The sequence below is a fragment of the Mauremys mutica genome, chromosome 2, assembly GCF_020497125.1.
Source record: "Mauremys mutica isolate MM-2020 ecotype Southern chromosome 2, ASM2049712v1, whole genome shotgun sequence".
Lineage (NCBI taxonomy): Eukaryota > Metazoa > Chordata > Testudines > Geoemydidae > Mauremys > Mauremys mutica.
This window is the reverse complement of record NC_059073.1, coordinates 91997224-92060570: the sequence shown is the minus strand read 5'-3', so window position 1 is coordinate 92060570 and position 63347 is coordinate 91997224. Positions and strand designations below refer to the sequence as shown.

Sequence of the window (63347 nt, the reverse complement as noted above, 5' to 3'; positions counted from 1 at the left end):
GTGCTAAGTATATAATACTGTATCTTTTAGCAGTGTTCAACCCAGAGTCATGGAAGGTTAGACTATCTTTACAGCTTTGCTCTACAGTCAAAGAACTTGCCCCATGCAAGCAGCTGAATGCATTTAGCAGGGTCAATGCTACACAGTGAAAAATTAAAGAAAACATGAGGTATGAAATTATGTGAGTCATACACAGCAAGTGCCCTTTGCTCCAATTCCTACAGTAACATACCAGACATTTGACCTCAACTTCGCCATATTATGAGCAAAGCAACTACTGTGAATAGAATCCTTTTTAGCTATCTGTGCAGCTCTCATTGGGGCACAGTGTAGGCTCCCTGGCACTCACACAAAATACCCTTTATTACTATGCTAACAGAAGATTTATATGACTCCAGGGAAGAATGTGCTGATCTCACGCATTTCAAAGAGTAGGAAGGCATAGTCTTGATGGAGAAGTCAAGTCTATAATTTAGTATACTTTTAAGAGAGGGGAGGGCCCTCTTCTTTCTAGCACATTTAGACAATGAGACAAAGGGAAGGAAAGAAAGTGATCAGTTAAGGAAAAAAGAAAGATGCTTGCTCACAGCAGTAGCAAGTGTGTTGGCTTATACATATAAAATCCTTATTCAATAAAAAGACTAGCAGCGAGGTTGCTGGAGTTGTTTTTGTTGTTGTTGGGTTTTTTGTTTGTTTAATTGGAGGCTGGAGATTACGTAAATATCATCCAGCTGAGCTAGAATCCACTACTGGGATTTCTAGGAGACTAGCAGAAACAGTGCTATTCAGAGACAAAGAGAGACCAAAGCTCTTTTTTGCCAAGAGTTTTTCCATGGATTTGAAAGAGAGACACCCCCACTTCTGGCGCAGTAAGCTGCATATGGAAATTCATATTCCCAGTGCTGATATTGTGTTCCTGTGACCCAGTTGCTTTGTATTCATCATTGGCATATACTTAATTTATTTACAGACGGCATACTCAGAGCAAGTAAAATAAACCAGATCAGTGAGCAGCTGATGTGAACACAGACTGTTAGCACTAGCTAGAGCCAAACCCAATGCTCTAAATCACCCACATGGACCTCATGACGTTGGCTGGCAGCATTCTGTAATGAAAAATGGGCAGGGGCGATTATTGTTCATTCAAATGCACACACCAGCCAGCCGTCTCTCTCTTAGGTCATGCAGGTAAAGATGCACACAGGACAAGGAGTGGGGAGGAAAGAGAAGGTCTGGGCACATTGAGAAGGATCAGACCTTTTAGCAAGTATTAAAATGACATCACAAGTCAGAAGTAAGGGCGAGAGAACCATGAATGGATTCCAGAGCCTAGCTAGAGGAGGAGGAGAAGAAAGCGTTGCTGCAGTTGCCACCACACAACCTAAGGTGAGGGCCATGGCTACCAGGTCCCAGCCAGGAGCATAAAACATACATACACCCCTGGTAGCCACATATTGCAACTTCTCAGCCCCCTTCTCTATCTAGTTAGTGTCTTCTAACATGCCCGTCATTACAGTATCTGAGCATACATATCCATGGTGGAGGGTTTCAGGAAGTCTGATGCATGACGAAGAGGAATGGGGAACCTCCAACTTACTGTGTGCAATTGGGTAGTGGAGCCCCTAGGACAGGGCAACATAAGACAGGATAGACATTTTACATGGTTAAGGGGAAAGGGATTGAGGGATAGTAACCAGTATGCAGGGTTTCAGAAAAAGATGAACTCTTCCAAAATGCCTCTGACCAGTCACACCCCCTATATGTTAGGGGTGAGAGGTGGGATTTCCTTCTGGCCGTTGTAAGTGGGTAAGTGAAGTTTCACTTCTCTTTCAAAAATGTTTTTTAATTAAGATAATGACCATCTTCCTCTCCCTGCACATACTAAGGATTGGCAATTGCTCCCACCTCCGACAAGAGATCTTTGGGCTGTTTCTGCTCTGTGCTACACATGAGGGAGCTGCTTCCAGCCTCCCAATTCTGAGGGCTAGCCCTCGCCCCCATGCAAGGAAGAGCTCCACCAGACTGGTGTAAGTTATGCCACAGGCTAGATTCTATGTCAATGGTGGACCGGTGTTGTGGGCAGAGCTGCACCACACCCACTCTCCACCCTAGAAGCAGTGGGTGGGAGCAGAGGCACAGGGTCCAGCAGCACCACACTCTCCTTATGGTGACATGTAGAGTACATACACAGCATCCCCCCACAGCCCCAGCAAGGGTATAAATAGCAGTGTAGGCCAGTAAAGATGTTTTGGCCAGTAAAGATACAGCTGACTCCTTACAGTACGTAGCCTACACAGCTCTCTACATGCCCAAGCAGTGCCTCCCCTGTCTATTTTCAGCAGTGTAGTGTCCTGTGGTCTCCCCACTGCCAGAGCCTTTTACCACAACGTATACCCTACATGTGGCCATCAGTGGTGTGGAGACTCAACAATAGTTCCTCTGTGCCAGGGGAATTTGTGGCTGGATTACAACTCCTTTGTGTTACCTAAGTGGCACGACAGGGTTGTAACATCTTAAAAATTTGCTCCATATGTCCTTGATTATTTCTGTGTACAAACAAACAAACCAAAAAAACCCTTCCTTAAGATGCATAGAGTACTTAACACGATTAACTATTACCTGAGCAAGAATTAACATCATGTTAGAAATAGAGAGCGCGCACTCGAGTTGAAGCTTAGCTTTGAAATTCCTGGCTTTCAAGTTAAAAGTTAACTGCAACACCTTATTGAACCCCTTGTCCTCTTCTGAATGGGGGAAAAAAACGTTTTGCCATGTTCAATTTCTTCCCTTTCTCTCTGCTCTGGACTGTTCTAACCTCTTCAAAAAGAAAAAACCCAAATCAACCCCAACAAGATCTGACAAGACATTCTTCTACCTTTTCCCCTGGTGCTTCTCCACCCCTTCACTGAATCAGAGATCTCATATCTTCTCTTTCTTCCTGTAACCCCTCCACCTGCCATTGCAATCTCATCCCATCCCATCCCCTCCCCCCTTCTCACTCTCCTAACTTCTCCCTCTCCTCTGTTTCATTCTCTTTGCAATACAAGCATGCTTTAGGCTTTGGCTACACTTACACTTCAAAGCGCTAAGTGTAGTCAAAGCGCCAGCGCTGGGAGAAAGCTCTCCCAGCGCTGTCCGTACTCCACCTCCCTGTGGGGAATAACGTACAGCGCTGGGAGCCGCGCTCCCAGCGCTGGGGCTTTGACCACACTGGCGCTTTGCAGCGCCGCAATTTGCAGCGCTGGAGAGGGTGTGTTTTCACACCCTGCTGCAGCGCTGCAAATTTGTAAATGTAGCCAAGCCCTTAGACTCTCCCATCTAAGACAATGCACCATTGATCCTATTTAACTTTCCTATCACAACCCTGCCCCCCTTCACCTCTAAGCTCACTGAACATTCCTATCCGCAAACACAGTCTGGCGTTCCTTTCCTCCAATTACATCCTAGACCAGAGGTTGGCAACTCTGGCACGCAGCTCGTGGGGGTAAGGCCCCTGATGGGCCAGGCCACTTTATTTACCTGCCGCGTCCACACATTCGGCCGATCACGGCTCCCACTGGCCGCAGTTCGCCGCTCCAAGACAATGGGGGTAGTGGGAAGCGGCGCGGGCCGAGGGACGTACTGGCTGCAGCTTCCCGCCACCCTCATTAGCCTGGAGCGGCAAACCGTGGCCAGTGGGAGCCGTGATGGGCCGAACCTGTGGACGCGGCAGGTAAACAAACCAGCCCAGCCCACCAGGGTGCTTACCCCGGTGAGCTGCGTGCCAGAGGTTGCCGACTTGTCCTAGACCGTTGCTGATCTGGCTGCCACCTACTTTATTCTACTGCAGCAGTTCTCAGGGGTCCCAACCCCATCGGACTTGCTGGGACCTGTGGCTGAAGCTGAAACCTGAGACCTCCCTCCTGGGCCTCTGGCCCTCTCCTGGGGTCATGTAGTAACTTGGGGTGATAGTGCAATGAAGTTTGAAAACCCTGCTCTACTGAAATGGCTCAAAAAGTCTCTTCCTGGATAAATCTCAGAACCATCCTCCTCCACCTCAACCTGCTGGTTGACTGTTTCAAAGCCAGCCAGGCCCTACTTGAAATCTTGTTCTCCATTGCCTTTTGTGACTGTCTTCTGCTGGGTCTTCTCCTACCTCTCCAATTGCTCCTTCAGAGGATTCTGTTCATCCCCACCCTAGCTTTCTATGGAGATTGTGCATCATCCCTGGCCCTCTCTTCTACATTGTATCTGTGTTTGACTGAGATCATACAGAGTTTGAGCCAACATTTTCACACTGACGACTCATAAATCTTTTCTCCACTCTGGGTCTGCCTCTTTCTATCCAAATTAGAATCTCAGCTTCTCTTTCTGACACGTCTTTGTGGATGCTCAGATGTCAATTCAATCCAAGCTCAGCCTGGCCAAGACTGAGCTCTTGATTTCTCCCATCTCTCAGTCACTGTAGACATCACTGTCACTCAGGCCCATAACCAGAGCATCATCTTAGACTCAGCCCTCTCCCTATGCCCACACATCCAGGCTCTATTTAAATCGTACCACTTCTTCCTATACCAGATCTGGCCTTTCCTCCATCCACACATCTAAAACTCATTCAAGTCCTCATTCTCTTGCATCTCAACTACCGAGTCTTGTCCTCCTTTCTAATTCTGTTAAAAAAGCTATTGCAAAAATCATTTGCCGGGCTTGTTGTTTCCAACATGTCACCCCACTTCTTTGTACCCAGCCACAGGATCATGATTTTCCATAATGCCAAACACAAAACCCCTTGTTTTTACTTTTAAGCTGCAAAGGGCCTTAGCCTTGTCTTACTTACCTTTTAGATGGTACCGAGCCATTGACCCCCACCCTCCGTTCCAGCAACGAGGCCAGCCTTCATTGGTCAAAATGTTCCGAACACATCTTAGCACTTTCTCCCCACCCCCATGCATGGATGTAGCTCCCCATAAAAATCTGCATTTTCCTCCTTCAGATATCACCTTAAAATCCATCTCTGATGTGATGTCTTGAAGAAAAAAAAATCTCTGAGAAGGACCAGGTAATTAGTGTTCTGCGACCACAGTTTATTACACTTAAAATCATCTCATTATTTTATGATTCGGGGAGGGATGCCCTGAGGGGGATGGGAGTTTGGGGGGTGGGACAGGGAGGGATGCAGTGAGGGGGACAGAAGTGAAGACTTATTCCCAGCATTCGGAGATGGGGACACATACCTTGAACTCCTGGGTGCTGGCAATGGGGCGACAGACCGTGGTTCACTGCAGGGCATGCACCGCAGCTCGAGCCCAGCCACAGGAGAAAAGGGCTGCAGCGGCGGGAGAGGCGTGCGCCATGAGCCCTCAACAGCCGCCTGCTAGGCATGCTACTTCATCCCCTGCCCTTCCCCAGCCAACGGGAGCTGTGCCTGCAGGCTGGGCAGCACACGGACTTTCCTGGCTGCCGCCCCTAAGCCTAGGAGCTGGACCTGCCAGTTGCTTCCCAGGAGCTGCGCAGCAAAGAGGCTAGCAGGGAGCCTGCCAGGCCCGCTGCGCAGCACCACCAACTGGATAGTCAATGGTCTGGCCAGCCATGTATTCTGATAAAAAAACAGACACCTGGGGTACGTCTACACTACGGGATTATTCCGAATTTACATAAACCGGTTTAGTAAAACAGATTGTATAAAATCGAGTGTGCGCGGCCACACTAAGCACATTAATTCGGTGGTGTGCATCCGCGGTCCGAGGCTAGCGTCGATTTCTGGAGCGTTGCACTGTGGGTAGCTATTCTGCAGCTATCCCATAGTTCCCGCAGTCTCCCCCGCCCCTTGGAATTCTGGGTTGAGATCCCAGTGCCTGATAGGGCAAAAATCATTGTCGCGGGTGGTTCTGGGTAAATGTCGTCAATCATTCTTTCCTCCGGGAAAGCAATGGCAGACAATCATTTGGCGCCCTTTTTCCCTGGATTGCCCTGGCAGACACCATAGCATAGCAAGCATGGAGCCTGTTTTGCCTCTTGTCACTGTCACCGTATGTGTACTAGATGCCGCTGTCAGAGGCGATTCAGCAGCGCTACACAGCAGCATTCATTTGCTTTTGCATGATAGCAGAGATAGTTATCAGCCATTCTATACCATCTACATACCCTTGTAAATTGGCTATGAGGTGACAGTTACCAGTCCTTTTGTGCTGTACCCTCTGCTGCTGTCATAGGTGCCCCTGGCTAAGATCAGCCGGGGGCACAAAAGACAAGCAGAGATGGTTACCAGTCATATTGCACCATCTGCTGCTATCATGGGTACCCCTGGCTGAGATCGGCTGGGGGCGTAAAAGACAAAAATGGGAATGACTCCCCGAGTCAATCCCTCCTTTATGGTATCTAAAAATAGAATCAGTCCTGCCTAGAATATGGGGCAAGTGTACTAGAGAACAAGTGTATCAGAGAACCAGAGAGCACAGCCGCTCTGTGTCAGATCCCGCAGAAATGATGAGCTGCATGCCATTCACAGGGGGTGCCCCTGCAACAACCCCACCTGTTGATTCCCTCCTCCCCCAGCCTTCCTGGGCTACCATTGCAGTGTCCCCCATTTGTGTGACGAAGTAATAAAGAATGCAGGAATAAGAAACAGTGACTTGTTAGTGAGATAATGAGGGGAAGGCAGCCTCCAGCTGCTATGCTAGTCCAGACAGGACATTAAGCAGTGTGGGGGAGAGGAGCCCAGCATCCTGCTGCTATGATAGTCCAGGCAGAACAGAATCTTTTCTTTACACATGAAGGGCGGGGGCTGATGGAGCTCAGCCCCCTATTGCTACGATGAAGATGGTTACCAGCCGTTCTGTACCATCTACTGGGAATGACCAGGAGTTTTTTACCCCGGCACCCCTGGCTGACCTCACCTGAGGCCAGCCAGGAGCACTCACAGGCTGATGATGAGGACGGATACCAGTCATATTGCACCATCTGCCACCAGTGAGGGGGAAAGAGGATACTGCTGTTGAGTACCGCAGCATCGCGTCTACCAGCAGCATTCAGTAGACACAGGGTGACATTTAAAAGAGTCAAGAGAGGATTTTTTTCCCTTTTACTTCTGGGGGTGAGGGGGGTGGTAAATTGACAAGCTATGCCCTGAACCACCGCGGACACTTTGGCTTTCCGTTACGCTTGTCACGCAGCAGTGAGCTGAGTCCCTGCTATGGCGTCTGTCTGGAGATTTTTTAAAAATGCTTTGGAATTTCGTCTTCTGTAATGGAGCTTTGAACAGATTTGCCTGCCCATACAGCGATCACATCCGTACGGTCCATGCTGGAGCTCTTTTTGGATTTTGATTTCGGACTGCATTGCCACCCGTGCTGATCGGAGCTCCATGCTGGGCAAACAGGAAATATTCAAAAGTTCGCGGGGCTTTTCCTGTCTACCTGGCCACTGCATCTGAGTTCAGATTGCTGTCCAGAGCTGTCACAGTGGTGCACTGTGGGATACCACCCGGAGGCCAATACCGTCGATTTAGGGCCACACTAACCCTAATCCAATATGGTAATGCTGATTTTAGCGCTACTCCTCTCGTTGGGGAGGAGTACAGAAACTGGTTTAAAGAGCCCTTTATATCGATATAAAGGGCCTCTTAGTGTGGCCAGGTGTGGCATTGAATCGGTTTAATGCTCCTAAAACCGGTTTAAACGCGTAGTGTAGACCAGGCCCTGGTCACCCTAGTTGTATCCACCTGTGGCCTCTTGTCTTTTACCTAAATCATAAGCTCTTATGGGTTAAGACCATCACTCTGCTATATGTTTGTACAGTGCCTGGCACAATGGGGCTGGGTCCTCTAGGCACTGCTGCAACGCAGACGGCAACCACCACTACCGTCTATTTGGTGTGTTGCAATAGGTGATTTAGTTCAGCTGCCTGGTTCATAGTTCAGTGGTGGATTTGAATGTTGTTTCTGGGATGTATGGGGAGGAAAAGAGATAAGATGTTGGTGCCTTACGCTGCCAAGAGGTGAACGGTTAAAGTTGAAGAGGATTTGTATTTGAATCAGTGAACTGTATATGACTTGTAAGCAATTTGTATATCTACCTTTCCAATCTGAGGAGTGAGGTTGTGTGGTCCATATCAGATATGTGGAAAAGGTACCATGGGGTAGTGGTTGGATGCAAATGTGTATTTGGTGGGGAAGTCGAGAGTATAGCGATCAGGGGCTAGAATTAAGGGTGTTTATGGATTTCCTGAACTTCCAATTTTTTGTTTTTAAACTTTAGCTTTAAACTTTGAATTCTAAATACTGGGTTGATATTGTCTCTGACCTTGGTTGTGCTGCTGTGTGTGATTTGGTGTGTGTTGCTGCCACAACTGAGTATGGAATTGTCCAGAGTTCAACCCTCTTAGTCAGTTCTCTTCTTCAGCATTAAGGTTGAGTCAGGCTCTCAGCAGGGGATTTGAACTCGTCTTATTGAGTAATAATGTTTGACTTATTGTTACGTCAGTACAAAAACCTATGGTTCCTCAGAGCTACCCTTGTGGATAAAAGGCTAATTGTAATGTCTTGGAAAAAAACTAACTCTTCCTGATATAAATCACTGGAGTAGTAATTTATTGGAAACTGCTAAATATGAACAAGTCACGTATATGGGACTAAACAAACTAATATTTTATGAAGAGATTTTGCTGCCATTTAGTGAACGATACACAAGGTCATCCAGGGAAGCCACAATGCATAGCTTGGGGATTAGTATTCTCAGTTTTATTGAGATACTTTTAACACCGATTTGTAAGAGGTCTCTTATAATTAAGGCACTTATTGGTTTTCCTTATCAAGATAGAGTCTCAACTGCATATTTCTGTAGTGGCTAGTTGTCTCTGGGTCAGTCTTTCTGGTTTCTCATCTTAAACCACGCTTAGATTTTTTTTCTAAAAGATACTGTCTAAGAATTATTTTAGGGAAGTTCAATGGCCTGTGTTATACAGGAGGTCAGGCTAGATGAATGGTCCCTTCTAGCCTTGGACTCTGTGAATCTCCTTTCTGTCTTTAGCTCTGGTCCTGCAAAGAAATTTATGTGGACAGATTCTTGAACTCAAACAAAGTCTCACAGAGGTCACAGACTTGGCTGGCCCCCACAACTCCCCAATTGGTTCTCAAAGAAAATCCACGTGTCAGACTTCCCACAACATCTCCACCTTACACACACAAAAAACAAACATACAAGCCCAGTTCCCTGATGATTGGAGGAAAGAAGAAGAGATCCTTAGACCTTTGGATGCATTAGTCATGACTTTTCTGTATGATGGTACTACCCAAAGGCCCCCAGTGAGGATTAGAAATCCATTGCACTAGGCCCTGTACAGACGCAGGAAGATACTGTCCCTTTGCCAGAGAGACCTCCTTGCTAGTTTTAGGTTGGTGGGGGGCAAGAAGGGGAAACTATTTTGATTTGGACTTAGATTGGGCTGTAGAATTGTTGTACTAATAATATGCTTGATTACTTTCATTATTTCTGTGTGCTGGCAGTGTTTTGTTTTGTTTTTTAAGTTTCTGCTCCTCATTTAAAAAAAACCCAACAACTCAGGATGTGCCACCCTTTGCCAATATTATTACCTGCTGAGTGCTTAGGAATTTTACAGATGTGTGTTTGGGAGAGACTCCAGAGGTGACTCAAGAGCTCATCTTGCCCTTTTCTACCTGATATGTCCCTTCTTCTTGGATTAGGGGTTGTGAGAATGGTTTGTAGCTTGCTGCTGCTGATCCACGTGCCTTTTCCCTCTTTACCAAACCATTTGAGCTGGTTTGTGTGTGTTCTTCTAGTAATTCAGAACAGCTGTCCATAAAGTTGGGGGGGAGGGATAGCTCAGTGGGGTTTGAGCATTGGTCTGCTAAACCCAGGGTTGAGAGTTCAATCCTTGAGGGGGCCACTTAAGGATCTGGGGCAAAAATTGGTCCTATTAGTGAAGGCAGGGGGCTGGACTTGATGACCTTTCAAGGTCCGTTCTAGGAGATTAGTATATCTCCAATTATTACCTAAGTTAGGCCTTCAGAAAATAGCCATTACATAGCACTAGCATCAGTGACTTGTGATGCTAGAGGAAGTTCAAGCACTGCTTATGGGAATCAGTAAGCAGTCAAGGCAGCATCCAAGGTCAGCTCTAGCACATTGCTGGTGGTGACTGGGAGCTGGTACGGTCAGGCATTTGCTGCTTTTTCCAAAAGCAGCAGAATCTCCACCACCGCATCTGATTATGGGTCAAATCCTCCATTCGTCTCTGTGCACATGCAAGGTCCAAAGTACAGTGTAAGGAGCAGGAACTCTGCATTTAGAAGGCTGGAAAGTAGAGAGCCCATGCAAGAGACCTGTTTAGCCAAACTTTGCTGAGGCTCTCTAAGCAAAAATGCGGGGAAGTTCTGGATGTAGCAGGAGATGGTGGGGATGCAGTACAAAATTACCCCAGGAACTAGGAAGCTGCAAACACCAAGCCTCCTCAGTCAGTGCCATATTCTATTCCTCATCCTTGGAGGCACTTCCCTGCATTTCAGCCATACCTGTTCTACCTTTTATTGGGGAGGTACAAAGCACAGTGGGGAAATCTTAGAGTCTGAATGTGATAGGGTGACAGGACAGCCAGCATTTCAGGATCTGGTAAATATGCAGCCCTGCAGCTGCAAGGAAGAATTCATTTTAAAAAAAATAAGAAATTCTGCTATTTATCTTAAAAATAATATTGCGAGGGCTGAGTAGGTCTACAAAGCCAACCTTTGCAATGTCTAGAATTGGAAGAATTGTTGAACTTGTAACCCAAAGAAAAATATAAAGTTGTCTTTCTGAGCTATGCTGAATGAATGCAGTTCATTAAATTCTGACCTGACAACTGCGTATGATAAAACACAGAAAGACCAGTTAATTTCAGGTCTCACTAGAAATTCACTGCACATCAGCAGATCACTGCTGCAGGACATCACTGAAAAATGCTGCTCTAGAGGCTTTCACTTTTAATTCCAACTACTATCAATATTTCTTCTCTTGTAGTTGAAACTCAGTTTTATTACTTTAATACAGAACTGGAAATTCATCCTGATGGAGCATAATGCAGTACAAGGTGGTTCTTTACCTTCCAGGTTAAAATTGCTATTGAAATATAGGAGTTTGTCATACAAGGCTAGGTCATACAGGAGCATCAGCTTGAATGAATGCTAGCTTCCATTCTGTTTAGTGCAATAGGTGTTTTTCATGAGTAACTACCAAAGTTCTTATGTTGACCTTATGCAGAAGATAAAAACCATTTTAAATGCGAGGTTGCAGTGATGGAAACCAACTGGAGAACAAAAAGTTTGCCAACCATGTTCTATAGGTAGTAGGGAAGCTTTATATATGATATAATGAATTGGTTAGCATGTGCGTACAACTACTCTCCGAGGGCCATAAGTAGAACTGTGCCGTCATGAGTCATAGGCCCTATAGCAATAGTTAATGGGGATTCTCCCTTCTCTTTAAAGGCAGGAGTGCGTGCAGTGTGAGTAGGATCCAAGTCTCTCTCACTTTAGAATTTATTAAAGGATGCTTACAGATTCTGTTGCCAAAAAGAGAGACTGGCAAGGGATAGCAGCTAGGGTGTTAAAATATCTACCATTTACAATAAATGCCTATATTATACTGACATTAAGTCATGTTCACTAAATTAATACAGTTCAAACACTTAACATGGGTTTTGGGGGCTGACACCTGATTCCTATAAAATCTCAGCTTAGTTTAAAAGGGACACCCTCAGCTTACAAGCAGCAGTTCTGTCTTACGAGTATCCTGATAGTACTAAATAGGAGAGAAGCCTGCAGAAAAAACACTCTCTCTATTTTTCCAGTTTGTTTACTTTATACATTTGACAGCACTTTGTGTAGAGGCAGTTACACAATTCTCCTGTGTAGTCCTAGTCCCTAAACCTGCAAAACACTTAAGCAAATACTTAACTCTATGCAATGGGAGTAATGTTTCACATGCAGGTCAATTTTGAATGTTTGAAAGGAATTATTTAAAAACCAAACCAACCTCATCTCAGGACATACTACTTAACGGGTGAGAACTCTAGTTGTCAGGATCCGTTTCACATACCGAGAGAGGTTAGGGTGAGAGGGAAGAAGTTGGCTACTAACTTTTTTCAAAGCTATTGAATATAAAAACAGACAAGCAAAAAACAAATGGACTAGGACTTTTTGCTATGACAACAGGCTGTTCCAAGAGGTGACCATATGTGTATTATAAGAAACCTCAGCGCAATTCACCGGGGTGGGGGTGGCGTGCCAATCGCTGTGAGGGCAGCAGTCAGGCAGGCTTCAGTGGTATGCCTGCAGAGGGTCTGCCAGTCCCGCGGCTTTGGTGGCAGGTACGCTGAAGGCATGATACTGGCAGATCACCCGCAGAAATGCCGCTGTTTCCGCCTGACTGCCGTGCTTGGGGTGGCAAAAAAACAAAGCCAACCCTGGTTCCAAGGAAACCAAGCCACTGAGATTAAAGATTTCATGAACATTGATGCCCTATGGAACAGCCATCCATCCTGTGGCAGAGATCAGATGCAGAATATGCAGGAAATACAAATCCCCATAGAACATATGGTGCAGACAGAAACACAAATGCAACATTAACTACTACAAACATGCCAGCCAGGCAGAGTAGATATACAAGGTGCACAGCAATTACCAAAACACATTTATTCCAAATGCAGTGAAGTGGAATGAAGCTGGGCTGGCTCAGGGTAGAGGGGAGACCTGCTGTGCTCCCCAGGAGTGCCAGCAGCAAGGGACTATAGAACAGAAGAAGGTCTATGTGGTCCTGCTCCCCGCTTTTAAAGCTGCAGTACTGAACTATACCGAATTACAAAGGATTCATCCTGGGCCTGCTGAAATCAATGGCCCTTTTGCTTTTGGCCTCAACAAGATCAGGCCCCAAATTTTTCAACTTATCCAGTTCAGTGCTGGACTTCAATAAATGCACAGGGAATGTACAAGTTCAGTAAGGACCTACTGAATATTTTAAAACTCTGTATTTTAACACCTCAGACAGTTCTGAGGTTAACATCTTTCTAGACTATGATGCCACTTAACCTCTCAATAGCCCCCAATCCACTCATTTGGACAGATGGCTAAATCGCATTTGGAGTCGCTAGACCAAGCTACGACACTGAGATAGGACATTCCAAAAAGGAACTTTAAAAAGGACTTCTCAAAGAGAGAAAAGACAGGCATTTTTCAAATTCCTATGTCCAGATCCCTTTGTCAGAGTGACTGCAACATCACAGTTACAAAAAGAGTTCCTCTCCAGCAGGAAAGATTTCAGGCAGAAATTAAAGAAAGAGGCAGTGAATTGGGTTACATAAAGAGAAAATGAGTTACAATTAGACAGTCAAGCCTACAGCAGTGGATAATACTTAGTACCTATAGAGGAAAATTCTTTTTGACTGTACTAAGAGCAGAGCTGGGTCTTTAAATACGGAGTCATGACTGCAACTCCAGAGCAAGTGTTAGTGTTAAATATTAGGAGCTTGACTGGGACTGGATTACATTTCCACATGCACAATTCCTTCCTGGGCTCCCCAAACCTTCAGTCTAGGCGAACAGAGGAAGACAGACTCCTGAGTGCCTGCTGGAGCAGGTGAGCTGGGACTGGTCAGAGCCGAGACTTGACTACCCAACATACCCATGACACAGAGACATGGCAGGAGGGGAGGGTCATAATTTGCTGTTGGTACATCCCAGCAAGAAGTTAGTTACTTCCCTCTCAGGGCAGGGACAAGTAGGGTAGGAGCTGTGAACCAGAGGGACGCCTCTGCGCCACTTGTTCATCATGGAGATATCGAAGGTCACAGTCCAGCCCTAGGTGAACGGGGCCTACAGAGAGCAGAGATGTTTTTAAAACGCTTAGCCAAGCTTATTACCTGTGGCCATATCTGTTATCCAGCCAGTGAAGCAATGTTAACAGTAATATCTGCTCTGAGAGCAAAGCGGCCATACATAGCCCAATCTGCCAAAATCAGATGAACCTGAGCATCTGCGTTTGCAATCCCCACTATCCCATAAAAGACAATGGTCAGACAGAAAACATGTGTTTCATATTTGTGAATCTCAGTGAATTATAGTAAGGGAACAGAATTGGAGCAACTGCTGCCTCTAGGCTGTTAAACATTAGTAAATTAATCAATTACTATCACATGCGAGACTTCTTCAGTTATGTCCATAGTTTCTCATAGCACTGAAATGGATTGCAGGCTCTTGTATCTCCTTGGAGGGCGAAGGCAACATTAAGTGTGTATAGGACCATGAGGCAATGAGATTAAGGGACCTCCAAATGTCAGATCATTCAAAGTATGAGGAGAAATCACAGCATCATTAGAGTCCCCTAAGCTATATCTCCATTAGTCTTTCTGCTAATTTGGTACAGTAGACCCTGCATTACTCACATAAGGAATCTCAGCCTGGGCAGATAGCCTGACCGACTTCAGAGGGACTCCTCGCATGTAAGGATTCCTCATGTGAATAATAGGTTTGATGCGAAAGACACACAAGTTTGATAATGTTTCGCACAAGGGCCTGTGGCCTATAGAGCCTAGTGGTTCCTGGATACGTTAGACAAACATTAAAAATGCATATGTTTAAAAAAAAAATTTTTCCCAGCTCTACCATCTGGCTTGAGCAGTTGGCTGCTCTTTTCCTTTGTCTGGATGCAAAGAGAAGCTACTCCAAAGGAAAGTCTGCTTTGCAACTAAGAGTTTAAGTAATTGCTAGCAAGTATTTTATCTTTATTTTTCTTGTAACCACTGACTTCTATGCCTCATTACTTGTACCCACTTTAAAAAAATCTCCCTTTGTAGTTAATAAACTTGTTTTACTGTTTAATCCAATCCAGTGGGTCTAAACTGAAGTCTCTGGACAATTATTTAAGGGGATAAACCAGAATGCTATTGCCTTAAAGGAATACTAGAGTTAATATGGTGTACTCTCCAGGAGTACATACATTTCTGTGGAAAAATCTGGGACTGGAGGTGTGTCTAAATTAACTGTTACCACACAAGAAAGAAATCTTGGAGTCATTGTGGGTAGTTCTCTGAAAACATCTGCTCAGTGTGCAGCAGCAGTCAAAAAAGGTAACAGATTGTAAGAAACCATTAGGAATGGGATAGATCAGGGATCGGCAACCTTTGGCATGCGGCTCGCCAGGGTAAGCACTCTGGCGGGCTGGGCCAGTTTACCTGCCACATCCGCAGGTTTCGCCGATCGCAGCTTTCACTGGCTGCAGTTCGCCACTCCAGGACAATGCAGGTGGCAGGAAGCAGCAGCCAGCACATCCCTCGGCCTGCGCCGCTTCCCGCAGCCCCCATTGGCCTGGAGTGGCAAATTATGATTAAGGGCATGGAACAGCTTCCATAGGAGGAAAGATTAAAGAGACTGGGACTGTTCAGCTTGGAAAAGAGATGACTAAGGAGAGATATGATAGAGGTCTATAAAACTATGAACTGCGTAGAGAAAGCATATAAGAAAGTGTTATTTACCCCTTTACATAAACATAAGAACCAGGGGTTACCCAATGAAATTAATCTCCTTCCTCGTCCGAGGCTTAAAAGCCACACAAATCGGGCACTTATCTGTCCTGTGCGAGCGACTCTCCGAGGCAGCGGAGGCAGGAGTCGTGCGGGTCACTCACTGGCATCGGCCGCTGGCAAGCCACGCAGGGCTCGAATCCCGGTGCTCCGGGCATAAGCCCGCACCGGGGCGGAAGAAGAGGGCTAACCCCTCTAATTCCCTAACTATTACACTATACAACTAACTAAACGACTATAACAAGAAACTTTAACAAAATACTAACAACTATATACACTAAACTATGGAGAAACGCTAGGGCTGTGGAGGTAAGGGAGCACTCCACTGTTCCTACTAGCCGTCACGGGCGGAAAGAAGGACCTGAGGAGCGGACGGGCCGGCTGGGGTATATATCAGCCGCCATGGCGGCGCCACTCCAGGGGGCGCCAGCCGGCCCGCCGGAGTTGCTAGGGTAAAAATGTTCCGAAGAACCGTGCACGCGCGGCGCGCACACCTACAATGGAATGCATAGGAGCAATCACTCGAAGAAGAACAAAAGAAATACTTCTTTACAGAATGAACATTCTACCTGTGGAACTCATTGCCAGGGGATGTTGTGAAGGCCAAAACTGGAAGTTCAAAAAAAAAAATTAGATAAGTTCATGGAGGATAGGTTCATCATTGGCTATTAACCTAGGTGGTCAGGATGCAACCCCATACTCTGGGGCTGAGCCTCTGACTGCCAGATGCTGTGACCAGATGACACAGGATGGAACACTTTGATGATTGCTCTGTTCATTCCTTTTGAGGCATCGGGCATTGGCCACTATCAGAGAACAGGATGCTGGGCTAGATGGACCACTGAAAAGATATTACTGGGTTCCTTTTCACTGCCTGGGGGACATGAAGGGGAGGGGAAAGGTGAGAGGGTAAAGCAGACTGTGAAGGTGAAAAGATAGATATAATGTAGAAGACCGCTAGAAAGACAGGGAAAGAAATCAAGAGATCAAAAATGACCCTTCAAAAGATATACAACTCTTATCCAAACTGCAATAGAACCCAAGTCCAGGAGATATACAAGGGGATAGCCTCATCACTCACTCCCACTCCCACTCCACCTCCTCCACCACACACACCCCAAATATCCATTTGGCCTATAACTGGATTCCCTTTAACTTATGTGGGGGAAAAAAATCATACAATATCAATGAAGGGTCTGGTTTCTGCACCATTCACAAAAAAGGGAAGGGGGGGTTAGAGAAAATTAATGTCTAAACTTAACAACAAGTATACGGTGGATATATGAGAAAGTTGTTTAAATAATCTTATTCTAACCTAACTGGATTATTTGCAGAACAGTTGTGCCTAAATGTTACCCCCAGAGCCTCGCCCATGCTGGATTATAGTGTGAATGTCATTGCCCAATAGTATCAGCAGCAATGTAAAACCAACACAACATTTATTTTAACTCCTTTAACAAAACTAAAAACTAAAAAGGAGAGACCCTGAACTAATAATATTTAAAAAACAAGTGAGTCTCAGTCATTTGGTGAAGCATAACCAGCGATAATTATTCTTGAATAGGATTTTAGGGGGAGATCAGATTTCTTTACAGTTGAGGAATTGAACAGAGTCCTTCATTACATTGTTTAATGATGATCTCAGGTTAAATCTGGTATCTCTTGTCAGTGTACTGTACATTTAGAGCAAATGAGTTGACTGTTTCCAGGAATACTGTTATCCCCACCTAATTTCCTAGAATTTGGGTTGAAACAAAGTAAAGTCATTGAGGGTGAGTAGGGAGGAGGAAGAGAGGAGTTGGAAAAGATCCCTGGAGGGAGAGTGCCTCAGATAAAAAGGCCTTGCCGATCCACAGGTGTAACGAGTCCCCAGGTCTAGCTAAGCGATTTGCTTGGAGTCAGGATCTCAAAGGAGGATGTGCTCCTGGCGCACTGGAATCACAAGGGAATAGGGTAGATGCTTCCTGTGCACTGGAATCATGGGGAGGCTAGGTAAGGTAGATGCAAGCAAAGTAGCTGTGTCAATACTGTAACACTCCAACCTGCTAACACCAGGAGGAGCTCATAACTATTTCCTGCATCCAGATGGAGGGCCAGACCTCAAATCGAAGAGGAGATCCTCTTCCCCACCCCTTTGCTCCTCAGCTGGCTCCCTCTGTTGGGGAAGCTGGGGAAGTTCAAAGAAAGGAAACAAGCAGAAGGGTGGAGACAAAATATTGTGTTGGCTCTGTACCATTGTTGCTAAATGGAGAGCTGAATTCCAGCCCTGATCTGGTAAAGTTGTTTTAATACATCCCATCTGCATATTCTGCAGGGGTCTTTTGACGTAGTGGGATCAGATACCTTTCAGCTTCCTCTGCTGTCATAAAACTAAACATCTTGGCATCCTTTTTAACTTTGAAAGGAGCGGGGAAGGAAATAAAGTAGTCCAAACCTTTTGGCTAGGGCTCTTGAGCTATTGAATTTAGTCCTCTTTTCCATCACATCCTAGCTGTAATCCAGGAAAATCGTCAGCCTGTGTCCCTATCATGCTAGACGTTTAAGTTCACAGGCTTTTTAAAGAATGAGTTCCTGAATACTGTATTTTAAAAATCTTACAATTATGGGCTGGGGCTTTGCAATCAGGTGTGGTTGGCTCTCTCAATATCGAAGTTCTCATCAGGGAAGAGAGACAAAAGCACAGGCAATATCGTGGCTAAAAATTTCACAGGCCTCTCCTTTTTTCCAATTCGGAACGTCTGGAAAACTCTCAGATTGTTTATCCTTGATCTTCCTTTGATATCATTAACCTTCTCCTACAGTGTTTCAATAGCACTTGTCCGTTGCTCTGAGGTGTTCATTGTGACTTCTAGTAAGAAGATTCTATTCTCAGCTTCTTCTAGTCTTGATGCCAAGCCTTGCAAATTAGCTTGATGCGTGCTAGTAATTTGTTGGCTCTTCAGATATTTTTCCTCAAAATAGTTTGCTCTCGAGTTTTTTTTAAGCCATAGTTTCACTCTAGCCTCAGAGGGGCAAGTTCTCCCTGATCAGCCATCTTGGCTGCAGGAGGGCTGTCTGACAGCATCTCTTTTTTAGGATTTTGTGGGAAGTCTGGTGATGAAGAAACATCCATAATGGCATCAAATTAGGAGAAAAGAATAGTAGAATAAAGTCAGAGCATTAAATTAAATAAAAAAGCGATTCAATTGCTGATGCTTGTAGATTTAAGAGCTAGGGAAGGTAGCTTGTAAAGCTAGGCAGCCACCATCCCCATAGTGGGTCCTGGAAGTCAAACATTAATATAAACAAAACATACCAGACACATGGACCACATCCAAGTTCCCCAAGATGTCATTCCAAGTATTTCCTACTCACGGTCTTCTGAAATGTCCACATTCAAGAATCTGTCAAAAATCATGACATCTTTTAAGAACAACCGAGAAGTCTAGATGGTTTAGATTAGTTACATGTAAATCCAAACAGATTGTGGCTTGGTTTTTGGGTTCAAGCTTCACAGGACTTTGTAGCCAAAGTAACTGTGTGAACATCTAGTCTCCATGGAACAAAATCCCATTGTACATGGTTGATTTCAACAGCCTTTCATGAGCCTGAGCTCTGAGATGAATGAGGTTCTATGTAGCTGCACTCAGCCATGTGCAACAAGCTTTCCACTTCAGCTCACTCTCTAGGAACATGGGTGAAATCCTTAGCCCTACCTTTTACACTGGGTAAGAGTGGCGTACAGGGGCCCTGAAAGCCGCAGCTCTAGTTAAGGGAGATTTAAGCCAACACAGATACTGCAAGTGACTGCTAGAAGGCTACCCTCTGAAGACCACGGTCTCAAGCCCTGGAGTAAGAGGCATGCCAGGGTAGGGCTGAGGATGAATACGATGTTGACGCTGCAGTACAGCAGAGAGATTCTGGCCACTACTTTATCCCAAAAGGCAAGCCAGGTTTTGGAGGAAGCAAACATGGCTTTAAGCCACCATAGTCCTGGCCCCTGCCATCTCTTGTAGCACAGAACTCTCAGCCACACCTCTTGGAGGCACTGCACAGAATCTCACCAACAGGCTCTTAACTGGTGATGATGAAACACATAAGAACCAATTTGGATAAATCATAATTCCCACTACTAAAGGATCTAAGCATGTAAACCATTAATAAATTTGTCCTCAAACCCATCTGTGAGCAGCAAAGTATTATCTCCATTGTATAGATGGGGAGCAAAGAGAGGCACAGATTAAGTGACTTACCCAAAGTCATACTGTTACCTGAGGTTCTTTTAACCCAAAGCTCTTGATAATGTTTACTCTGCACGAGATGGTGTCAGGAAATAAATCAAGGGAGACACGGCTGTCCAACCGATAGATGGCTGGCACAAACAGGACAACACCAGCGTGCTTTCACTTAAAACTAAATTTTACTTAGTCTCAAGCACTTACACACAAATCCACAACAGGTTAGTAAAACACCCCCAACCCTCGATAATTACCGAAGCTGAGCGTGGCTTTTGAGTGGCACCGTGACGGGCTTCAGCTGGCCAGGCTTCCGTCTGCCACTGGGGACCTGAAGATGCATCCAGAGGCAGCATTCCTGAAGAGCCCCTCCTGAGAAGTCCAATTACCTTAAGGGGGAAATGTTTATTTATACATTGTATTACTAATGACATATCCCTTAAAGAAACCTTGCTAAGCAAGCAGTTTTTAAAGATCAAGCAAGAGATCTTATTGTCATCAATTTACCAGATATGGGTTTTTCCCCCCAGAATGTCCATGCCTTAGGTCCCTGACAAACATTCCCGGGGGCACATATAAACAGACTTCCTGTTTTACTAAAATACATAGATAAGTAATTTTAAAATTCTCCCAGCAGGAAGGACGCAGGATCAAGCTGCCCTGTCTATGGCACCCAACTCTCACCCCCCCACACACACCAATCTTGGTCATGCAGCGGCCTCAATGTAACCAATTTACGACCTGCTGACTTGGCTACTTTTAGCAATAAGCAAGAATGGCTCAATACGGCCTGCTAATTTGACTACTGTTAGCAACAAGCGATAGTGGTTTAGGCACTTTACTGGTTTGCCAGAATCTCCCCGAACAATACTACAAAGACTGTAATAGAGTCAGGAATTGATCCAGAGTCTTTGGAGTCCCAGTCTAGTTCAGCAGTGCAGCCTGGAAGCCCAGACCCCAACCACACAGGCCCTGCGGCCTTTAGCACACAGCTGGGCTGCAGCTGTGTATTAATTGGGTCGCATGTGGGCCACACATTGAGAACCGCTGGTCTAGATAATACTTAGTCTTTTCCTGAGTGCAGGGGACTGGACTAGATGTCCTCTCGAGGTCCCTTCGTTCCTATGATTCTATCTATGTTGGGTGAAAGTCACCTTAGAGTGGGTTACTATCGCTACTCTCCAAATGGAACAGGAAATATTTTAAACTGGAGAGTAATGAATAACACTTCTAATCTGAATTTTCAGATGTAGAACAGTCTGTCTGAAGACTCACAAAACGTTCAAAATTCATTAATTTTTTCATTAATACCCAGAAGTTGTTTAAATATTCACAAATAATAAACATGATGCAACAAGTCATAGTGACAAAATCTGACCCTTTCTTTTTGCAAAGATATTCACAGATCAGATTCTTGGATTTTTTAAACTGTTGAACTAGCTCTGATAAACACATGGTGAGAAAATGTTCTTATGTCAATCTGCCAAAACTTGAACCCAGGATGTTCAAAAGTTATATGAGTCTGAATGCTTCACATAGGTTTGCTCAGCCCTAGTTAAGGTAGGTTCAAAAGACAAATCCTATTTACTTGGTGTTCTCTACTTGCAAACACTGTATAACTCCAGCAATACTGCCATCTAGTGGATTTATTCCTGTCTGCCTATGTTGCACATATGAGCCCTTCCTGGATATGTGCAGGAGAAAATACTGGACGGGATCAATGCTATTAAATCAAAAAAATTCAGTGAACATACATTAACACCCCAAAAAGAATTACCCAAATTTGTAAAGCCACCATCCCACCCAGCAATCTTTGCAAACCACTGACACATGGACCCATACATCTATGGTCTAACAAGCATATCACAGGAGAGCTGAAAGAAAGCCATCTCTTGCTGAGTGGAGTCAGATTAGTCCAGCAATTAATCTCATTTCTCCCTCAAATCCCCTTCTGTAGTGTCACTTGTATAAATATTTTTCACATGATTTCCTGAACTACTTTCTAGTGTTTCTGGGCACAGTTAAAACCACCAATGCTTTTTGTACTGGAAGTAGCTGTATTTCCATGAGAGTGGAGTGAGCCCTAAATTTCTTAAGCTATATATGCAAAGTACTTTGAGTTCCTTGGATGACAGGGTCTACATAAAATGCTAGAAGGTAAAAATAATGACTAATGTAGTCTTGGAAGATGGTCCAGCCAGCGCACATAGTCTGCTCACCTGCTTTTTAATCTGTGCAGGTGGTAGAGTCCCACAGCCCACCAGGGATATCAGTTGGCGGATCCTTAATAGAGCTGTGAGCATGGGCATGTAACTGGCACGGTTCACTATCGTCCCTCACACCTGTCCCTTCTGCAGCATCCGAAGTGCGCCAGCTTGCAGCCCCTTTTCTGGATCCTCCAGAACCACCTTCTCAGGTTCTGGCGGTACTTTTTCCCGCACCTCCTAATTTATGCACACCCTGTCCATGGCCCCAAGAAGTTGTAAGACCTCATCAACCTCCCCCTGGTGCTGGCCACGGTGGCCATCCATCAAACCAGAGGGAGGATACTGGACGGGGAGATGCTTCGTGACTGTGGGGGCCTATTTTCATTCCATCCAGGCAGAGTTCCTCTGGACCACATCCTCTGGCTCCCTGGACACATTCGAGGAGCAGTGGACCCTGTCTGGGGTCTCTGCTCAGTATCCCCTTCTGGATTCCTGATTTTGACCCTGTGACCCTCCTGCCCATCCTTGGTTCTCTCATTAGTTGTCCCGCAGAATTGCTCAGTATCTGGGTCCAGTAGCTCCTCCCCTTAGGCTGGATTCCCAATAGGTGCTCTGTAACCTAACAACATATATAAACGGGCAGGGGAGAGAGGATGAACAACCACCTCAGTTCTTAGGTCCATTAGGGCAACTTTGCATTGATCTCCAACCATAAAACTGGCTTAAGTCTGACAGATCTGAACAGTGAAGGATTCTGCTTGCACATGGGGATCTTCAGTGATAGAGACACCATAATGGCTCCAAAGCCACCAGTTCTGCCTGTCATGGGGACATGTGTGGGAGAAAGGGACCATATCCAACACCCCAGGCATCCGTGGCTCCTAAAATAGTGGCAGGTGGGGGGAAATGGCAGCTCTGAGATCTTGCACACACCTGAGAATCTGGCGTGGAATATTTCACTTTTCCTGAATGTGACAGAATATACCCTAGTATTCACACCCTATACACCAGTAGATTAATCTTTGTACAAATTATGCCTTGTAAGGTATCATCTGAAAACTCAATTTGTGATCAGTATTCTCCTGGTAAAATGTGTGTGGCCACATTGTATGTGAAGTTAAGACTCCCCTGTATGACAATATTAAACACATGTTCCAAACCCCACAGCCCTGTCTAAACAGAAGTTGGCAAACAGGTCTGTCTAAAACAAAGGAACATATGCATGCCTTAATTTGCATGTAAGCAGTAAACAGTCATCAAGCAGGGAGGGAAAACAAAATAAGTTCAAACATGTGAAAAAAAAAATCAGCAAGGAATATCATCCCGCATAGTCTGTATCCTGGATCTCAGAAGAAAATATTTTTCCAAGAGAGGGACTAAAACCAAGAAAAGGAGGGACTGACACCCTAAGGCACCCCCCCCCTCGGGTCACTTCATTCTCTTTGCCGCAGAAGACAAAAGGAAAAAGCTGTTGGACTCTGGGGGAAGGGTCCTGACCTGAGAATCAGATCAGTAATCTGCTGGAGCATGTGGTGAGAAAGTTTACTTTGTAACTAAGAAGGTTTCATAAGTAAATGTTAGTAAGTGTTTTATCTTTATTTTTCTTGTAACCACTTCTTACTTTTATGCCTCATTACTTGTAATCACTTAAAATCTCTCTTCATAGCTAATAAACTTGTTTTATTGTCTTGTCTAAACCAATGTGTTTATGTTGAAGTGTCTGGGTAACTATTGAAGGTAATAAACTGGCATTATAATGGATTTAATATATTTGTATTGTTCAGAAGAGGGTTGGGCAGTACAGGACATACATTTCTGGGGGAAGATCTGGAACTGGGGTTGTATCAGGGGCACCCTGCAGTATAACCAAGGCTGGTAAGAACTGTTACTAGGATGTAAGTGGCAGGCTCCAGTTACACACATACTTAGGGTGTGGCTTGGATGCTGGAAAGCTGTGAATGACCCAGGTGGGAGCTACAACCACAAGGCATTGTAAAGGACCCAAGTTTGTAAGGCAGGCATGACAAAGCCTCCCACTAATCTGAATTGTACCCCAGTATATCAAACTGAGCAAATACAGTTTGTTAAGATTGTTTTACCTTGACATGTGCATGCACCAGAACACTGGATTCCAGCTTATCTCCCACCTTGAATGTTGGGGAAGTTGAATTTCTGATTGAGTTATGGAACTACTTGTTTCCATAGTTGAAATACAATTAGTTAAAGATGGGGATGGAAACATCCACAATTACAAGCAACACTGTGGCTAGAATTCTGCACCTTTGGAAGAACAGACAAATTGTAATTAACTAACTGAATTTTAAAATCAAGATTGGATGTTTTCTGAAGATGTGTGCTAGGAATTATTTCAGGGAATTTCTATGGGCGGTGCTATACTGGAGGTCAGTTTAGATGATCACAATGGCCTCTTTTGGCCTTGAAATCTACACATCTATGTCTAACAGTTGATGTTTTCCTCCCTTCTCCACAGTGAATGCACAGGTTTGAAAAACTGCCAGATATAGGCACTGGCTTACCAACGGGTCTGCATGCTGGCTGTTATGTTGCTATAACCTTTCCTGCCAAACTGCAGAGGTTGTCCAGTCTCTCGATCCTTTGGTTCAAGTGTGATTCTGGTGTGCACCTCCCATGCTTGTCTTCTTTTCCCAGTGGTGTTTCTAATCAGTGGTAACTCTGCAGTGGCAGATGGTTTCCAATTCCCTGATCAGACGTCTCTATTTAAATCCCAGAGGTATCTCCTGTTACAAGATTATTAGCATTTTTAAAGAGGTATTGTCATTTGTTTTGAGCCACAGTTTCTCTCGGTGTACTGTGATCTAGTTCAAATGCTATGACTCTAAATAACAGAAGAATTCTAAAAAGGGAATCCATTCTCATCTGCATTGTAGCAGAGGCTGGAGATTACTGTTTGCTAAATGGAGAGCAATGTCCATAGGAATTCTTTTTAAAGCTTCCAGGAAGGTTATACTATAAGTAGCAGCTATTAATATGCAGATGCCATTGTTATGTAAAGGGCAAAATTTGAGCCCAATGCCCAGTCAGGGGCATAGAGGAACCAAGGACTAGGTTATCCTCTACAGGCCCTTAATGTTGCCCCTTTTTCTAACACACAGATGCATTGGAGGATTCATGTAGCAACAGATCCACCAGCCCTTGCCCTATCCATCCCCTAAAAAGCCTATGCTTCACTGCCTCCTGCCTTTTCACCAGGGGTGAAAGTAACTTACAGGACTTACTGGTACTGCCAGAGTCCTGAGGGGGCGTGGCCTCATCCAGAAGAGGCGGGGCCTCTCAAGATTTAAAGGCCCTGGGGCGCCAGCTGTGGCTGGGAGCCCCAGGGCCTTTAAATCAACCAGGGGGTCCCAGCTGAAGAGGTGGCTGGGAGCCCCCCTGGGGCTCAGGGGCAAATTAAAGGGACCAGGGCTCTGGCCGCCAGGGGGAACCCCGAGCTTTGAGGGGCTGGGGCAGGGATTTAAAGGGCCCAGAGCTCCTGCCGCTGAGGGGAGCCCAGAGCCCTTTAAATCCTGGCCCCAGCCCGGCCGCCAGAGCCATGGCCGGGATTCAAAGGGCTCTGGGCTGCCCGCAGCCATGGGGAGCTCTGAGCCCTTTCAATCCCCACCGTGGAAGCTGGTGTGGTCCAGCACGGCGTACTGGCTCTTGCCGGTACGCCGTACCGGACCAGCCTGGCTTACTTTCACCTTTGCTTTTCACCCTGCCATGCAAGGAACTCCTATCGGGCTGGCCTCCGTGCCATACAGGGTGAACCCAATTACATACAGATGCTATGTTGCCAGTGAAATGTAGCTGTTCCCTATAACTGCCTGGGGGCAGTGCCCTGAAGCGGGGGCAGGTGGAACCTGTGTTCTCCACACTCCTCCCCATCCAGCAGAGTTCAGCAGCAGCCCCAGATCGACTGGAGATTGGTTCCAACCTCCCCTTTCAGGCACTAGGGCTGAGAGAGCCTTGAAGGGCTGGGCCCTAATGTGCTTAACACTTTCTCACCCTTTAACAGCTGTTAACACCCCTGCTGACAGCCCAGGGCACTATCCCTTCTATTTTTACCTCCACATTGTATCTAACCAGCCCTGAGCCCAAACCTACCACAAAGGGCAACTTATTTCCTCTCTGCTCCTCTACAGGGTTAGTATGTTACTAAATTGCTTGCAGAGGACTAAGATGGTCTGTTCTAGAACAAGACTAGCTCAGCTCTACCCCTTGCTCACAATATACCCTCAACACAGTCCCTTGGAGAGCCGAGCAAGCATAGCATGTGCTGGGAACCCAGTGCATCACAGACTTGCTGCCTCAGACAGCCTCCATCCTACACTCATGTAATGCAGGTCGTGATAGGAAGAAAATGAGACAATAGCCAGCTCCCGCAAAGAAAGGAGAGGCCATAAAGCAAGGAATGGAATGCAAAAAGCCACCAAGCAGCCCAGGGCCAGCTCTGGCTTCTTTGCCGCCCCAAGCAAATAAATAAATGTGGGGCAACCAGAGCAGCGAACGGGGGAGGGGTGGGGAGAGAACAAACCTGCGGGCCGGCCGGAGTGGCAAAAGGGGAGGGGAAAAAACAAACAAACAAAACCCTGCAGGGCTTGCTATAGACCTGGCACCGCTCTCAGCAGGGCGCTCCTTCTTCCGTGCTGCCGCCCCCTATAGGGTAGCCGGAGAGGCAAAGGGGGGGAAAAAAAAAAGCCTGCGGGAATGCCGCCCCTTGCAATCTGCCGCCCCAAGCACAAGCTTGCTCGGCTGGTGCCTGGAGCCAGCCCTGAAGCAGCCAAAATAGACCAGTCTGAGGACATCAGCTTCATGCTGTTCAATGCATGATAACAGTCAACAAACTGCACATGGAAGCAATACAGGAGACAAACTCATTTGCTTTTCCTTTGCAGGTCACCACTACCAGGTGCCTGCTATCAGACCCAGAAAGTCTTTACAGAAGACACCCAGAGTGATTAAGTGACCTGTGTAGGTGGGTACAGGAAGCAGGATCACTATTAGAATGACTCCTAGACTTCTGCTCTAACAACTAGACCACAGTCGGTTATTGATATTTTGCCAGAGAGCTGGCTGCTCTTGAAAACATTTTTGAATGGATGATCATTTAGAGGTTTGCTTTATTGTTTTAGCTCACAGTTGATACCCAGTGTGGCAGCTTTCATACCCAGTGAAGTATAGGAGAGGATAAAGATTAAAGGAACTGAGAGAAAGTGCTACAGTTGTCTAGCAATAAGTTCAATGCTGGCTTGGAGAGAGAATCCCTGCTGGAGATATTAGCTAGGTTAGTTGGATACCAGAGAATAGTTGTATCCTCTTCCAGTACCGCTCAGAGAGAGGATGATTATGTATAGTTGAAAGAAATCCAAAATGTGTTTTATATTAGAGCATAAAACACAAAATGACTATATTAAAATAAAATTAAGGGACTGATGAAAACCATAGAATTCATACGTAAAGCAATTAGTTCTCCTTTAACCCAGCCTCACCAAACCTAGCCATTGCATGGGTCTCAAACAGTGCATTGTACAACATGTGCTATGTTAGCTAAACATGTCATAGTAAATAATGATTTACATGAACATCTCACTCAGTAAAGTCAGAATTTACTTGTGTTTATTTATCCTTAAGACACATTTCAGATGCAATTCTTACAGAACAATGCCAATTTTACCACTACCTGACACCCATCCTTTCCCTTTCTCATTGTATTTGATGTCCTTTAACAGAAACTAAATCAGTAAGAGAAAAGTTCTTCTACTGACATCATACCAGAGCTGCCACTTATTGGGACCAACTAGACTTAAAACAAACACACACACGCAAGTCACCACAAGTGTCAGTAACTCTTGAAGCTTTCTATCTGACAAGGATAACACCTGATGTGATCAGAGATTAAAATGCATCATAATGTGTGTGTCTGAAACCATACTATGCCCCATTTCATATCTCTTACCTTTCCTCTGTCAAATTGCATCCATCCTTCAATTTTTTTTGTGGTAGATCAGTTACCCCTTCAACCAAACTATAAAGCCCTCCCCTTCCAGGGCAAACAAAACTAGCCCAAAGGATACACAACATAAACCGTTCCAGTACCCTTTCTCAGGGATAAACAGTCCCCTCCCCTGTTAATGCAGAAGGAGAAAGGAAGGATTCCCTCACTGCAATCCCAAGACTGAAGTCTGTAAACAAAACACACAGGTGCCAACTCTGCCTCATTCCACACCACTACTGTATCAACCCAGCCCTTTTCTGTCCCCTAATTAACCCCTCCCAAGCACAAGTTCCTGTCTCTTCATTAATGAGCCTTTCCCACAGCCCCACCTGTTTGAAGTTTGCCCAGTTCCCTTTAATGAGACCCCACAACAGTTCTGAGCTCTCCCAGCCCTTCCTGTTCCCTATAAGCTTATCCTTTATAAGGCTGCTCTTTGTATAGTCCTGCCACTCCAGTTATATGGCAGTCTTGATCATATGCACCTATTTGCCAGGCTATAGAGGGTTGAACCCCAGTAACAGGCAGGCAGGCAAGCAGCATTTGCTCTTAAAGGGGTCAGTACTCTCAGTTACAACTATACAAGACAATTTTGACAAACTGTTCGGCTACATACAATTGTCAGTAGAACTATTCACAGTGGAAACCTTGCCGGACAAGATCCTGCTGAAGTCAATGGGATTTTGTGGACTCTGAATGCTACACCTAATAAGAAAAGGCTAAATTCTGCCCCTGATGAGCATCCACAGTTCTACTGAAAAATATTACAAGAAGCTGTTTGTGACAGTCTCTTTTCAAAAATCAAATTCTTCTGAAAAAAAACAAAAAGCTTCTTGACAATCTACATATTACATTCAAATGGTCCTGAAAGATCCTGAAAAACTGAATTCATCATGGAAATACTGGCAGCTATTTTATTAGAGCAGCACTACCAAATTCTCCTACTGAACATAAACTGTCAGTGCATTCACATGATTAACTGAGTGATTAATAAAGATTTGAGTTGAAGAAATTCTATGTTATCCCTTCCCTCCCAAAAAATCCTAAAGAAAAGAATGGTAGGTAGGCTATTTCCCCCCGGTTAAGGTTACACAGTTAAGGACTCAAGAGTCAGGAAACTTGAAAGTTAAAGATAGTTACGATTGTCCTTTCTGTGTCTCTGCTACGTATACATTTCAACACAATCTTGACTGAAGTGCTCATACAGCTTCTGAAGTAATGCAGTATAATTTGCCTTCTATTTGATATATCTAGGGTTATCTAAAGGTGTGATAACTTACAGTTCTGACTTATGATAGTCTAAATTATTAGAATACAACTATGGAGCATTAACATTGTGTTTTGGGTCTCTACAGTATTTAACAATAACCCAGTTGCAATACATTCTCAATAAGCATAATCGCACATGCTTGAGCAAGTCTGGGATGATTTAGTTGGGAATTGGTCCTGCTTTGAGCAGGGGGTTGGACTAGATGACCTCCTGAGGTCCCTTCCAACCCTGATATTCTAAGTCTGATAGTCCATCCATTGTGAAAAGAAAAAGCGTAGTATATTATGCACATTATTATAATGCCCCCAAACTGGCAGGCGGTCACAGCTGAGAATACCAGATTCAGGACAAACTGCTGAGAAATAGGGAAGACTCACCCCAAACTGGTGGTTAGTCTATCAGAAGATATACCAAACCAGTAACCAAAATAAACTTGTCTCACTATACTGGTTAACAAGAAGTCAAAAATGCAGTCTCCTTATGCATTCCAGCACTTATTTTACCACCTAGACTCTAAGCTTTATGATGAGTGGTTATTGAAAACCAGTTTCATCAAACAAAGGGTTCTTTTGATCCCAAGAGATTAGCTTCATAGCCAGGTCAATATATAACTCAGATCTTACCCAATAATCATGCTGTTTGTTTACAAGAGAAAAACATTTGAAATGGTTAAGGAAATCATATACATACAAACAACTGAAAAAGTTCTTATATCAGGTTTGAAGCAGCGATAGAATAAACTGCTAGTTTGTAAGTCTCTCTGGAAATTACCAAATAGCCTGGGGGTCATCAGTCCTTGTTTAGAGCTTCCTTGTTAGAAATCCAGTCCAAAGAAATGAAGACAAAGTGGAGATGTTTCCAGTGTCTTTTATACCCTCTGCCATGTGGATGGAATTTTACTATCCCAAACAAAGACCACAGCACAGTTTGTAGAAAAGTACAGGCACAAGACAGAGTCCAAGATCACTCACCCTTACGGGGCTTGCTGACTCACAGGGGCAAGCCACTAGCTACTTGGAGGCTAATGCATTTGCAGGAAGAGCCATCTGGGTGGAATGAGTTTCTTCTGTGGCCCATTATGAGAATTAATTGCCTCTGATGGGCCATCAAAACAAAACTGTCTGGCTTCAGTGTAGATGTTACCTGGTGTTACCCCAGGAACAGACACATTTGAAATACTGGTACATGGTCAATATTCATAACTTTAGATATAAAAATGATACATGCATTTAAACAGGATAATCATATTTGATGTATTTAATGGAAAAGTTACAATCTATGACATACTTTGTATAAAATTTGTTGCAGTTGTGTAACAGCGGTAGCAACAATGATATACCTGTTCATATTTCAATCATACAGCATCACAGCCCCTCTAATTTTTCTGTCTTACTTAGACCTGAAGGTGAAGTCTTTCTTACAAAAATATATGGCTACTGAATGGCAGATACAGAAAAAAAGAGAGTGGGAGAATTAAATTATTACTTGTAAAAAAATTTCTCTTCTTCAAAAGAATAGGTCCACAGATCCTCAGTATGGAGCTGTACCTGTAGACGGCAGAATCAAAGCTGATTGAATGGCTGATTAAGAACTAGCCCCCGCCTTCTGAGACCCCCACCTTAGTATTGAGATACTTCTAAATCTAGCCCCCTGCCCCCTCTGGAATCTGGATCGTGAAACAATAACCAAATCTCTTGTCTTGCATCAGCATCTTGCAAAAAAATACTCAGCAACAAACAAACCACAAGAAATTTTAACTACTGCAAAGCACTTTAACCATGAGTTAAACACAGCTCCCTTAATGGATTGTCAGAGAGGGCCAGATCTTTTACCTTTCCCGTCTAAAGAGGGACATTTTTCAGGTAAACAGCCACAAATTCTGCCATTCTTTCTCAGGGCGAGGTCCACAGATTCTCAGTGTATTTTCTCAGTACTGGCCCACCTGCAGTACAAGCAGTGTTCTGTTAATCTGGCAGTGGTGGCATGGCTGATCACAGTGTAAGTGGGGTCTGAGTTAGCCCAGACATTTTTGTACCATTTTCTGTCAGCTTCTTCATTCCTCTGATTTTTCTGAGATGTTCTGCCAGAGAGGCCTGCCCAGACATGTCACACTGGAAGCCACTGCAGTCAATAACCTAGGATCAGAGGTTTTTAGTAATCTTGCTGAAGAACTCCCATCCCACCCCCAGCAAATAATAGCTCAGTAAGGCATAGAATCCTAAAAGGTTGTTTGGCTGGTTCTCTCATTGCCCTGACTGTTACAGCTGTTGCAGTTAAGGGCGGAGGGGCAGGAATTGGGAACCAAAATCAGATGGGGAATCCTGAACTTCTGCTAACAGACACATTTTTGACCTTGCCCTTTTGAGAGTGGATAGAAGGGCTGTAAGTAAGGTGGTCAGCCACATGTTCCCAAAATACCTGACATCTAGTACTTCTAAGATTAAGCACCAGCTTTCTCAGTTTCAGGCGAGGGGAGGGAAGGTGCTCCACCGCAGGCCCCGGCCCCACCCCCACCTCTTCCCAACCTATTCTGCCCCCTCCCTGGAGCGTGCCCCGCCCTCATGCTGCTCCCTTCTCCCCAGCGCCTCCTGCATACCATGGAACTGCTACTTGTGGCCAGTGGGAGGCACTAGGAGCATAGGTGGCAGGTTTGTAGAAATTTTGGTGGTGTCCAGAACCCGCCCCCCACCTGCCTAAGGCTCTGGGAGGGAGTTTGGGGGGAGGGAGGAGTTTGGGTGCAGGCTCTGGGAGGGAGTTTGGAGGCAGGAGGATGTGTGTGAAGGGGGAGGGGTTGCACGCTCTGGGAGGGAGTTTGAGGATAGGAGAGGGTGCAGGGGTGAGGGGTTTGGGATGTGGGAGGGGGTGGAGGACTAGGACAGAGGGTTGGGGTATGGGGTGAGGGGCTGAGGATGAGGGGTTCATGATGCAGGAGGGGGCTCAGGGCTGGGGCAGAGGATTAGGGTGAAGGGGGATGAGGGCTCTGGCTGGGTTTGAGAGGTTTGGGGCATTGGAGAGGCTCAGGGCTAGGGCGGAAGGGCAGGGTAAGGGAAGCCTGCCCTGCCATTAGTTGATGGGGGGCACTAGGTCCCTGCGGCAATAGTTGATGCCAGGAGCCAGCAGAGCAGAGTCAGTGTGAGTTGCAGGCTCCAGGGGACGTGAGTGGGGATGGCAAGTAGGGGCCGGTGGACACTCAGGGGAGGTGCGTGGTGGCAGCATGTGGGGCCAGGGGTCCAGGCACCATGAGTGTATATAACTTGCCGCCCCTGGCTGGGAGGCAGAAGAACAAATCGGTGGGGCTACCGGCGCTGCTGGGGGGAGGCGGAGGACTGATCCTCAGGGCCACTACTTTTTTTTTTTCCCCATGGGTGTTCCAGCCCCAGAGCACCCATGGAGTTGGTGCCTATGCTTCCAGGAGTGATGTTGGCCCACCTTTGCTGACATGATGGTGCATGTGACATCACGCAATAAAGATGGCACACACACCCCATAAGAGCATGCCATGTTGTCCCTCCTGCATGATCTCATACGTGCAATGCGTACAAGGTCACACCGCACGGAGGGCATCATTTTTAAGAGAGAGAAGGGGCAGAGCAGCATTTCACATCTGATACTGGACAAAACCACATCCAGTTGAGTACTAGAAGTGTATGGGGGACCAACCTTTCAGAAAGGGGACCATCCAGTTTAATACTGGATGAGTGGCCTCCCTGATGAGGGCTTGGCTACACTTGCAGCTGTAGAGCACTTTAAGTTAAACCAGCCTTCGGAGAGCGCACTAGGGAAAGCGCTCCAGTCTGTCCACACTGAGAGCTGAAAGCGCACTGGCGTGGCCACATTTGCAGCACTTAGAGCTGCATTGGGAGCAGTGCATTATGGGCAGCTATCCCAGCATTCAAGTGGCTGCAACATGCTTTTCAAATGGGGGGTGGGGTGGAGTGTGACAGGGACTGTGGGGGGGAGAGTGGGTTTTTGGGGTGCTGACAGTGTGTCAGCACGCTGTCTTGTAAGTTCAGACCCCACCCTTCCACGCCAGCCTCTCTCTCACTCACAGCAAACATTAGCTGTTTGTTTTTTCCTCAGACCAGATAAGCAGCTGGCACTCTGAAGCGGAGCTTTGAAAGGGCACTTCCACATCCTGAGTTCACAAAGACAAGAGGGGCCACTTCAGTTAAGGGGATTATGGGACGTTTCTGGAGGTCAATTAGAGCATTGCAACTTACACTGGCACTGAAGCATCTCACCCAATACGCAACAGCTGTTAATCCTCTCGGAGGTGGAGTACCAGGAGCGCTCTGGCCAGGGAGTCAGAGCACTCTACGTATCTTGCCAGTATGGACGGGGAGTAAGGTAGAGCACTCTGAGAGGCTTTATTGTGGTATAACATGCAAGTGTAGCCAAGGCTGCCTGTGCCTCACAAGATGTCACCCTCTGAGGAAAAAGCATTTTTGGCACCAAACTCAGGAGCGCCCTAGCCTGGAGGGAATATTTTCCTTAGTGGGAGATTCTCTTCTTCTCCCCTCCCTGCACAATCCCCAACTTCCCCTGGGTCTAGGGGCTTGAGGCCAAACTGCCCAACTAGGAAAGGGGGGTTGGATGATGAGACCTACGATGCAGGAGGTGCATACCCAAAATGGTCTGAGCTGCTGCTCCTTGCTCCATCTGTGGGGAACTCCTGGGGAAGGGAGGAGGAGCAAATCCTTTCCAGTGCCTAAGGATGAAAGGAAACCATTCCTTTTGTACCCTCTGGTAGGGGATACAGAGCAGGAGCAGCACAGCCTTAGACTCCTCTTATTTGGGACCTTCTCTGCCATCCTCCTAGCAGCTGGGTTGGGGGGCTGATGTTCTGGCAACTCCAGGCAGAAAACAAACTGCCTGTTCAAGCTTTTTCTTTCTTTCTCTTTCTTGCAGTAGGTCCTAGGTGCCACTGCCCTGCCAGTACCTAGTGGAGGCAAGACAAAACTGAGGAGGTCTTCACAAGGTGGGGACTAGCCGCTCATCAGCCATCCAATCGGCTTTGAATTTGGTTCTGCCCACTACAGCTACAGACAGGTGATGACCCTCAATGAAGTTCTTTGGACCTAACCCAGAAAGAGAATTATAAATTTAAGACCAGTCTGGACAGAGAAATACTAAGATTACCAGAGTATAAGCAGAGTACCCCACTCTATACTCCGAGGTTTTAGATACCAAATATCTCCATTATCAAGGCCTTAAAATATTCTGCACTGCCTTAGTAGTCCTGCACATCTGCCTTAAGAATGCACCTTCAAAGCCCACACAGGCTAACTACTGTATCCTTACATGCCAAAATGTGTGCTCTGGGCTCCAGTAGCATGAGAGAACCATAATTCATTCTTTCTAGCTGTTCAACTTGGAAACTCATTTACTGTCAGAAGACTGGTGCCAGAGAAATACTTGACAGTTTTTGTCAGTAAAATAAGACACGTGGCATGTACAAGACATATGGAGCACTGTCCACCTTTACACTTTATGTTTGTAATAGCCTAGCAAAGAACTCTTAATTACTCTGGGACAGTTGTTGAGAAATGCAGCAAAGAATCCCTGGTTAGAAAGTTGTCAGTTGTACAAAAAAATCCCTGAATCCTGCTGTAGGGTTTTCATCTTTAATTCCTGAATTGTGGTGTGTTGGCAACAGAGGAGTGACACAATTCTTGAGATGCCACAGCCTGGGATTTCTTGTTTGTGGAGTTGTGTGCATGTATCATGCATGTAATAGCGGCATACCTCTCTCTGTTGTGTAGACATGGCAGCTGCCTCAGTTTTCCACCACTAGTATAGCCTTCCTGGGATGGAAGAGGAGAGATCCGAGTGTAGATTCTGGTCACCATTGTCCCAGAAAGCTGTCATAGGCTGGGCCTTTTCTCTTGTGATCAGATTCACAATAATAGAGAGAGTTTAAAAAGGAAGATTAGCAGACAACTCTCCCTTGCCTACAAACCTCATCTCCTGCTTGGTACTGCTCCAGTGATGCAGTAGAAATGGAGAACTACCCTAAGCAATCAGTCTGGGACTCCCCTGCCAGTAGGAGAAGAATCGCCAGTGGCGTAAAGCTGGAGTAGCCAAACTCCCAATACCTGCTTAGGCATAGGGGTCATGTTAAGGCAGGGGTCGGCAAACTCTGGCACACGGCTCGCCAGGGTAAGCACCCTGGCGGGCCGGGCAAGTTTGTTTACCTACTGCATCTGCAGGTTTGGCTGATTGCAGCTCCCACTGGCTGCAGTTCGCCGCTCCAGGCCAATGGGGGCGGCGGGAAGCGGTGCGGGCTGAGGAATGTTCTGGCCTTGCTTCCCGCCACCCCCATTGACCTAGAGTGGTGAACCGCAGCCAGCGGGAGCCGCAATCGGCCAAAGCCGCAGATGCAGCAGGTAAACAAACTGGCCTGGCCCGCCAGGGTGCTTACCCTGGTGAGCCACGTGCCAGAGGCTGCCGACCCTTGTGTTAAGGCATAGCGGGAGTGCAGTGAACTCTGGAAATCACCAGTGGACAGAGTGATCACTATAGAAACATTTTAGATACTGTAATTTGGAGTAGCCCTTTGGCCATTCTAAATTGCACTGGGGGTCATTTCAGCCAATAGCTAAGTTTAGGATTAGGCAAAAAGAAAAGACAGCCACTATCTCCTCCCTCCACTCCTGGGTCCTCTGCCAAAGCACAGCACAACTGTGACTAATGATCTGGCCCTTTATCTGTGTTAAGTCTCATACATACAACATACAAAATTAGATATTTTTAGAGTATAAAATTCAAGTCATAATGGTAGAGAATTCCTAAATCTCAATGGGAATATTATCTGTAGTAACATTAAGATCTAGCCACAGTGACTATTGTATATTATTGTATAGTTAACAATGAAATATCTTGATTCAGTTGTGTAGTAATCAAATTGATATAACACACACATAAAACGACTTGAAGATAGGAAGCTGGGACGCAGTTTAGAGGATAAGACACACAGGGGAAATCTCTCTTACTATGCCATCCACAGAACAACAAGAAAATGTAGAGAACCATTGATCAGTCCAAGCATGCAGCACTTGATTTGTGAGATGTTCACAACAGGTCCCCCATGCATATCTTTTTTTGCCAAATTAATACTCCACCATAGGAAATTAAAAAGTGAGCTATCCTAGCTGGAAAGCAATGGTCCCTTTCAATACTTACACACTTCACTATATAAAGTTGACACAGATTCCAAACTCTGCAACACCATCTAGTGATCATAAAATAGTAGTGCTTTAGTGAAAATTACAATGCTTAGGATTGATTAGTTCAACATGTGCAATTAAAACGATAAAAGTGAAGTGCAAGCAAAACAATTTTAAAATACTCATTAAATTCACATACAGTAAGCGATGGCTTTCGAGCCACACAGAGCTCTTCCTCAGGTCTGGGAAAGGCACTAAGTGTCACAGCTAAATGCAAGGTCGAACAGATAGTTTAGCATAAAAGTAGTTAGCACATATTCTAAGGGACCATTCAAGGCGAAGTGGCCCTTTAACAGTAGTCATAGGAAAAAAAGGATAAATTCATAAAATTGCTATGTTTCAAAGTGGTAGCCGTGTTAGTCTGTATTAGCAAAAAGAATGAGTACTTGTGGCACCTTAGAGACTAACAAATTTATTTGGGCATAAGCTTTCATGGGCTAAAACCCACTTCATCGGATAAAATTTTTTTGATAAAGTTGCTAGACACTAAAAATCACAATCTCAATAACCACAAGGGTATTAATGGGCCATTTCATCTTGAATAGTCCCTTAGAATAGGTACAGAGCCGGCCCCAGCTTTTTTGCCACTCCAAGCAGCGAAAATAAATAAATAAGCAAGCCAGTTGAGCTCCCGCCAAAGAAGAAGAGACTGAGTGAAGGACCTGCCGCTGAAGTGCCGCCGAAGACCCGGAGCTGCCGCCCCAATACCAGATGGAGTGCCGCCCCTTTCTGTTGGCTGCCCCAGGCATCTGCTTCCTTCGTTGGTGCCTGGAGCCAGCCCTGAATATGTACTAACTATTTTTATGCTAAACTATCTGTTCAACTTTGTATTTAGTTGTGATACACGGCAAGAGCTCTATGAAAAGAACAAGGAGTACTTGTGGCACCGTAGAGACTAACAAATTTATTTGGGCATAAGCTTTTCTCTCTCACCAACAGAAGTTTGCCCAGTAAAAGATATCACCTCACCCACATTGTCTCCTTAGATTCTTGACATTCAGGCTCACTAGTCAGAGGGTATCCTAATAACCAACCAAATGCATTAGCTGATACCAAGGCAGAGCAGTAGGCAACAGCAAGGATGGGAGATAAGTGTTAAAAAAGAGGGAAGAGAGGAGGTGAAGAAGGTTTAGCTTCCCCAGACACATGGATGCTTGTCTTCTGTAGGACAGCACATGCTCCAGCTAAACTGAAGATACTGCAATTCAAGGCAACCAAAGCACTGGGGACAAAACAAGGTTTCAGAAGATGCTTCATTTGCAATAATTGCTATACATGTTATTTTTTCCTCAAACACGTTAATCAGTTGTAAACAGTCTAAAAGGTATCGTGTAATAGTTGAGAGAAAGTGAGAACTCTTTGGTTTATCCAGTCTTATTATAGTATTGGCTTGCCCTCAGATCAGGAGTGCACAAGTAACACTAAATCTCTGAAGTGGGGGTTGGAATTTAAACCAAGCTGATAGATTCAGCCACACCATCCTGGTAACACAGATAGCAGGAAATCTAAAGCAGCTTTTGAAAATCTGTAACAAGTAGATATTAGACTACAGAAGAGAGAAAGGGAAATTCCTCCTTGAGATGACCCCACACTGGGAACTCATTCGTGATGTCCTGATAGCAGTGGGAGGCAGGCCTCAGAATGAATTATAGTACACTTTAATGTGCAGAAAATTAGAAACCCATTTGTCACTAGACATACAGGTTAGCTAATGATATTTTGGCAGTGAATTTAAAACCAAATCTCTTTTAAAAATTATGTTTAAAGGGGATGGATTGCTATAACAAAGTAAACTAAGACTATACAAAATTCACATGGAGTATGTTTATTTTTATATTAATTTTACCCCAGAGGAAAAGAAGTAGAGCTTCACATTTTTTTGGCAATCACTTGAAATAACTAAAATAGGCTCCAGGTTACTCCTGTTTCTGATTTATTACAGTTAATTTTATAACCTGACAAGAGGATAAGCAATAGCTTACATATTGCCACCACAGGATTGCATACTTTAATATTAAAGTGTTATCAGCATAAAATATGGACTTGTATTCTTATTGACCTATTCTTAATCCAGACATGAGACTGTTCTGACATAGCATTGTTCAGGATTGCAGGAGAGACATCAAATAACCAAGAAAACAGGGGTCCACCTAGCAACTCAACCTAACTCAGAATGAGGAAATAAGTTCATTAGTTATGAGAGGCTTTTGCATCTGAACAAAGCAATTTACGAAGCTAGGACCAACTTAATCTAACCTAAGAAGCCAAAACCAGATTTATTTAGGGTCCAGAAAAGCCAACCTTTTTCATCATGGGAAAAGCAATAGCCAACAGATCCCTGAAACCCCACCCCTCACCCCATGTGTCTACAAACTAATGCAGATTATGTGATTTTGAACAAAGCCAATCTGGTTCAGATATATAAACAGAGGGCAAAAACAGTTTCTAATCATCAAACCAAAATCTTAGCCAAAGTTTTACTATCCCAGTTTGCTACAGATGTAAGTCTATAATTTCCCTATCCACCTGCAGGGTTGTTTTTTTTTAAATCAACTGAAATTCAGGCCATGTGTAAAGTAGATTGGTGTGGATATTAGATCCAGCTTCTTTACGTGTAAAGCAAGTCATTGTCATTCTGAAAATTATGCCTCACATTTTTTAGTTTAATAGTTCTCATCTATGTAGCTGGGAATAAGAATTCCCTCTCCTGCAGGAATTACTGGACTTCATTATTTAGGAGGCCCAACTAGATAATCATAATTTATCCCCTTCTGGCCTTAAAGTCAAGTTCTTCTGGACAACTGCTAACATTTTTTACTATGTTTTTCTGTACTTTTCCAATATCCTTGCTCATGACCTGACCCCCAGGACACCAAAAAAGTCATTCGTTATTACAGTATAAACCTCTAATATTTTTAAAAAAGCTTTGCTTTTACTCTGTGCTAGTGCTTGTTCACAGCACCAGATGGATGATTAACTTTGTGCTACATAGAACGTTGAGCCTCGAACGTTCTTCAATCTTTTGTGTGTCAGCAAGGTTAGTTTTTTAAACCATCACAAAGCTCAGTTTTCTATAAGGTCATGGTGAAGTTTTCCAGCAGTTACAATATGCACCTTAGAGGCTTTTAAGATCTGAAATGTGCAATGAAAAGATCTTTGTTCACATTCTATATTAAAGAAAGCTCAGGAGGAAAATTCCCCCATAAATTCTCATGGCAATGTTACAGTTCAGGTAGAAACACCCTCCTCTTCAGTAGTCATGTAGGGCAGGTACCAATGCTTCACACTGAGTAATTAACAGGGCAGCTGGGTGCAGTTGCCATCCTTTTATCACAAGCAGTTAATTTGACAGAAGACAAGCATTATTTGTGGAAATTGGAAATGTTCAACCCAGACAGACCCTGACTATAGAGGTCTCATAGGATAGCTGTTGTGCTGGTGGCTTTATACCCCTCAACCTGTGGTATAAAGTCATCATAATTGGATGTTACCTCGTGTTATTACAACTAAGGGAAATTTGACCTTAAGCATTAGACAGCATATTCCAACAGAGAAATGGTTTTTATACACGAACACCACTGCAAAGTATGGCCTTTGCACAAAGCCATGCAAAAGTGTCAGAGTATATGGAGTACTCATTCATATTTTGCTGAAATAGTCACTGCACTGACAATGCAAGTAAGATTTTAATTTAAATAATGTATTGGCAAATTATTAGAGATAGGGATACCTCTTGGTCATTAAGTAATTAAGTCTGCATTAGAGTGTGTGTGTGTGTGTGTGTGTGTGTGTGTGTGTGTGTGTGGGGCTGGGGGGAGAGACGCATTGCTACCTTGTCCATATCCACATACGGAATTTCAATTATTTGTGAACAAATGGAAAAATACAAAATGTACAGACTGACCCATGTCTTTTCCAGAGACAATTGTAAAGTGCCATAATTAACCCCCACCACGGTTGCTTAGCCTCCTGATACTGAATTCAAAGTGCCCTTGAAGACTTTGAAAGGCACCTTTGCTTCTGTTGTCAAGTACACTGGGCAGGAAATGTTTTTGTAGCCGACTCTAGTTAAAATTTGCCATGTATTTTTCTTATTTATCTCATTCTTAATCAGACGGTAGAATCCATATAGTTAAGAGATCATGCAATACAAATAAAGTCAGAAACAAAATCAACTGACATGATTAATATATAATCTTTTTATCTGAAAATTAAAGAAGTAAAACAGGAATTTTATGCATTTCAGGAGGATGAAAATCAGCACCATTTGCTAGCAGGAAAAAGGTTAAGAGCGAAATGCTGAATCTTCTAAAAAGGTGAAACTCGCATCTGATTTGTGTGTGTTAAGTTTATAGGGATAACCAGCTGCTCAAGGAATAAATCACTACTGAGTGTTTTAATAAGGTCCAATGAAAGCTGATTTACTAAATAAAACTACAAATAAGAAGGAACCTAAATAGCAGTGTCCACTGCCATTCACACTGAAGTCAGAATACCTAGTGAGTCCCTTGTTCATAGAAAAAAGCTGCAAAGTCATTTTGACACTAAGAAAAAAGAAATTCAACCCGAATGCCCATTTGTTCCAATCAAAGCAGCACATATGGTTCTTTAAGCTCATCTCTAGATTTGAAGCTCTGATCTTACATTAGTAAGCCACGTTGGAATGAGACCAGGACACTTTTCTGCATACAGCTTTGAATATTCTCACTTGTTGTGCTTGCTTAGCACATTAAGATTACTAAGTATATCTGTTAGATTTTACCTTAAAAATTTGTTTTTGCCTGTTCTGCTTTGTCAGATATTTACAGGAGAACAATACATATTCAGGGATTTAAAAAAAGAGGTAGGCTGACTAAATTAGAAATGGTTACTTACCAAAGTAAGTTTTGTTCTTTGAATGTGTTGCCTCCAGAGACCCACACTAAAACGGTGTACCCTGTGCCACACTCAGCAACAAGAAACCATTTCAAAGCAATTAGCCTACAGAGGAGTGTGTGCATGAGTACCAGAGCCTCCCACACAATTGCCCTCAGTTCCTTTTTAAGCATGGACACATCCTTTAAACCAGGGGTCTCAAACACGCGGCCCACGGGCCACATATTTTCTGTGACCCACAAGGTCCTCGCAGCCTCCCCCCCCCGCCCTCCTCCGGCATTTATCTAGACTGGCTCTGGCCCGACACGCACCGAGGGCAGGGCAGGCTCCCTCCCTGCCTGCTCTGCTCCCGCACCGGGAAGTGGATTGAACCTGTGGGAGGAGGGGCGCAGGGGTGTGTTTTGATGTTGCTTCAGGCACCGCCCTCAGCAGCTCCCATTGGCCGTGGTTCCCTGTTCCCAACCAATGGGAGATGCTGGGGGTGGTGCCTGAAGAAACAGCAACACACACACCCCATGCCCCTGCTCCCCCATGTTCCAGCCACTTCCTGGAGTGATACAGGAGCAGACTGCCCTGCCCTGCCCCTGGTGCGCACTGGGCCAGAGCCCGCCCCCCGACCTCCTCCTGCAGTCAAACCCCCTGCCACACCCCTCCTCCACCTTAACCCACTGCCGAGCCCCCTGCCGCAGTCCGACCTCCTGCCATACCTTGCACCCCTGTCCTGAGCCCCCTGCTGCACTCTGCACCCCTCCTGCACCCCGATCCCCTGCCCTGAGCCTCCTGCCACAGCCCTCCTGCACCCCCTGGGGGCAGGGAGGGGATGGAGTTAGGGTGGGGATTTCAGGGAAGGGGTGGAGCTTCATGGAAGGGGTGAAGTGGGGCGGGGCCAAGGGCAGTGTGGGGGAAGGTGTCAGTAATATGGCCCTCGGGCCAACGTACTAGTCCTCATGTGGCCCTCGCGGTCATTTGAGTTTGAGACCCCTGCTTTAAACCTCCAAAGCAGAAGGGAGCGTGTACTTGTGTTACAATAGTGGTTGCATTCTCTCAGTGAGGACATCTTTAACTATTCAGGTTAGTCCTCCCACGCCACCAACATTCTCGGTTCCATTGGGACTAAGGCACATCCAACTAGCCCTTGCAACACATGTCCATCTAGACACTAGCTTATTCTTTCCACCGCTCCAGCCAGGTGAGCTCTGTTTCTATCTAGATCAGGGGTAGGCAACCTGTGGCACGCGTGCCAAAGGCAGCATGCAAGCTGATTTTCAGTGGCACTCACACTGGCCACTGGTTCGGGGAGCTCTGCATTTTAATTTAATTTTAAATGAAGCTTTTTAAACATTTTAAAAACCTTATTTACTTTACATACAACAATAGTTTAGTTATATATTATAGACTTATAGAAAGAGACCTTCTAAAAATGTTAAAATGTGTGACTGGCACGCGAAACCTTAAATTAGAGTGAATAAATGAAGACTCGACACCACTTCTGAAAGGTTGCCAACCCCTGATCTAGATACTTACACAGTCCTCATAACCTGCTCAACTGTGGTAATCAGCAGCAGAGGACTGGTTTGAAGAAAATGAAGCGGAACTATTACCTCTCATCAACAGTAAGAATACAGCCTATCTGCAATGCAAGAAGCCAACAGAGAGCACCAACGTGAGACTTCGCCATGCAAAAACCAAGATATAGCGAGTAGGCAAATGCTGTGCAAATCATTACTGGATCAAGCTCTGTGAAGAGATACACACAGCCTCAGACACAGGAAACCTCAAAGTCATCTATGACGGCCTGAAGAAAGTTCTAAGTCTCACTTTCAACAAGGTTACCCCTCTTACGTCACACAGCAGTGAAATCATTACCGATAAAAGCAAGCAGTTGTCTTGTTGGGTTGAACACTATTCAGAGCTATACGCACAAGAAAGAATCACCACCAGCGAAGTGCTGGACCAAATACCAACTCTACAGATCATGCCAGAGCTAGATGTGGAGCCCACTGTAGAAGAGCTAAGCAAGGCCATTGATCTGCTATCAAATGGCAAGGCTCCTGGAAAAGATGGCATCCCAGCGGAAATCCTCAAGTGTGGAAAAAGACAGCCTGTTACCACATCTTCACCAGCTGCTGCTTAAATGCTGGAAAGAGGGTGAGGTAGCACAAGAGATGCATGACGCAAAAATCACTTTGTACAAAAATAAAGGCGGGGGAAAAAAAAGGGCAACTGCAACAACTACAGGAGTATCTCGCTACTAAGCGTAGCGGGAAAAGCTTTCACAAAAGTCATCTTAGTGCGCCTACAACAGCTGGTGAATCATGTCTACCCTGAATCAGTGTGGATTCAGAGCTGGAAGATCAACCATACACATAATATTTTCTCTGCGTCCACTCCAAGAACAGTGCAAAGAGCAAAACCGACCACTGTACATCGCCGATGCATTCTTTGATCTCTTTAAAAAAATTAGCTACACTCAATCACGTGAAGAATAACTTGATTTGGTTTTACTAATACAGTACAAAATACCTTTTAAAAATGAATTCTCCTCCTAGCTTAAAACAGTGTATTTTTTCCCTACAGCATTATTTTAAAAACAAACTATAAACGAAAAATTCTTCACATTTCTAGAACACAAATGAAATGTAATTTTTAGGATGACAGAACTGTCTATGTCCAATACAGATCTAGCAAATGAAGTCAACAGAATACTATTTTTAAACTCTACAAGGGGATTCAGATATTCTATATTATTTATGTACAGTATGTAATGTGCTGTCATTCTTCTACCATCTTTCATACAGCAGTATGACACTTGCTACAATTGTGTACTATTTAGAAGAAATGGATTCTTGCAATTATCCAACAAAGGAATTCATGCTGAAATTGGAAGTCCAGCTGATCACCACAAGAGGAAAAGCTAGCATAACTTTGTAATTTCAAGTTTTATTTTTATATTGGTGAAACACAGAACCTCTTCCGAAAGAGGCAGCATCTGCAGAGCTGTTACAAATATGCTTCATACTCTAATACACCTCACAGGTTTGGAAAAGGTATGGATAAAGCACAATTTCACATTGCATGAACATTTTACACTGCATCTGGGCATACAAATTCAGTCATATTAAAGGTAATTTATAGATCATCTGACTTCACATACAGTGAATAATATTTCAGCATCTTCATGCAAACTTACTTTTATTTTTAAATAGTTGGCATCATTTTTGGAAATTTTTTTTTACTGCAAAACAGTATATTTTCACTTTAACTTATTATTTAAGTGATAAAATACAAAAAAGTACCAACTGTTTTGGAAAGTAGAAACAAACATTAAATATATAATATAGACATCTGTTTACAATTACACATTTACTAAAGGCAGTAACATTCCTATTACACTTTCATTACCTAACACAGGGGAGAACAGATAAAAAATAGACTTTATCTAGTTTTCAACAATAGCCATCTTTTCATATTTCAGTCTTGAAGGCAACATTGCAATCAAATATTAAATTTGTATTCTCTTTGATGCATACAAGTCCCTTTCATTTTAATGAGCTTTGCTTGCATAGTACAAAGATTTTTTGCCCTTAACGTTCCTTAATCAGTACACAAGTTTTAATTGGAAAACCGCTATCAACATGGAAGGAACTGTCTAGCTAAAACCTCACCATAATACTTAGAAAAATTAGTGGTTAGTGTCTAAAATTGGTTTTGGACAACACAAAAAACAGAGGTTACAAAAGTACTTTGTTTCAGAAGTGAATGCATAGCTTGTAGCCTTATCTTACATAACATGTTAGTGTTTTATCACTGGGGTAGTTTAAACAAAAACGGCAGTACTTTGTGTCTTACTAACATATACAAGCACACTAATTTTCTTCACTTATGCATGTCACACTCCCCTTCCTCAGATATCCCAGATTATGTGTAACAGGTAGCCCTAAATTCCCAGTGTAGTCAGTAAAGTTCTCCTCACACAAAAGTACATCAATGATATCCTACAAGAGCCCCTCTTCTAGAGCATAGCGTACGCCCATGAGCAGTCAAGGAGTCAGAACTTACTGAGTTCATTAGAGTAGTAAGCTACTCCAAGAGTTACATTTATTAGTACTGTTCAAAGGACAAGCTGCACATCTTCAAAGCCCTCTCACCAGTCTTGATAGAAAAGCAAAACACTCACACTTGCCAAATTTTATCTTTGATATTTTATAGAAGTCAAGGTGTGCAAGCAAACTTCCAATATCCATGTCCCTAGTATAATGTGACCAAAAAAAACCCAAAACCAACACACACACAGGGAAAGCTCAGCACTAAAAAGGGTATTTTCAAATAACCTCACATTTCAGATCCAAGCTTCAGTCCATTACTACACAATTTGGACACAATCAGTTTTTAAAAACATCTATCCTAGCATAACAGACTAACATTGATTGATAGAGGCTCCCGTTGATGGGAGCGTCTATCAACATTGTATGTCATACTAGTTTTGCCTGACCAATGTGGTACATATTCAAAATTTGCACATTCTTTCACAACGTTCCTAAATCCAATATCAAAACTCAAAAAAGCTTTTTCACACTTGTACATATAACAGAATTGTTCCAAGAATTCTCAAAAGTTTCTGAAATAATTTGATGGCTTAACATGGTAGAAGCATGGTATTAGCATTTATACCTTGCTTCTGGTCTAATGCGCACTGCAATTTAGGAGTCATGGTGCACCGTGCACATCATGAATCCCTCCCATCAGATTCTGGATGACCTCATCCTATAGTAGGCCTTCATGGGTTCTTCTGTGGAAATTTCTACAGAATTGAAGTCTATGATCACCTGTTGGGCATGGAATAGTCAAACTGGAGTAGTCAAATTTAGTTTGATCCTGAAGAATATACACTAGATTTTTGTGATGATTTACACTTAAGTTCTTCAAATAACTTTGATGTGTTGTTAATGGAAACTTTGGGCCAAAGCTACAAAATGCAAAACAGACCACTTACTGGCTACATTATGCTTTAAATAACTGTAGAAGAGTACTGCTGATTCCAAATTCAAATCAAACTCCTCAAATTTTTGAAGAACGGTGTTGAGATATTTCCAAAATGTTACCTTTCACTTAGATTTTTGCTGATTTCTTTTTCTGCAGAGGCTTTATATTCGGCAAACAGCACATCTATCTGCAGTCTTTTTTTTTTTTAAATTGATTATGGTTGGCTCCTTTCTCCTTTGCAATATGTACATTACAAACAGCATCTCAATCTGCATGCAAATGTAACACCAAAGATCTATTGAGAATATTGTTTCTTTAGATGAAAGGCACCTATGGGAAAATAATGGGGCTATCTGAAGAAACTTGCAAGGTGGCTTCATATCAGTTGTCTTAGTATTTTCCAAACTCTTTTACGCTTCTGGATAATGCTTATAAAAATAAGGCATTTAAAACAAATCCCTCTACAGGTTAAAAATGTTTTCAGAATAAATGGAATGGTCCACACCCAAGAAGCTTAAACTTGTGCAAATATCTGATCTGGTAAAGAGTTCGTCTTCTTTATTCAGATATTCAATGTGCTAAAAACTACACCAAGCTGAATAACCTTTAAAACTGCCAAAGTGGAAAGAAATCAAATATGTTATAGGGAACCAGAAGAACCAGTCAAAATATTCTAGAATCCAATGATTTGAAACTAGTTGTTTCAATACTTCTCCCCAATCTGATTTAGTTTCTTTTAACCCATGTGCTTTTAGAGAAGAGACAATATTACTCAAATATTTCAATCAGAGGAAGGTAGTGCACTCAGGACGTTCTTACCATGTATGGAATGGAATCCAGAAATGCTTCAAGAAGTGGTGGGTTATCATGCTTTTTTGTAATAGTACCCAAAAGCTGTCAAGTCTATATTAGCATTCCAATATCATGATTGCAATGAAGCGCTGGTAATTCTGATATCTGTGAATATGCTCAACATCCATAAACAGCAAGTCTGATATTTAACATTGAACATGTTTACAACTAGCATAGTCCTCCAGAATATTCATCATCTTCCTCCTCAGCATGGGAGCCAATAGCAGCCGGTCCTCCTGCTTTGTCCTGTGCAGTAACTGGTGATTTCTTCTTAGTTCCCCCTCCTGGGACAGCCAAACTAAGAGCAAGCTTGGCATACTGACAACAACAACAAACAACAAAATGATGACAGGTTTAGTGTCCACATTGTCATAGGGCCAAATCCTACTTGCCTTTCTCTAGCTAGAAAGAATCACACTGAATTAAATGGCACTACACTCTTCAGTAAAGTGAGCAGGAGTTGCCTTCAGTCTATTGACTACACTCAAAATGCAACAATCCATTATTTTGTAACATTCTGTTCCACTAACATAAAAGAGACCTAATGCATGTACTATTCTCTCTGTGCTAAAGTGATTAAACATGTACTATGATTTCTGCTCCTTTATAGAATAATCATTGCCGTGTTGCACAGTACAGAAGTACTAGAAGTTTAAGATAAGCAAGTCTCGTCAATGCAGTTTTTTAAATGTGCAGCATTGCATTTTGTAACTATTAACCACCACAAGTGGTCTTTTACAGACACTTTTTCAATTAAGATGGCATCATATTTTCAGATTTTAAAGTTATATTAGATGAAAATTAATATTGTTAGAAAACCTACACTAGGATGATCAGAAGTTTTGATTACTGCCTTTCTGTCTTAAGTCTTCTTTCTACAATTTGCAAATATGCAGGTATTTAAAAAAAAAAGTAAGTATTTTCTTGAAAGGAAAAAAAAAGACATCTTTCTTTAAAATAGCAAATGGCCATGGGAACTCACTGTAAAATTACAGGACCACTCTTGAGAACTGAGCAGTGCTTGCAACTCCTCGATATCAATAAAAGTTGAAGGTGCTTAGCATATCTCAGGGCCAGTCCATGGATTTCTAGCTAAAATGGACTTGCACGAATAGTACTGTATTTCTGAGCTGAAGCATTGACAGCAGAGTTTTCAGCCCATGTTGAGGACTGAAGGGAATTGAACTCAGATGCCAATTTTTCAGACAGACTTACAAATGCCATAAGAAGCTGTTCATTCATCTGACCCTTGCAAATAAGAGGGAAGATCAGAGGAATGTGGAAATTTACAAGTGGTGAGCAGTAAAGTGGAAAACGTGAGAAGCTGGAAGGTGGGGAGAGCAAATCCAGGACAAACATACAATAACTCCAGTTTTTTCCTGCCAAAACAGTTCTCTCTTTCTTACCAGGAAAAAGGTTTATGAAAATCCATATGAAATGTTAACTTACATCATTGTCCATGTACTTGAAGAGTGGTAAGTTACAGACATAAGAAACTTGATCCTGGTCCTGGTTGTCATATCCTTCTAGAAGCTGTTCTAGTGCTGCACAATCTTCACTTTCACTGAATCCCGGTATACTAAAGGAAACAAAAGTTCATTTAAAACATTTAACTTATCCACTCACAGCACTCAACTCTTTGTCTATGTTTACATATCACTGATTAGGAGTAGAGGGACAGGCAGCTGTGTTTATATAATTTTATGGTATTGCTTAAATAAGTATCAAAACCCAGGCTGAATACAAATGTCTAATGGCGTGAAAATGTATTTTTGACTGTATGATCATCTAACCATATAAATTATAAACAGATCTCATCTATTTTTTTTTAAAACATTTAGTTGTCTGCTTGGGACTAGTTGTCTGCATTGTCCCAAATTACAGAAGTGCCTTAAACCTCATGAGTTTCTGTTAACTAGTCGTAATATTTTTTTCTTTTTCAGTGCATGTATGGAACCATAAGTGTTTGAGATTAAGCAGGGTAAAGACTTAGGTTAAAATGATCCATTTTTAATTATCTTCGGATATTGTGCATTTTGTATTTTAAGACTAGAATTTAAAAAGTGGCAAGAAAATGGTAACACAAAATAAAAACAGTAAATTCAATTTGTGACAATCAAAAAGTCCTTTATCCATACTGAATAGTTACAAGAGCTAATCCTTCTCTGTTCAGTGTATGAAAGAGACAGATACTAAAATGAGGAAGTAATTAAAATGAATAATTTTTTTTTAAGTGAAAACTCCAACAGCAACAACTCTGCATTGTTTATTCAGCTTTTATTAAAGCTAAGCAAATAGATAATCTGGGAAAAAGGAACAGAAAAGGGAAGAGTAGTGAACTGAACAAAATTCTTCTTAAGCAAATAGTAAAGCAATATAAATATTTTCATTGTTTATTTTAAGTTTATGCATGTCTTGCTATTAAACCAATAGTATATTAATAACTACAACTGATCATTTGAAAACAATAACATTGTTTTTCAAATGGTAGTCTTTCAAAAAACACTGCATTGTTGTCCATAAACCAAACCAACAGAGTACAGGCTTCAAACTTGTGGAAATATAGAATTGCCACATGGCTCTTTCATAAATATTGATATGAATTAATTTTCAACATAACCAAAATTTAAGGTTGAATGAGGCAAATATATGCCTTACCTGTAACTTTCCCTAACACATCGTTCTGCAGCAACATAGTCATGTCTATGAAGATGAACTAAGACTTGAGCAATAGTTTTCTAAAATAAAAGAAATGACTGATCACTCTTTAGTAACCAAATAAGATATTTTACTTCTATTATGAATTCAATACCAAAAGTCCTGTAGATTGCTCAGGATAGGTGTAAAAAGAACACTAGAACCAATGAGGCAGTCAATTGGTCTACACTGTTCCCTGCTCCACATTCCCAAATGAAAAAAGTGATGGGCTCTGAAAATATTGATCTACATCAGCTGTGGATCTATCATAAGAACATAAGAATGGCCTTACCCGGTCAGACCAAAGGCCTATATAGCACAGTATCTTGTCTGCCAACATTGGCCAATGCCAGGTGCCCCAGAGGCAGTGAACCTAACAGGCAATGATAAAGTGATCTCTCTCCTGCCATCCATCTCCATCCTCTGACAAACAGAGGCTAGGGGCACCATTCCTTACCCATCCTGGCTAATAGCCATTTATGGACTTAAATTCATGGTGGTTATCCAGTTCTCTTTTAAACGCTGTTATAGTCCTAGCCTTCACAACCTCCTCAGGTAAGGAGTTCCACAAGTTGACTGTGCGCTGTGTGAAGAAGAACTTCCTTTTATTTGTTTTAAACCTGCTGCCTATTAATTTCATTTGGTGACCCCTAGTTCTTGTATTATGGGAATAAGTAAATAACTTTTCCTTATCCACTTTCTCAACATCACTCATGATTTTATATACCTCTAATCATATCCCCCCCTTAGTCTCCTCTTTTCCAAGCTGAAGAGTCCTAGCCTTTTTAATCTTTCCTCATATGGGACCCTCTCCAAACCCCTAATCATTTTAGTTGCCCTTTTCTGAATCTTTTCTAGTGCCAGTATATCTATCTTTAAGATGAGACCACATCTGTATGCAGTATTCGAGATGTGGGCATACCATTGATTTATATAAGGGCAATAATATATTCTCAGTCTTATTCTCTATCCCCTTTTTAATGATTCCTAACATCCTGTTCGCTTTTTTGACCGCCTCTGCACACTGCGTGGACATCTTCAGAGAACTATCTAAGATGACGCCAAGATCTTTTTCCTGACTCGTAGCTAAGTTAGCCCCCTTTTTAAAAAAAAGAAAAAAGAAAAAAGGTGGTGTAGAGGAAGAGATCAAAGTGGACCAATTCTGTTGTAATCTTAGATTATCTGAACATAGAATAATTTTGTCTTTCAGTTCTAAATTTGTAAACCTAACAAGAATTTTGAAACCACAAACCAATTTTTTGCTTATGTTAGGATTTTCTGACGAGATATGCTTATCATTTGTCCAAAAAGTTAACACATTCATTCAAAATATTTAGCCCTACTTCCTGTCATCAACACACATTTATAAAATAAATTAACATGTCTCCCATCCCACATAGCCCAAAGAATTAATTTAACTCTATTTGTAGGTTCATCTACACAGATATTTTATCTTTAGCATTTTCAATACAATTATCAGAAAGCTCTAACAACCATTCTGATTATCTGTGACAGCTATCTTCAGCATTTTCAAGACAGTTAAGGGGGTGGGTGAAAGGAGGGGTTAGCCATCCAGGAGGTGCTCATCCAGTAAGAAGTTTATCCTGGACTGCCAGGCATACAGTGCCATTCAGTTAGAGGTGCTGCAGACCCACAGGCCAATCAATTTCCCTTTGCGCATTTCTATTTTATAAACAGGAAAGAAACATTCACTCAGGTCTTTACCTTATAACATGTTGGATAATTTTCAATTTCTTTATAAATATTTTTTTCCTTCTGAATAGACAATGCAGCCTCATCTAATCTAGAAACAAGAACAAACACAGAAGGAAGTGTAAGAAAGCAGTGTAAAGAAACCAGTGATTAGAGCCTTCTGATGTGCGTATTTTAATGTTTGTAGGTGGTAAAAAAAGGCACCGGAGCTGTAAAGATATTTCAGTAGTCCACATGAAGCCTATTAAAAAGAAGTTCATATTTGCGTCTTCTAAACAATTTTTTTTCTTCTCACTGAAAAAAGCCACCATTTTTGTTTAAATCCACTGGCATTAAGAATCAAAGTAATCTAAACACTAAACCATCAAGTCTTAAAGATTTCATTTGGTCTTCAATCTTGAGGGCATCACTGTAACATTGCAAAGGTTACAAAAATACATCTTTCAAAAATCCTGTTATTTTTGAGTTACCAGGTAGAATACTAGAGTAAAATCCAGAAATCAGTGCTTCAGTGTGAAAGCAATAAATGCCACATGCCAGAAAAGTTTAGTTTCATGTTAATCAGAGCATCAATAAATTTATGTACTATTCTTTTCTAGCATTTCTGTCCCCGTCATTGCCAGGTCCCAGACCTATGTGAAAACAAAAGCTGTAATCTTTGAAGTCAACCTAGCTCATTCAAGGAAGTCACAATCCAGTGCACATTACTTTTTTTAAATAAAAACACTCATGGTGATGAATTGTGGGTACCCAAAACCGCATAAAAGACGTGGACAGGGCTCATTCCTGTAAAGAGCTGAGCTCTGGTCTAATCTGGTGTTTAAATTCTTGCTGGATCCCACCAGGATGTTCAGCACACTATAGGTGTAAATCCAAATAATGCAAAATAGAAAGGAAATGGATTATTTACTTGCAAATATCTTGGTAATCAGTTATGTTGAGCAAGGATCATTTCAGGCAGTGAAAGTGCACACAGAGCTAATATTTCCAACCAAGCAGTTGTACATGCACAAACTGTTGAAATACAGCAACTATTTTACAAGTAACACAACACAACACTACAGCTGTTGAACAGGAAGTAAACACTGTATCCAACTGAAACTTCAGAGTAAATTTAGGCAGGAAGTACATCAAGGCTGATGATTCAAGAGTTCACACTGGATATTTGAGGACAGACGTGGTGAGGATCTTCATGATACATCTCATCCAAAAGGTGACACTTTTAGCAGCACAGTATCAACATCAAGCTGGAGCACTATTTGTCCCTTCCAGTGCCAAACATCAGCTACTGAAACATCAATTTATCTGAGAATGTTTGGCACTACCCTGATTCTTAACCAAAAAAAAAAAAAAAAACCTCCCCGTATACCTACAGTATAGATTTTAAACCACACAGACACGCTTATCATAATCTACATATAAAATTAATGAAACTCAAACTTTAGTGGGACTGTCCAAGTTCTCCATCCTTTTTATGCCTGAGAAATATACTTGCAATGTGAACACAAATGTTTTTAATAAAAAGGACAAGAGTGTGTCTTTTCAGACAAAACAGTAGGTGATTTCAGGTTGCAGAAAATAACGATAATCCTGCCTAATACCCTGGAGAGGCATTTTTAAAGTTTTGCATACATTTAAAATTTATCAAAATACTTGCTAGTGTTTTGTAACATGGATGTAAAAAGGATGGCATTTAAGAGAACTTAGGAACTCCACCTTCATGGTCTACTATTTTACGTTTTTAAGCATAAAAGAATTGTTCGGTTTTGGAAAAGGCATGTAATCAAGAAGCACAGGATTTAAAATTTCATTAGCCACTCTATTAGAGGTTCATATTACATTTGTCAGCTATATATCACTAACTTCATACTCTAATTAATCAAGCTATTTTGGATGCAATTTACTATAACTGAATGTACTGAGGACTTCACATGGCAGCTAAGTGATTCAACATATCTCACAATTCTTGGCAATCATAATTCATTTCTCTACCAAAGTTTTTCTTCCACTGAAACTCACAAAACAATAAAAAAAATTGATATTTTAGACTACTATTCTTCTGACATCCACAGAAGTACAGTAGGACCTCCTTGATCTGCTCACACAAATTATGTCTAAGTCTGCTATTGTGATTGATGATGAAAACACAACAAAAAAATGCTTCATAACTGATTTCCACTTTAATTATATTCAAGTTACATGATGTTGCAAACCCCAAGTGACATCAGATACAACGTGACCTCTATAAATCAGTATCACAATCAAGCTAGCCTCACAAACATTAATGTACACATCTCACCTGACAGTCCTTCCACCCCTGTAATAAGGGTTTTCCTTGTTTCTTTTTAGATTACCATTGTTGCTCGCAATTACAGCACACACTCAAGGCTTGACAAAATTTAATTAGGAACACAGACTCAAAGACAGCCTTATCGTGAGCTATAGGTTGTAGTTATGCTAAATCATGGTAAAATTTGGTACTACTAACCAACAGTATTAGAAAAACAGGTGAACCTGAGGATTCAAAGTCAAACTCTTCACCCTTGATTCAGAATCAGACACCCATATATGGGTTGCTTTGGTTGGGTAAGTCACTTAATTCCCCTACTTTAGATTCCCTCATGTGTAAATTGGGTAGAATATTAAGTGCTTACTACCAAGTGTTGTGGGGAATAATTCACATTGATGAACTGTAGAGATGAAGCACACCAGGTTCTCAGTAATTCATAAATCTTCTTCACTGAATTATTAGGAGGAACACTAAAAAATTTATAGCACCAAAAAACAAAACAAGAAAAATCACAGATGAGTTTTTCAGCACTCAGGTATAGCCAGCAGAAACAAACTGGATCTTAGTCTTGACAGGCATCAACATAATCTTCTGTTTCCAGATAGTGACTTTTGAAGAGGCAGTACGTAGATTCAGTGAAACTCAGCAGTAAAGATTACAATAATATTTAGAGGAAAACTTAGGTTTTCAGAATATAAAAAGAGTTATACCTGCGTCCTCTGACTAAAAGTCTTGAGGCTTTCCCTAGTAATTCTACAGCCTGCCGTAAACGTTCTTCATTCTAAAGGAGCAGAACAAAAACAAAAGGTTTTACACATTTGTGGCTTTAATTCTATGCAACTTCTCTCTTTTTTTTTTTATAAATGAAATACAAACATAAGGCATGAGCTCAGGTTAATGTGGGGTTCTCCCATAGCCTTAGTACTTTTAGTCAGCAGAGCTCCCTCCCTCTGGACTGCCCAAGAAGTGGGAGGAAGCTGGATAGGAGATTAAATTCAGATCCTATACGGTGGGGGTGGAGTACTGGTAGGGACTCTTACCCTGCACCTTTACATTAAATATCCCAATAGGATCTGCGTGACTTCCTGTGTAACATTCACCCACTGCTGTGACAGAGAACAAGATAGAGCTCAAAACTCAACCTCACCTTACAGTTATCTGTGTGCAGAGTTATTTTAGGCTGACTGACCTTGAACACTGCTTCCTTCTACTCAATCTTTATTTCCTTGCCAATCTTTATTCCTTTATTGTTCAAATTAAAATGGTAGTACTTACTTCGAACACTGATGCTGTCTGCTGATAGAGTTGTACAGCCTTTTCTGGGTTCATACTTTCTATTAGCCTGAAACAAACACAAGCCAGCATTATTATTGTTCAGCTCAAATAGTAAAGTTTTCTCCTAGTACAGGATTCAAACAACAGTCTGTAAAAAGAAGACACCAATGTTTTGTGATTTGTCCTAGCTACCAATATTGCAGGCTTACTTTCCAGCCCGTTCCAGTGCAATAGCTGCTGTGTCAGGTGTTCCATTCTCCAGGTACATCATACTGGCCTTCTCGATCAGCTGAACTGCTTCAGGAAGTTTTTGCATCTCCTGTAAGAAAAAGTTGGAAGAATAACAGTGTCAGGAACTATGCTAATATATAACAGACCAAATGAAAATACACCTCTACCTCAATAGAACGCTGTCCTCTGGAGCCAAAAAAAATCTTAGCTCGTTATAGGTTAAACTTGCTTTGACCTGCCCGAGTGCACAGCCCTGCCCCCCTGGAGCCCTGCTTTACCGCGTTATATTCGAATTCATGTTATATCGGGTCACGTTATATCGGGGTAGAGATGTATTCTGTATTGCATAGCGTTACATTTGTAGAGTTCAGCTCCCAGCAAAGTAAGCTACAACATCCACAGTACAAACAAGCAACAAGAAACCCAGCCTACTTTCCCCTCCATCTGCCTATAATAAATCAGAAAAGTTGGCTGATTTTGTTCTTTGGATTAGCCACATGATGAAATATCTAAATGAATACTCACACAGTGCAGCTACAAAACCAGAGCAGCCAGTCTTGTTTCCCTTTGTAATGTTTCAATTTTAGAATAAATAAATCAGTTCCCTGGTAGCCAAACTTTACAATTTGTTTAGAGGGCACATCATCAGAAGTGGACATATATATAGACTTTTTGTAGTACTTGATTTGAACCCTGAAATAATGATTCTCTGAAAGTCTGTTTAACTGATCAACATCTGGGTTACAAGTTCACTTTGAGTTCCCTAAAAACTGGCTTCTGGTGGTTAATTAGCTTATTTTACTATACATTGATTTTCTATCCTCTAAATGATTTTTTCAACTATTGGTTAAATCCATTCAATAAACTGCAGAGCTATCAAGTCATTATTGCATGCAAAATGACTAACAGGATTTTGGCAAATGTGATTAGAAAACTAATTCCTGTTGACTACAAGATTTATGTTGAGCTAAAGCAGAAGGGCTAAGGTATTGTAGTTCTTGGTGACAGCTCCCATATGTCAGCTTACTGAAGGATCACGAGGTATATAATGGTGGTCTGTTAACAGTGCCTTAGTATGTTAAAAATACTATTCACAATGCTTATGTTGAAACTATAGGATATTCCACTCATCAGCACCACTGGTTTCATGAAAAGAACGAGGAAATCCTAGCATTAATTCAACAGAGAAGAACTGCATTCTGGCACTGGCAAAATGATTCCTCTAACCAACGATAACATGAGGCTTATCACCTGCTCAAGGCCGAAGTCCAAAGGAGGCTACGTGACATCAAAAATAAGTGGGGGCAAGAGAAGGCCTCTGAGATCCAGAGTTTCATAGACCAAGATGACATGAGAAGCTTCTTTCAAGCAACAAAAAGCTATATGTGGGCCAAGCTCCAAAGGCCCAACCCCCTTACATTCCCAGATTGTCCTTGAGGAGGGTGGAGCCAATGCGGCCATTAAACAACACTGGAAGGAGCACTTGGAGAGCCTACTAAACCGTGAATCCACGGTCTCTGAAGACCCCATCAAGTCTATTCCACAACGCTCAGCAATGGCACACCTTGCTGATCCCCCGTCTTCTGAGAAAGTCTGTTGTGCCATCACCCAGACAAAAAAATCACAAGGCATCAGGACAAGACAGCATCCCAGTGGAGGCTTTTAAAGCTGGTAGAACAATGCTCCAGCACAAACTCTGCCAACTTCTCAACAAAACCTGGACCTGTCTACCTGACATTAAGAACGCCAACATTTTTACAATATTCCAGAAAGGGGACAAATCTTTATGCAGGAACTACAGAGGTACTGCCCTCCTCTCCATCGCAGGGAAGATCCTTGCCCAGATCCTATTAAAATGCCTTCGCTCCTTTGCCAAGGAACACCTTCCCGAATCACAATCTGTCTTCAGGCCATCCAGAGGCACAACTGACATGATCTTCGTGGCATAACAGATTCAGGAAAAGTACAGAGAACACCACCAGGAACTGTTCATAGCATTCATCAATCTAACCAAGTCCTTTGACTCTATCAATCATGATGCTCTATGGAAGGTGCTGTGTAGGTTTGGCTGTCCACTGAAATTCATTTCCATCATGATGGGATGACTGTCACCATTCTGTGCAACAGCTCAGAGACCGAACCATTCATCATTTGCACTGGTGTCAAGCAGGGCTGTGTCACTGCTCCAAATACTCTTCTCCATTTACCTTGCCATGATCCTGATTCTCATCCATGACCGCCTTCCAGATCGAATCAGGATTGAGTATCATATGGGTGGTCAACTCCTCAATCTCCAACATCTCCAAACGAAATCTAAAATCATGAGATTTGGCATCACTGACCTTCACTATGCAGATGATTGCGTCTTTCTCGCACACACAGAGACCGACCTGCAAAGTACCCTAAATCTCTTTTGCAGATGATGCCTATCACAGCTTGGGTCTCTCTCTCTCTCTCTCTACACATCGGGAAAACCAAGGTACTCTACCAGACCTTACCTGCATAAACTATTCTTTGTATTCCACAAATCACCATCAGTGGAGTGCCCCTGGAAAATGTGGATCATTTTCCATACCTTGGCAGCCACCTCTGCGAAAAAGCCAGCATTGACACAGAAATTGAATACAGGATCTGCTGTGCCAGCACATCCTTTGGAAGACTACTCAAATGAGTCTTCAATTATAGGGATCTGCAAACAGGTACCAAGATCATGGTTTACAAGGCAGTTGTCATCCCCACCCTTCTCTATAGATGCGAGACCTGGGTAACCTATAGATGACATCTCAAATGGCTGGAGCGCTACCTCAGGAGGATTCTCAGGATCAGCCGGGAAGACTGACGCACTAACATCAGTGTTCTTTCTGCAGCCAACATAAGCAGTATAGAAGCACAGGTCATGAAACACCAACCCCATTGTGCTGGCCACTGTGTACGTATGCCTGACGCTCGGCTCCCGAAGGTAGTACTCTTCTCTCAGTTAAGTCAGGGAAGAAGGGCTCACAGAGGACAGCGAAAGCACTTCAAAGACATACTGAAAAGGGAGGCATCAATCCAACAAACTGGGAGGACTCGGCACGGAACAGAACACAGTGGCGCCACACCATGTACCAAGCCAGAGCTCACTTTGAGCAGAAAAGAGACGCTCAATGAGACAGAGAAGTGACAAAGGTGGAAAGAAAGGGCACAACAGTCCAGCCAAGAACTATGTCTTCTCCAAGATTACACCTGTCACTTCTGTGGGAAAATCTGCAGGGCATGAATTGGGCTCCTCAGACACTTAAAAACCCAATGAACCCCCTTGGGAAGTATCCTCGCATTGAGGGATAGCCAAAGAAGTTAACAATGCCTTAGTATGTTTACTGCAAGGTAGTTCTACCTTATGGCAATTCCCAAATGGCATGAAGTAAAATATTATGTACCATGTAGGCTGTCCCATGCCAAAAGCTAATGAGTTTGGCCTATATAAAGAAGATTCTTTTATTGATGTATGTTCTTTATTGCATCTGCCTTGGAATGAGTACGGCAGATACTTTGATGGATGGAGCATGAAGCTGTCTTGTTACACCATAGCTTCCAAGCACTTCTGGATCCGGTGCTGAAATGTTATTTTGCAGCTTCATGGGAATAATCAATTAATCCAAATATACACCTATGCCTCCTACAGGAAAAACTCTCAAACATTTACAAGAACTCTTTCATTTCTGATATTTTTGGCATGTTGTACACAGTGTAGAAAGTCTGTGGAGCTGGACCAGAGCTATAAAATAGGTAACAACTCCTCCCTTCCCCTAGAACCTAGCATAACTACCTCTGCAGAAGTCAGATGCCACAGTAAGAGAACATCTGACTGGCTGCTCTTTGCAACAACATCAACCCTGCCAACTCCTAGGAATTCAGAAGTTAACAATGACCTTGTCATCATTAGCCATTTTTCTATTAGAAAAATTTCATGGAAGAATAACTCTAGAGGCAGGCAGAGCCAATATAGAAGTACAGGATCTACACATGGATAGCCCTCTGATTCTGTGGAGCGTTGGAAGGAGACAGAGTAGAGTAGTGTCCCCTGATTATTCTACAGAGGTGAACTCCCCCTCCCCTCTCATAAGAACAGAAGGAAGAAATCTCAAATTCAAATCTAATTTCCTGCCCCTTTGAGGGTGTCTCCCCAGTAAGTGACAACAGGGACATATATTATTTACCTGAACTCAAAAAATAAGCTGCTACTATGAAGTACATTTCTCTTTTCTTAATAAATACATACATACTAAACTCAATCTCCCTCCTCCCGATTTTGACTTATCAAGTTTCAACCACAGAAGAATGTTGCATCATTTAAAATTCTTGGGAGAAAAAAATAAATGTCAACACTGGAAGTGCTAGCACCACTTTAACGCTAATGCTGCAAGCTGAAAATGGCATATATTTTAAAATACAACTGTCCACGGGAGACTTCTTATTGTTATAAAACAAACACAAAGTGACCAGTAAATACCTTTAACATCATGCCAGCTTGTTCATAAGCTCTGCAAAGAGAAAAGAAATTAGCTTTACTCAGTGTTATGTCAGTGAGTTGAAGTGACATGTCTTGCTATGTAGACAGAGTTACTATACATCAGCTAATGGTGAATCATAACGACGCATACATTTCAAACATTTTACATGGCTTTTATTTAAAAAGACCTTTTCTCACTTGTGCGCTAGTGATAGATATTAAAAACTTATGCTGTATCTTTGGGAACCACTTTATTACATTAATGAATAGTTTATGTATGATTGTATTCAACTCCAAGGCGGAGCCGCTGTGGTAACACTTCAGGAACTAAAAACAGTGGACAATGATTGAGGCCAGTCACTAACACCGTAAGCAACTCTAAAGACATACCACCCCCAGTGGTAGTCTGCATATACTGATTCAAACTGGGTTTTCCAGACACTGAGCAACAAAGAAAGGACTTTGATATAAATAGCTGTGTTTGTATCAGGACCTTCTTTTGATCTAGCAAATAGACACACTTTTATCCAATGGGGCTCCAATCCTGCTGAAGGGTTGGAAGAATGATGGCCTACCAGAGCCTAGAGTGGACCACAAATTGGGGATAAAGGTGCAGTAATCCTGAGACCGTGACAGTGTTGTCTTCTATGGATAAAGTGCTTTTGACCATATTTGGAGCACTGAAAAAGCATTGTTTCCCCCAGCCCAGACCAAAGAAACCTTCCTGCGTCTATAACATGTACTGTGTGACACAAATTTTGCACCAGTGCTTCAAACTAATCACACAATCTTTTCACTATCTGCCATGAGTTGGAGGAATGGGAGGGTAGGAAATGTCTGTGTAGTGGAAACACAATCAGACTAGACCACAGAGGCATGAAAGACATTTAAAAAAACAACACACTACTAACAGAATTAAGAACAGCTAATATTATAGGGCACCATTCTGGTGATCAGAGACATTGAAGAAATTTCAAGTGTGTGAAGAGAAATCAAATTATTACCTTAATCATACATGCAGTAAGCAAAACCTCAAATGAAATAAGCAGTTCCTGAGTAATATTCTATTGATGATCAATCAAGAGATACTGGAACTAATCCTGAGAAGTGCTAAAAAGTCATAATTTCCATTTACTTCAATAAGATTTGCAGAGTCTCAAAAGCTTTCCAGGATGAAGCCACTAATAAGTCTGATCATGAACCAGTGAAAATAATGGAACCTTTGCCATTTATTTAAATCAAAGCAGACTTAGCCCCAAATGTATGCATCTTTTAAATAGTCCCATCTTTAGAAACACATAGTATACTGGGAAATGCATCAAATTAACTGAGGAATTTAAACTTACTTGGCAGCATGGAAGAGACTGGATGTAACAGAGCCAAAGTTAAGGATACAAGCCATAAAAATCTGACAGGTAATTATGTATCAAAAATAATTTATTGGCGGATTAAGCAAACTGAACTTTTATCTAAATACTAGTTCCAAAAATAACATTTATGCAGAGGCAAAACTAATCTGATAAGTGTGCATGCTAGTGTTTGTTTGTTTTGTTTTAAATAAACCTAAGGGCAAAATAAAATTCAATAGATCCAACTATGAGAGAGCTGACAAAACTAGATTACATACATTTATTTAAAGAGTTTTGGTTACTACATTGTGTTAGATAGTGTAATGTTAGCTAACCTTTTAGCAGTATGTTTAATGTGTATTATCCATTTCTAGGCACCGCGTGGCAAAAACCACACAAATTATTAACTAGAAGAAATCTCCCTTAGGGAATGTGTGCTAATTTTTTTTAACTGAAAAGCCATGTTACAAACTAAAAAGACAAGATCCCATCTAAGTCATCTACTTGCAGCAAAAAAAACAAAAACAAAACACACAAAAAAACCACACCAGAAACAAAAAAAACCCTCAAAAACTAAAAATATGAAAGAAATCTAAGGACTAAATCCAGTAACAGAAAGCAAACACTAGAATCTGTTAATATGATTGTTAATCAAATAAATAATAATAAAATAATAATGTGCTGAGTGGCACCTGGGCATCCCAATCATAGACCAGGGCCCCACTGTGCTAGTGACTGGCCAAACAAAATAAGAAGACGGTTCCTGCTTCGTAGGGCTTCTTATTTTTCATTCACCAGATAGAATTCAAGCTCCCAAGAAAACATTCTTTAAAATGAATTTTGGAAGTTAGCTAAGAAACCTTTTAATATTTAGTCTGTGTTTGTCTTTTACATCTTTCCACACCACCCCCTCCCTTAGTCCAGTTCTGATTGCTAAACAGTTATTCAATTCCTTGAATACTGAACTAACCATCAGTGAAAAGATACGCTCTATTATTTGCATGTGCTTCAGCTTCCCTCAAATAGGCGTCCTTTGCCTGGTCAAACTGTTTGGCATTCTTAAAAGCAACACCTACAAAGAAGAAGAATTAAAAAAACCATGTGTCTATGTTTTGCCATTTTCCTTCTTTCATCTATTGTTCAAGACGCACAAGGCCAGATTTTTAAAAGGTATTTAGCCACCTAAAAATGCAGATGGGCATGTAGCGGGATTTTCAAATGGGAGGTGGCTGCCTAGACCCCTTTGAAAATCCCACTAGGCGCCTATCTGCATCTTTTGGCCCCTATATCTTTAAAAATCTGCCCCATAATTAAAGTATTTAATTACATTCTTTATCAATTTATTATACTTTATATCAAGGCTCATAAGAATCATTCTTAAATTATTAGTACTTTCTCCCTCTATACAATGTAGGCTAATCGGATTTTCACTATAGTCAGCCCCTCTTCTCAGCTGAATACCGGCACTTCAGTATCCTTTCCATTCACTAACCAGAAATGATGCCAAATAAGTTTATTTTAAGGTTCTAAAATGTTAAAAGTGCTGCCTCATTGCAGTTTCCCTTCTAAATCAAGATCCCCATCAACAACGAACTGCACCTGCAATAAATACCAGCCTTCATAATTAGTTCTGGGCACATTATAATATAAAGAAACCTAACTAACCAGCTAATGTGTACTCATTTAATCAGGATTTTAAAAATCAGAGCAGACTCAGCTCAACTCCACTACTGGGGAGTGCATGCACGCACCCACACACATCCTTTTTTCCCCCCCTAGTTGCTATCGAAAACCAAGAATTTAATATTTAAGTGAGTGACTGGGAATATGAAGTGTATTTAGTGGAAGAAATAGATTTTGGAAGGAGGATAGCATGATTAGACAAAAATTAATCTAAGAGAATTGGGCTGCTACATTTTATATTAGTGTGACCCTTTCCGGAATACATGCAAATAAGGAGCAGAAATCCTCAAGACTTAAGCTGTCAAAAACATTCAGTAGAATTTCTGCTCAGAATCTTACTGAAAAGTCTCAATACCGAGAGATTTAAATTTAACAAAATAAAACTCAAGACAGAACACTGAGATAGTTGTCAAAAATAAATCTGAAGCATGAGT

The 63347-nt window shown here is 42.6% G+C and overlaps 1 protein-coding gene and 1 long non-coding RNA gene across 5 annotated transcripts in view; both read right to left on the bottom strand.

Annotated features, from left to right (window-relative positions):
* Positions 1 to 17038: 17038 nt before the first annotated feature.
* Positions 17039 to 30290, bottom strand: LOC123364760. 4 transcript variants are annotated; one of them, XR_006577266.1, is made up of 5 exons: positions 30219 to 30290; positions 24505 to 24726; positions 20018 to 20149; positions 18842 to 18929; positions 17039 to 18636 (listed from the first exon to the last, which is right to left on the bottom strand). It is a non-coding gene; the product is annotated as an uncharacterized LOC123364760 (long non-coding RNA). The 4 variants fall into 4 exon arrangements; XR_006577264.1 differs by lacking the exon at positions 30219 to 30290 and adding an exon at positions 27942 to 28195; XR_006577267.1 differs by lacking the exons at positions 24505 to 24726; positions 30219 to 30290 and adding an exon at positions 30019 to 30073.
* Positions 30291 to 44272: 13982 nt separating this feature from the next.
* NAPG (NSF attachment protein gamma) overlaps positions 44273 to 63347 on the bottom strand; it is a 21536-nt gene continuing 2461 nt past the window's right edge. Inside the window, exons 3-12 of the mRNA XM_045005817.1 lie at positions 62218 to 62302; positions 61228 to 61245; positions 59882 to 59912; positions 55368 to 55477; positions 55159 to 55225; positions 54594 to 54664; positions 51606 to 51684; positions 49842 to 49921; positions 48633 to 48762; positions 44273 to 47501 (exon numbers count right to left, since the gene is read on the bottom strand). Of these exons, the coding sequence (XP_044861752.1) occupies positions 47352 to 47501; positions 48633 to 48762; positions 49842 to 49921; positions 51606 to 51684; positions 54594 to 54664; positions 55159 to 55225; positions 55368 to 55477; positions 59882 to 59912; positions 61228 to 61245; positions 62218 to 62302 (821 nt within the window). The 3' untranslated portion in view covers positions 44273 to 47351. The remainder of the gene's footprint in view (positions 47502 to 48632; positions 48763 to 49841; positions 49922 to 51605; positions 51685 to 54593; positions 54665 to 55158; positions 55226 to 55367; positions 55478 to 59881; positions 59913 to 61227; positions 61246 to 62217; positions 62303 to 63347) is intronic.